This window comes from Catharus ustulatus, chromosome 17, assembly GCF_009819885.2.
Source record: "Catharus ustulatus isolate bCatUst1 chromosome 17, bCatUst1.pri.v2, whole genome shotgun sequence".
NCBI classification, from domain to species: Eukaryota; Metazoa; Chordata; class Aves; order Passeriformes; family Turdidae; genus Catharus; species Catharus ustulatus.
Window position 1 is genome coordinate 11,249,638 of NC_046237.1, and position 68,150 is coordinate 11,317,787.

The 68,150-nt window shown below is 50.5% G+C and overlaps 4 protein-coding genes across 5 annotated transcripts; all 4 read left to right on the top strand.

Annotated features, from left to right (window-relative positions):
* Positions 1–2,683: 2,683 nt before the first annotated feature.
* Positions 2,684–6,411, top strand: SLC32A1 (solute carrier family 32 member 1). The gene is made up of 2 exons (XM_033075121.1): positions 2,684–3,476; positions 4,246–6,411. The coding sequence occupies exons 1-2, from the start codon at positions 3,105–3,107 to the stop codon at positions 5,431–5,433; spliced, it is 1,560 nt and encodes a 519-aa protein (XP_032931012.1). The 5' UTR covers positions 2,684–3,104; the 3' UTR covers positions 5,434–6,411.
* Positions 6,412–13,733: 7,322 nt separating this feature from the next.
* SGK2 (serum/glucocorticoid regulated kinase 2) lies at positions 13,734–28,608 on the top strand. 2 transcript variants are annotated; one of them, XM_033075312.2, is made up of 14 exons: positions 13,734–14,229; positions 19,358–19,427; positions 20,603–20,660; positions 21,129–21,178; positions 21,717–21,774; positions 22,346–22,429; positions 22,735–22,866; positions 23,666–23,778; positions 24,276–24,312; positions 24,805–24,891; positions 26,159–26,254; positions 26,526–26,681; positions 27,042–27,131; positions 27,333–28,608. In XM_033075312.2, the coding sequence occupies exons 1-14, from the start codon at positions 13,953–13,955 to the stop codon at positions 27,486–27,488; spliced, it is 1,464 nt and encodes a 487-aa protein (XP_032931203.1). In that variant the 5' UTR covers positions 13,734–13,952; the 3' UTR covers positions 27,489–28,608. The 2 variants fall into 2 exon arrangements, with proteins under 2 accessions (XP_032931203.1, XP_032931204.1); XM_033075313.2 differs by lacking the exon at positions 13,734–14,229 and adding an exon at positions 16,718–16,815.
* Positions 28,609–29,236: 628 nt separating this feature from the next.
* On the top strand, positions 29,237–37,967 carry IFT52 (intraflagellar transport 52). The gene is made up of 13 exons (XM_033075268.1): positions 29,237–29,461; positions 30,318–30,405; positions 30,651–30,780; positions 31,653–31,728; positions 31,816–31,887; positions 32,229–32,355; positions 32,883–32,969; positions 33,252–33,320; positions 34,024–34,178; positions 35,196–35,283; positions 36,397–36,505; positions 36,968–37,113; positions 37,655–37,967. Exons 1-13 carry the CDS (start codon positions 29,343–29,345, stop codon positions 37,700–37,702), a joined length of 1,314 nt encoding a protein of 437 aa, XP_032931159.1. The 5' UTR covers positions 29,237–29,342; the 3' UTR covers positions 37,703–37,967.
* Positions 37,968–40,010: 2,043 nt separating this feature from the next.
* On the top strand, positions 40,011–56,770 carry MYBL2 (MYB proto-oncogene like 2). The gene is made up of 14 exons (XM_033075250.2): positions 40,011–40,093; positions 44,152–44,245; positions 45,290–45,361; positions 45,721–45,813; positions 47,434–47,654; positions 47,805–47,961; positions 48,694–48,963; positions 50,148–50,534; positions 51,952–52,091; positions 52,387–52,486; positions 53,050–53,163; positions 53,680–53,796; positions 53,942–54,094; positions 56,050–56,770. The coding sequence occupies exons 3-14, from the start codon at positions 45,305–45,307 to the stop codon at positions 56,176–56,178; spliced, it is 1,938 nt and encodes a 645-aa protein (XP_032931141.2). The 5' UTR covers positions 40,011–40,093; positions 44,152–44,245; positions 45,290–45,304; the 3' UTR covers positions 56,179–56,770.
* The last annotated feature ends 11,380 nt before the right edge of the window (positions 56,771–68,150 follow it).

A 68,150-nucleotide genomic window follows, 5' to 3' on the forward strand; every position in this document is an offset into this window, starting at 1 on the left:
GGGGGGCACAGCGGCACCCCCGCTCCTGTATCCCTCGGAGCCCCCTGACCCTCACCTCAGCATCCTCAGCTCCTCACTGACCTGGGGGTCTGACGAGGCTCAGCAGCCCCCGGCGCTCTGCGGGCTCTCAGCTTGAGGGGTCCCCCGGGCAAGGAGGGGGCACAGCCCCATGCACCCCGTGAAAACAGACCCCGAGTCCAGGGCATCCCCGAGCCCAGGGCATCCCCGAGCCCAGGGCATCCCCGGCCGGAGGAACCCCGAGCCCACCGAGGGCACGGAGAGTCCCACGGCCCTCCCGAGGCTGCCCTGCCCCGGGGCATTCTGCCATTCTGCCCCGAGATCCTGCACTTATTTCCAAGCTCCTTTTTTTTCCTTTTATTTCATTTTTTTTTTTCTTTTTCCCTTTCCTTGGACGGAATTTTTGCTTTATTGGTTGTTTGGAGGGATTTTGCATCATTTTGGTTTTTTGGTTTTGTATTGGGTTTTTTGTTTTCGTTTTTGGTTTTGGTTTGTTTTGGGGTTTTTTTGTTTTTTGCTTGTTTGGTTGGTTTTCTGTCAGTTTGGATTTTTGTTCCGTTTTTGTTTGTCCTTTGTGGTTTTTAAAATATTATTTTGGTTAGGGATTTTTTTTTTCCTCTAAGAGATATCTCCCGAGCCCGACATATCCATGACATTCTGGATGCTCAACGAAGAGCCAAAAGCGCATTTCCTCCACCCTTGGCGAGATGATAGAAAGGCTTGGGTTGGAAGAGATTTTAAAGGTCAGCTGGGTGGCTCTCAGTGGAGCCCCTGCACTCGCTGCCATCGAGGGCTGCTGGCCGGGGGTGCAGCGTGATGCCCGCCGGGTTCATTTTGGCTCTCCCAGCCGGCGTTCGGGGATGCAGGGATGCGTCAGGGCTATTTGAGGAAATAATCACGCACCAGACAGAGGTTTGGATGCATTTTTGTTCCTTCTTCCCCGATGCCCCCTGCAGCCTCCAGAAACAGAGCTCCTTCCCGTCTTCTTTCATAACGAACTCGTCTTAGGATGAATAAAAAAATAATGCTAATAAAAAGAAAATAAATATTTGGATTAATCGCTCACTGTGTCCGTCGTAGCACTGGTTTTCCTGGGCAGTGAAGAGGCGAAACGGCGGCTGCGGCAGCGCTGACGGCCCGAGCTTTGCAATTTCGCCCCTTAAAACCCAGCCCGTCAGGACGCTGCTAAACCCGGGGCGAAGCCGTGCCCCGCTCGGCTTTCTCGACCTATCTGTGCACTCACATGTAATAATTCCCACGCAAAGCCAGGGATGCGCCACGCTCAGTCGCCCTCCTCCTCCGCTGCCATCAAAAATCTCATTTTTGGGGGGCCGGATGTGGGAGCATCCCCGCGCCGGGAGCAGCGGCCGAGAGATCCCTTAGGGGTACAGCCCTCACCGGGGATATTTTAGTTTTTTTTCTGTTTTTTCAGCCTCTTTGCACGCAATTTGTTTTTGGATTGTGGCTGGGGAAAAAAAAAAAAGGTATTTGAAGGGGTTATTTAAGAGGCTATTCTCCTAGAAATTGTTTTTTTTTTTTTTCCCCATCTCTGCTCGGTACCGCGACTCACCTGCAACCGCAACCCGGGCGCTTCCTCCCTGCTCCCTCAAGAACGACACTAGGAAATAATTTAGTGGTGGCTTTTCCTCCCATCTGTAGTAAAATAATGTTCTTTTTTTGCCTTCCAAAACAGCAAAGGAAACAGAAATTCCTCCCTCGCCCCACCTTTCAAAGAATATATATATATATATAATATTTTTTGACAACGATTCAAAGGCTCTCCCGCCGCAGAGGGGACGTGCTTTCCCACACACCGCTCCCGAATGCCATCGCTCCCCCTGCCACTCTCCACTTGTCTGTGCCACAGCACAGGACCGGCATTTCCCGTTGCCGTTGTCAGCTATATTGGCCGCTCACCTCGGAAAAATTTAAAATAAATTTAAAATCGTAAGGCATACAACATTCAAACCAACGTAAGCGCTTGGGAACAAACCGAAAATGTCGGTATTTTGTTTAAAGATAGGAAAACCTCAGTTTTAGCTGGTGGGGACCGCGAGCTGTGCCCGGAGCATCCCCCGGGTGTCGGTGCCCCCCGCGGCCGGGCGGTGCCCGTGCGGTGCCCATGCGGTGCCACCCGGCTGCGGGCCCCAAATGAGATCTGCACCCCTTGTCCCGCCGGTTTCGGAGCTCACTGATGCCAGGAATTGTTACAGAGAGCTGAGCCCTCGCTCCCTGTGCGCGGGTGGCCACGCTCAGCTGTGTTCCCTGGGCAGGGGCCGCTGCCCAGGCCGGCCCCCGCTTCCGAAGGGGCCGCGTGTTTTGGGGGAGAGAGAAAAGAAAAATAAGGGGGTACGAGGAGGAAAATCCAGTTAAGAACCTGTCGAAAGCCGCCTGTCAGCCTCTTCAGCTGGCTCTTTTGTTTCTCCGTGGGGAAGGGGCTGGCGGCCGGGGCCCTGCGGGCGGGTGCGGGGCAGGTGCGGGGCAGAGCGGGGCAGAGCGGGGCAGAGCGGGGCAGAGCGGGCAGCGCAAGGGATGCGGAGCCGGCGGGGGGGTGGTCCCGGGCTGCGGCGCTGCTGGCGGGACCCGGCGGGCGTGGGTGGGGCGGGGGGGGGAGTGCGGGGGGCTGGGCTTGGCCGGGGAGGCTGGTACCTCCCCCAGAAATGCAGCAATTCTCTCCCCTCTCCTCTTCTCTCCGCGAGGTGGGCGCACTGCGATGGAGACGCGGCGCGCTCTGCCAGGGGCTCGCTCTGCCCGTCTGGTGACATCCTCCGGCCGCTGACAGCCCCATCCCGCCCGGCTCGCCCCCGATCCCGCCGCGGGGCTCGGCGGAGCGGCGCGGAGCAGCGCGGAGCGGGCGGCGGGGCGTGCGGGCCCGCTCCCCCCGCAGCGGTGTCATGCCCCTGGGCATCCCGGCCGGGAGCCGCCCGCACTGCGCCGGGACGAGGAGGTAGCGGCTCGGAGCAGCTCCCCGCAGCCGCCCCTCGCCGGGCGAACAAGTCCCGTCCAGCGCCCCGCCGCCCGCCCGCCCCGTCGGGTCTCCGCATCCCCGAGGGTCCGCGAGCAGCGGAGCCACCAGAGCCGCCGCCATGGCCACCCTCCTCCGCAGCAAGCTGTCCAACGTGGCCACCACGGTGTCGCACAAATCCCAGGCGAAGATGAGCGGCATGTTCGCCAGGATGGGCTTCCAGGCGGCCACCGACGAGGAGGCGGTGGGCTTCGCCCACTGCGACGACCTGGACATGGAGCATCGGCAAGGGCTGCAGATGGACATCCTCAAGTCCGAGGGCAGCGAGGAGGGCGGCGAGCCGCCCCTGGAGGGGGACATCCACTACCAGCGGGACGGCACAGGGCCCCTGCCGCCCTCCGCCTCCAAGGAGGCCTGCTCCGAGCTCTCCGGGCAGGGCAAGCCCAAGATCACGGCATGGGAGGCGGGATGGAACGTCACCAACGCCATCCAGGTACGGCCGCCACCGCCGCGGGGCACCGGGCAGCGCTCCCCGATCCCTGTTACGTGTTCTTTCCCTCGGGCAGCAGCCGCGGGCTGATTGCAAATCAGCTTCGGGGAAAAGGAGAAAAGGGAATAAAAGTAGGGGGGAAAGAAATAAAAAGAGGTGAAAGATAGAAGAGAATAATAGGGCAGAATAAAGGAAAGAAAAGAAAAAACAGATTTTTAAAAAGGAAACTAAAATCCCCCAACACCAACCCTGCTTTCTGCTTTGCCACCCTCGAACAGGGCACAGCGCCAGGGAGGGGCCCAGGCCCCAGCCCTGTCACGCTGAGCCCATCAGACTGCCCCAGCAGGGGTCACAGGCATGGAGGGACAGGGGGTGGCTGGGCTGGTGATGGCACTGCACTGGACAGGGCCCAGTCTGGCCTCTCCAGGTGTCCCCACTGTGCAGGTCTTGGTGCACTGAGAGGGGCTGGGGACAGGCAGGGGCAAAGCCCGGGCACCAAACCCTCGCTGTGCCGCTGTGGGTGCTCGGGGGTGCGATGACGCGGGTGTGACAGCGCGGGTGTGACTGTGGGGGTGGCACGTCACAGGGACAGGGCTGCGTCACCGCGGCTGCGTGGCGTGACTGTGTGACTGCCTGCATGGGTGTGATGGTGCGTGGGCACACAGGGACGCGCACGTGACCGCCGTGGGGCGGCTGCTGTGTGCCGGGCCACGGGCCTGGGCTCGGCCCCTCGGAGATCCAGCAACACGGTTTCCATTTTGTCTCTTTCTAGGGGATGTTTGTTCTGGGCCTGCCCTATGCCATCCTTCACGGTGGATACCTAGGACTCTTTTTAATAATTTTCGCTGCAGTGGTTTGCTGCTACACTGGGAAAATCCTTATTGCCTGTCTTTATGAAGAGAATGAGGATGGGGAGATAGTCAGGGTGAGAGACTCCTACGTGGACATCGCGAACGCGTGCTGCGCGCCCCGCTTCCCCACCCTGGGGGGCAGAATTGTGAACGTGGCTCAGATCATTGAACTGGTCATGACCTGCATCCTCTATGTGGTGGTCAGTGGGAACCTGATGTACAACAGCTTCCCCAACCTGCCCGTCTCCCAGAAGTCGTGGTCCATCATTGCCACGGCAGTGCTCCTGCCTTGTGCGTTCTTGAAGAACCTCAAGGCGGTCTCCAAGTTCAGCTTGCTCTGCACATTAGCTCACTTTGTCATCAACATCCTGGTGATCGCCTACTGCCTCTCCAGGGCGCGCGACTGGGCCTGGGACAAAGTCAAGTTTTACATTGATGTCAAGAAGTTTCCCATCTCCATTGGCATCATTGTCTTCAGCTACACCTCCCAGATCTTTCTGCCTTCCTTGGAGGGGAACATGCAGAACCCCAAGGAGTTTCATTGCATGATGAACTGGACTCACATAGCAGCTTGCATCCTTAAGGGACTCTTTGCCTTGGTCGCCTACCTGACCTGGGCTGATGAGACCAAGGAGGTCATTACAGACAACTTGCCATCCACCATTAGGGCAGTAGTCAACATTTTCTTGGTGGCCAAAGCCTTGCTCTCATACCCCTTGCCGTTCTTTGCAGCTGTAGAAGTCCTGGAGAGGTCCCTTTTCCAAGATGGAAACAGGGCTTTCTTCCCCAACTGCTATGGGGGTGACGGGCGGCTCAAATCCTGGGGACTCACCCTCAGATGTGCCCTGGTAGTTTTCACCCTGCTCATGGCTATTTATGTCCCTCATTTTGCCCTCTTGATGGGTCTCACTGGGAGCCTCACAGGCGCAGGGCTCTGTTTCCTGCTCCCCAGTCTCTTCCACCTCAAACTCTTGTGGAGGAAGCTCTTGTGGCATCACGTCTTCTTTGATGTTGCCATTTTCGTTATAGGTGGTATCTGCAGCATCTCTGGGTTCATCCACTCTTTAGAAGGCCTCATAGAGGCTTTCAGAACCAATGCTGAAGACTAAGGAGGGGCCAGAGTCGGGTGCAGGAAGAGAATTGCATCGAACATCCGCATAGCCAAATAATTCTGCATCCCTTTAATGGAAAGAGTCATTATTTTCGTTACGTGCATCCAACAAATTCTATGTCATAGAATCTGCAAACTAAGGAAAATAAGAGTTGAAAGTGCTCACCCTGATGTCTTTTAAAATAAGCTCAGATTTAAATCTATTTTTTTGTTATTTAGATTTTTTGGAAGGAAATTATCTGGTGCCCCACCCCTATCTCCTCACTCGTTGCCTGAAGCTTATCCCCTCACAAACGGCCTGTTGGGAAACAGTGGCAGTTTTCAACACTCCTCACAGATATGCAATTCAGTGTTTCAGAAGCTGAAACACAGGTGCCGATCCCGTGGGATTGGGTGGCTGCGCTCACAGACGGAAGCAAACCCGCCGTGGGCGCCGGGAGCAGGGACCTTTGTTTGAACACTTTGAGAGATGGATGTAGATGAGACCCAGATTGTACGAGCAGCCCAACAAGCCCGAGCAGCGTCTGACGACCGGTGGTGCCGCTTACCTGCAATGTTTACACCGTAGTCTCATAGATGTCAGGACTGCTTGATTCTTCCATCCGAATGCACACCGAGGAGCGGTGCTTCCCATTCAACACAAATGTGCTGCCTCTGGTTGAAATCGCAGCCCTGGAGTCCACTTCTCGGTGACTTATGTTTAATTTCGTTTTAACAATTGTTATTTCTAAATTATGAAAAGCTAAAAAAAAAAAATAATATATGGTTGGATTTGATGTCGTTCAGGATTACAGGAACAAAACTACGACACAATTCATTCTGTGCAATCTACCAGATCCGTGGAGCTGTTTCCAATGTACGTGTGGTGTCATTGTGGTAAATAAGATGAAAAATGTATATCAGAAAAAAAAAATCTATCTTTAACATATAATGTGGTACATAAATATATCGAACAATAAAGAGAAAACATAGATGATGAGGCTGGCCTGGTTCATGGGGAGCTTGGAGGAGCAGGGCAGGGACAGAGGGAGGTTCATTCTCCCCGTGTCGGGGCTACAACACATCTTCGGGCTAAGGGGAGGCAGCGCCGGGTTTCCAAAGGAGGCGGCATTCCGCTGTTTGCAAGCAGTAGGACACAGTATTTGGGAAGAGGTCGTCTTACAGCGGGAGGTGGTGGGGCTGCGTTCACCCCCTCCTCGCAGTTCTGCTTTCCCCCGTAGTGCTCAGACTCCAGGGACGGGAGTTTGCAGATGCACCCCGAGGTTTTTGTTGTGGTGAAAGAGGGGGAAAAATCCCCTCACAAACAAACGAAGAAATAAACGAAATAGAGAGAGAAATAAACGAAATAAAGAGAGAAATAAACGAAATAAAGAGAGAAATAAACGAAATAAAGGGCTGGGTGTACCCCTGGCTTGATCCAAACCCACCAAATCCTGCGCACGGGTGTGGAGCGTCGGGCTGATCCCCGCTGCGAGAGAAGCCGCCACCGCGGGGGAGGTCAGCCCCACACCCCAATCCTGTGACCGAAAACACCTCGAGTGAAACCATTTTAAAAGCCACGACAACTAATTGTCCATCCGCTGCCGCTACACAGCGAGAATGAGGATGGGGGGACACAGCGGCAGCGCTCCCGCAGCACAGGCACAGCTGAGGTCCGTGGGGCTCCAGTTATTGCCCTCAAAACACGCGGAGCCCCGGTCGGGCTGGGATGTCCCCCCATGTCCCCCGGCCGGTCCGGTGCTAGCGGGCAGCTCCGCAATGCGGTACCGGGGGCGGGAGGGGAGTGCTGGCACACGCTGGGAAAGGGGTTGCGGGTAGGAGCGGGGGATGTCCCCGCACTTCGGGCCATTTTCTGGGCAGTCTCCTAAAGAAAAGAGCCGGGGAGCTGTGGGGTCCATGCCGTGGGGGGACAGGGTGGTGTGGTGCCGGGGGTGGGCATCGTGTCAGGACGCCTGCCCACGGACTGGGCACATTTCCCTTCATGCCGGCTCCCTTCCCTGGGAATGTCCAACAGCGTCCTACGCCACTCTCAAGCTCATCCCCACCATCTTCAAGCTCACCCCTACCTCCATCCTCACCACTTTCATCCTCATCACCCCTTCTCCCACCCCGATGCAGGTGACCCGTGATCGCCCAGCTGCCTCAGGCACCGAACGCCCGATCCGCCCCGTGCGCTCCCCGCCCGCAGCCGGCCCGCAGCTGCCACGGCGACCGAGCGCCCTCGCCCGACGGCACGGCCGGCCCGGAGCCACCGCATCCATCCATCCATCCATCCATCCATCCATCCATCCATCCATCCATCCATCCATCCATCCATCCATCCATCCATCCATCCATCATCCATCCATCATCCATCCATCCATCCATCATCCATCCACGGCCAGGAGATGGGATGTGCCCGGCCCGGAGCCACCGCATCCCCCCGCCCGCGATGGTGGAAGCCAGCCCAGATGGGGGGCTTCACTTCAGGGATGCTCGCTGCTCTTGCTTCTTCCCTGAGCTCTCTGTTCCAGCTCTGCTTTCTCCCCAGGGCAGTGATAATGGGCCATCGTGGGAGGAGATCCAGCCCGATTCCGTGCCCTGAGCAGGGCTGAGATAACCCCTCGGATCCTGGGAATTTGTGGAGAGCTGAGGTTGCCTGGCAGGTTAATTCACTGCTCTGCACATCTTTGGTTTGCATCGGCTTTGCACACCGTGCTTTCAGGGTGTTTCTGTCTCTGGTTTCCCCATCAGGGAAGCAAAGGGACCCATGCCATGCCATACCATGCCATGCCATGCCATGCCATGCCATGCCATGCCATGCCATGCCATGCTGCAGCAGCAGGGTAGCTGGCTCTCCTCTCCTGCCGGCAGCTGCTTGAGTCTGGGCACAGGATGCGCACAGACTAACACGTGCTTTATAGGGGCCAAAAGTTCTCTGATTCAGTGTACATGATGATGGAAATCCTTTTATGAAGCTTTAATTCTGCAGAGATTTTAAACCTAATTCAGCATTTTTTCCCCCCTTCTTGAGAGCAGAAGCGGCCCCTGCTGCACTTAGGGCTGTAAGAAGATTTGTACCTTTTTTGTGACAGAGAGGAAAAGCTCAGGGATCCTTGCTCCTGTCCCTCAGGATGAAGAACAGGGAAACCTAACATGAGAGTTCCCTCAGCCCCTGAAGGACACCTCAAATCCCTGAGCTCCCCAGGCTCCTGCTCGCAGGGACACAGCTCCGGCTGGAGGAGCTGCGTTCGTGCCTGGCAGCAGCAGGCGGAGCGGCTCCCGGGGATGCCAGGGACCCCAGCGTCTGGCTGGCTGCAGTGCTCAGCTGTGGCGGAGCGATTTCCCAGCGAGCCCCCACGGGCTTTGTCTCGCTGTCAGCTCTGCTCAGGCGCTTCCCTCCGTGCTCCTGCCGGGAGCCGGCGCTCGCTGCAGGCTGACGTGCGACCGCCTTGCGAAACGAGCCGGCTCTGCAAGCCCAGCGATAAGCAGATGCTTTGTCCTCTGAACTTGTCCGTGGCTGTTGGTGCAGCATTGTGCCCTGGGCTCGGAACACGGGCAGCCCCCCAGTCCGTCGCAGCAGACGTTTTGATGCTGTGCTGGTGAAAACCTTCGTGCACCCAGTGCTGTGGGACATGTGTCCTGGCAGCAGGGATGCAGTGGAGTGAGGAAAATAGCCCCAAAATAGCAGCAGGTTTAACTTGAACAAAGCAGAAATCTTCTGAAAACCAGCGCGACGGCAAAGTCTGATCCGTGCTCCAAATGGCTTTGTCTGCGCTTGGAGGCTTCTGCTCATGTGCTGCAACAATCCTCTAAACCTTCTCACTCTGAAAGCCAAACAAAGGCCCTCTGCACTACCAGGGAACAGATTTATTTCTCTCTGTGTCTTTGCAGTTCCTCAGACACAATAGGGACCTCTGTTTGGGCTCATTTCCTGCGACATGAGGGTAATACCAAATCTCACGAATCCACAGTTGTGCACCCAATGGAACCATCGGTGGGAGCTGGAGTGAGGTGAGGGCTGAGCTCACTCCTCCCTGTGTGCAGAGGGCAGGAATGGCTCTGCCTTCTCTTCACACATGGAGCCAGACACCTTGCCTGTGGTGGCAGCTGGGTATCTTGGCCTCATGAAGTTTGGATATTCCATATCATATATTCCAGGCTATTTCAGAAAACGCTTCTTTTGACGGCAGCACCAATGTTCTCCATCAACTGATTTTGTACATCTTTGGAGTTTGTGTTTCAGGTGAGGAGCTGGAGGTTCCACCAGTGGCTCCATCAAGACACTCATCTGTCAGACTCTCGTTTGGCCCCCACAGGGATGTGTGACCATTGGTGCCAGGCTTCTGCAGAGGGGAAGGGAGGTGAATGGAGTAAATTGGGGAGGGCATGGAGGGCAGCAGATTTTGGCTCTAAGAGTGCCCCTCTGGGCTCAGTTCTGATGTGCCCATGGGTCTGGGTCCTCCCTGGATCCTCAGGTGGTTCTTCCTCAGTGTGAGTGGCCCAGGACCCACAGAGCAGGGGACACACAGGAGGCAGAAGGGAGGCTGGAGGACTGTCACACCTGCACAGATCAAGCATGTAAAAGTCCCTGGATTTCTTGCCCCTCAGTGCTACCAGAGGGCAAGGTTCCCTCTCACCCAGCTCCTTCCTGTCTGGCAAGGTCTGTGGGTTGCTGGGGGATTGGCAGCAGGTCACATCCACAGCCAGGAGGTCCAGCAGGAGTTTGGGAGGTGACCCACGCCTCATTACCTCTGCTGGGAGCTGGCATGTGACCCGGCACAGCCTGCAGCAAACAGAGCACTTTGTTCTGACCCTTTGCACTTCCCTGCCAGCGAGCTGCCCTCTAATCCCCCCAAGGAGGGATTTTCCTCTGCCAGCCCAGCTCCCGGTGCCTTGGTCCCCTCGGAGAGCGGTCCAGGGTAATAATTTACTGCCTGCCACAGGCCACTCCTTTGGACTTTTTCTTCGACCTTCAGACTGCATTGCCAAAATAAAAACAACGGGAGGGAGAGCAGTGCAAGCTGCTTCCCCCAGCGAGTGTGGCAGTGCCCGCCAGCCCTGCTGCCGGATCCCGGGAGCCCTGCCTGCAGGTAAGGCCCATTTGCTTTCTCTGGGATTATTGTGACTTTCCCTTCTTTTAACGAGTTCCTGAAGCCCTCTGGGAGCAGTGAGGGTTTTGTGAAGGATTTGTCCCTTGCTGCCAGGAACCTGGCTGGGCTGTGGAAGGGCTGCTCCCAGGACCAGCAGCTGGAAGTGGAAGGGGGTTGAGTTCCAGCAGTGGGGTTGTTTCCCAGTGTGGAGAAGTCCAGAGAGAAGATGAGCAGCCTCCTTGCTGCCCCTCCAAACTAGCTGGGAACATTTCTGGCATGAATTCTGCTTCCCCTAGGAAACTTCCATCCAAAGGAATTCCATCACCCTGCTTGTCCCTGCAGCCCCACACTGGCTCACCTGGTGAGCTCCTGTGGGGAGCACCCATGAGTGCTCCTGACCTGGGTAGTTTCAGGAGCTGGCAGATCAGCAGAGACCAGCTGTGTGTCACCATTTTCCTGGGCCACCTGCACATGGAAAGGAGCCTTGGGCTCCACTGGGATTTGCAGCCAGCACCAGCAGGGTGAATTTTACACCAGTTATTTCAGGTTCTGTTGGCTGTGAGAGTCACTGAGGCTGGGCCTGGTGAAGCTCAAGGGTGTCCAGCAGCTTTCTAACAGAGCATTCCCAAACCCCTCTCTGACAGGACAGATGTCCTGGTCCTGCTCATTTCCAGAGCAGGAGAACAGAGCAGGGCTTGACAGATTTCAGTACAGCTCTGCTGCTCTTGCACAGGAGCTCACAGATCCTGGACAGCCTGGACTGGGCTGCTCACTGGATCCAGTCTCTGTAACACTGCTGGACACAATCTCTGGCTGTGCCAGCACCAGTTGCTTCCCAGGATTTGCAGGTGGATCCCATGCAATGGAGCTGGAGCTGGCAGCTCAGGGATGGAGCAGGCACAGGGAGGCATTCCCAGGGACACTGCACCCACAGCTTCTCCTGAGCCAGCTGTGCCAGCAGCAGAGCCTGGGTTGAGCAGTGCAGCTCTCAGAGCCACTTGTGAGCTGCTAAACCCTGCTCAATCCAGCCAGGAATCTGCCTCTGCCCTCGTCCCCACCAGGCTGAGCACATCTGGGCTTTGAGCTAGGGGTGGTGGCCCTGTGTCACACTGACCTGTGCTACAGGGGAAAAGAGGTATTCACCCCTAAAAACAGGTTTTGGGGGTTGTGGTTTTTGGGTTTGTGGTCGTTTTTTGTTTTTTTTTTTTATAAAGGCCCTCAAGCACAGGCTGTAATGTGTCCTGAAATGCTGCTGGGAAGGAGAAGAGGGGACAGCAAGCAGCACAGTTGAACCTTTCACAAGGATAAGGCTGGCCAGGAAGGGTCACTTAGAGTCAGGCTGCTTCCAATGGTGTGTTATTTATTCACTGAGACTGTGCCTACGCTTGAAAAGCACTTGGGAGCAAAAAAAGTCTCAGCCACTTAATTTAATGGCAATAATAACCTCAGGAATTTATTCCACAGAAGATGAAAAGGCTTTACAAGGGATCAGTAATATTCTGCCACATTCATATTTACAGAAAGAGGCACAAAAAGTGGCAAGAGTTGCTCAAACCCACCTTAGCTGTCCTTTGGAGTAAAAACCTGATCCCCAGTGGTCTCCCCTTGTCTTTTTTTTCCATAACATGGGGAAATATCCCAGAATTTATGTGGGATCCCTTGGCAAAAATCAAAGGCAAAGCCTCAGGCAGAGCCCTGTTTTTTGAAGCTGAAGAAAAATGTAGAAGGAAAAACAAAAAGAAATCTTTTAAAGAGCTGAAATGGTCTCCAATAATCTATTTAGTCTTACATGAAACCTCTTAAAAGGAACAAATAGCCTTTGAGCTTTTAAAGAACATCCTATCCTATCCTATCCTATCCTATCCTATCCTATCCTATCCTATCCTATCCTATCCTATCCTATCCTATCCTATCCTATCCTATCCTATCCTATCCTATCCTATATCCTATCCTATATCCTATCCTATATCCTATCCTATATCCTATCCTATATCCTATCCTATATCCTATCCTATATCCTATCCTATCCATCCATTTTAGCTCTTACCCAGCAGAGATACCTGAGTAGCCAAACATTTTAGGTGACTTTTGACTGCAGACCCACAGACTGTTGCTTTGTGCTTTCTAGAGAAGTATTTGTTTTAGCTTATCTGGACCTTCCCTGCAATTCCAGTTCCTCAGATCCACTTCAGTGATACTTTTATGATTATGGTTATGGATATTGCTAGACAGGGAGATAAAATAGCATATAAAATATTGTGAGAGAGAGGGAGAGTACTTCTGTGTGTAGAGATAATGGGCTGGACCTGTTGTCCCCACTGGATGTGTTCTGTCCTGGTGAAGCTGCAAATGTGGCTTTGCTGGGATGGGCTTTCCTGGAGGGATCCAACTCAGCCATGGAAGGACCATGCAGGCCTTGAGCCCTTACAGGGCTTGGGGAAGAGAAAGGAACTTCCCTCCCTTGGGGAGAAAGAAGATATTTCCAAGTATAGGCAATGTCTGGAGGCTCTGAGCTGTGCCAGTCCAGCTAAATAAAATCCCTCTCTGTGGCCAGAGCTTGTTCCCCCCATGGCCTGGCCAGGCCCAGGCAGGAGGTGTGCACAGAAGGGGTTAAATTGCACGAGAGCTGCTCCTCACCTTTGAACTCAGGTCCAGCCAGAGGTTTTCCTGGCACAGATGTGTTCTCTGGAGGGAGGGAAACAGCAGCCAGGCAAAACCCAGCTGACATCAGCAGCTCTCCAGCTTCACCAGAATTGTTTAATTTCGTTAGGGGTGTGTGAGCTCTGGGCAGGGGAATGGCCAAGATCAGTGCTGGTGTAAGGGGGCATGGTCCCTGCAGGGACACGTGCCTGTGTGAGGTGTGTGCCCACATCCAGAAGTCCCTTCAGAGTGGCACTAATGTGCCATGGGCATGGGCAGTGATGGGTAAGGGACAAGAGCTGCTGCAGGAGTGACTGCTGTGGGCACACAGGACAGGGCAAGGACAAATGGACACCTCTCACACGTGGGGAGGGCAGGAGGCTAACCCTGCTCACCCCCACCTGTCCCACTCCTGTCACTGTGGTGACAACTGCTCGCCCTGGTCACCTCTCCAGGGCAAAGCCCTTTGCAGCTGCCGAGGCATCTGGTGGTGTCTGATGTTGAATTTCCAGTGAGGACCTGCCCTCCACTGGGGATTTACTGCTGGGTCTGTGCTTCCAAGGAATGTTTTCTCCTGTACCAGGGAGCCACCAGTGTCAGGGCACCTTGGGTATGTAGGGTGAGCTGGGTTTCAGCTCCTCACAAGCATCTGAACACCAAATCCTTTCCCAACAGCAGAAATACATGAATGTAGCAGCTTTTGGGTAAATCTGTTCTGTGTTACAGGAGCCAAACCTCTCAGCTCTCTCCCATTCCCTGCTCTGCCAGTCCCAGAGTGCTATGTCACTGGAAATCTCCACAGGCAATGCTGGGTGGGTCCTGCCCAGACGAGGGCCAGGAGCTGTCCCCGTGTCCCAGAGCTGTGCCTGGCTGGCAGGCAGGCAGTGCTGCACCCAAGGACTTGTTTCTGCTCTCACTGCTGTGCCCTTCACCTTTGCAGGCAGAGGAACATCTGCGTGCTCTGCTCCCCGAGGACACCCAAGCCAGCACTGAATTCCTGCCCCAGCTCAAGGAGAGGAGATTCCTTTGCTTGGCTTATGTTCCCATGGAGTCCTCATCCACTGCCCTGGGCAAGACAAAGGGTAATGCTGCTGCTGGCACAGTGTCCCTGAGCCCTGGGGTGGTCAGGGCATGAGAAGGCTCCCCTGTGGGGGTCTCCCATTGGTGCTGGGCTGCAGAGCCTTCCTGGTGGGCTCCAGGCGGGCTCAGCCTGCCCAGCAAGGGCTGCAGGGAGCCTGGTTCTGTGGGACACACGCAGGGGACTCGTGTGTGACGGGAGGCAACAGCTTTGCCTCACACACCTGGCCCTGAGGGACACCCAGTGATCCTCACAGAGGGGGTAGAATGGACAAAACCGACCCAACATCATTTTGTGCATCGCTGTCTGTCATCAGATTAGGTGTTTTACTCAGCTGTTAAAAAGTTCCCTACAGGATCCTCCTCCTTTCTCTTCTTTAGATAGAAAGTGAGTTTTAAATTAAAGATGCCTTTTTCCATGGAAATTAAAATCAAGTACATTTTGTTGATAGCACTGAGATTGTCATTAAAGAAACAAAAGCAGGAGGCACTGACTGGGAAATGTAAGTTAACTGATGAAATTATTCTGAAATTTGACCATTTCACTGCAAGTGAAGGTAAAGCTGGAGACAAGAAAAACAAGGGATATTCTTAAAATATGTCAATGCTGATAGCTTGAGAATATTGGTTGAGAAAAAAATCAGGTTTTGACCTGAAAGAAGGTAATATTTCAAGCGAAATGCTGCTCCCCCTCCCTCATTACACATGGCACCAAGCACATCAAATATTCCTGATGTTCCCCTCCTGGTAGCTGCAGGGACCCATCCCACAGTGGCCAGCCCTTCTGCTTCCCACAGGGAATGCTGCCCACAGCCTGGCTTTTGCCTCCTTGAGCCCACCCCTGAAATTGCTCTAGAAGCTGCTTTCCTACTGCTGCAGCTGCACACAGGGAGATTTTATGGGAAACTACAATGGAAGCAAAAAGCAACTGCTTTATTTTTAATGGAGAGAGAGAAGACATCAGCCCTTCTCCCAGGTCTCCTTTTGCTCAGAGCTCAGTCTCTGGTCTCTCACATCACCAGACTCCCCATGTGTTTATGCTTGCAGTTAATAATGCTGCAAAGCACCAGCCTGGCTTCCCTGGCTGCAGCTCTCCAGGGTCCCTGAGGACACTGTGAAAAGCAGCTTCTTCAGGGTTTGACCTGAACCAAATGCCAGTTTTGACCTTCCCCCAAACCACTGGGCAGTGGACAAATTTCCAGCTGACTTGTAAAAAATTATTCAGAACAGCTGAGCTGCCTGCCAGGTTGCAATTTGCTCCTACCCACCACCTGCACCTCCTCCTCCCCACCCAAAACTATCCCTCCCACCTAAATTCTCACTCCTTGGGTATAGCTAGCAGGTGTTTCTTCATCTTTCACAGCTGGTCAGATTTTCCTGCTCTCTTTAAAGTGCTACAGTGAGACATCAGTGCTGGCATGATCACTCTGGGGAGTAAAGGGTGGTTGTATTTAGGGGTTAAATGAACTGCTGAAGGGAGCAAAGCTCTTCCCCTCTGGGTTTTAGGAAGGAGCTTTGGGGTCCTGGTCTAACAGGGCAGGCAGGGTGTGCTGGTGGAGGGATGGGCAGTGAGGGGACTGAGAGGTCTCTGTGCTCAGGGGTTGTGGACTGCTTCCCGTGCTTCAGGCCTCAGCCCCTGGGAGATGTGCTCCCAGGTATGTTTGGTGAATTGTTTTTTTCCAAAGTGCTTCAAGCTTTAGCCACCTGCTGTTTTCCTTAAGTTCTGCATGTAGTTTTTTTCTAAAATTTTGAGGGTTGGTTGTCTCCAGCTTGCCCTGAGCCAGGGCTGCTTGGTTGGGTTCCTGCTCTGTTTTGCAGTGTCCCTGGAGTGCAGGGAACAGGATCTGTAGGAGAAAATTGGACAAGCCAGGAGCTCTCCAGAGGGTGCCTAAGAAAGCTCCCTGAAATGCAGAAGTGCTTTAAAGTCTTTCCTAACTTCTTCCTGGACTTGCTATGGAGTCTCAGTGGGAATGAAAGTGGAGTTCAGTACTAGCTTGCAGCTATCTCTTAGATCTGTAGCAGGGGAAAACTTGAGCTTTTTTTTCTCTCCCCACGTGTTTGCAGGAATCCTCCTTCCCACCTCCCTCCCTCCTCTTCTCTGAGCTGAAACTGGGGCATCTCCCCCTTGAGCTGTGACAGCCCCTGAGCTGGGTGAAAGCTGTGGGGCTGTCCTCAGTGCCCTCCTCTCACCCCTGCCCCTCCAAACTCTGTGTTTCCTCCAGAACATCCCCTGTGTCCCAGTGGCAGCCGTGCCAGCCCTGTCCCTGCTGGCAGCCAGCCCTTCCCAGAGCAGGAGAGGACGAGGGACTCGCTGGAGGGGTTTGCAATGTAGGTTAGGCAGTGACATCAGGGAGGAGGGTGGGAGCAGCCCTCAGATGACGAGTCTATGAGGTTGTGTCTCCGTGCAAGGTACGCCTTGCATTAGTAATGTGTTTGTAGCAAATAACGCGGGGCTGGCATGGGAATGTGGGTCACCACTGCCAGAACCGCGCCAGGAGCAGGGAGCTGCTCGTGCTCTGCTCACAGGCAAACGTATGTTACTGAGGGATGTGTGGTGGGGGGACATTTAGCTGCAGTCACTGCTCCAACTTGTAAGTAGCAGCTTTCTGTTGTGTGAGTGGGTGCTGCCTGCCTGGGGTGCGATGGTGTTTGAGGAGGGGGCAGTGGGGTGCAGGGGTTTGTGTTCCTATGTGTGATAGTCACATATACTGGGGAGCCCCTAGCCTTGCTGTGCTCTCTGTGGCCCTGGCCGTGCCTGGACCATCCGTGCTGCTCCAGCAGGCACAAGGAGGGGTGCAGCCGGGCATGGATAACCAAGGATTCCACCGTATCGTCGTGACCTATTTCTGGTGCTGCTGTTCAGTGTGTGTGCTCAGGAAATCTTTGTGCTTTAGGGGGAGTAGGGTTTGTTAGTGATAAGGAAAAGCCTGCTTGACTGCTTGTGAGATTTAAACAAGCCACAAACCAACCTGGTTTTGATGGTGGACTTGGGCTGGGGAAGGTGGCTCTGAACCTGAATATAAAGGGATGTGGGAAGGGGATATACACATCCTAAAAACAGGTATGGTACTTCAGTACTAGAGACTTTAACCCCAGAGCAAGTCCCTTTAATGAAAAAGCTGTGCTAGAAAAGGCAGCTGTTGGTCAGCAGGGACTTGTTGAGTGGCTTCACTTCCAGCAAAGAGGCAGTGGAGCAGAACAGGGCTGGTGGAGGGAGGCATGAATGGGCTGCAGGGCTGGAAGGGGCTCCTGCCTGGTTGCTAAAACAGGCTTGACCAAGCCCCTTGGAGCGAGTCAGGAACTTGTCCTGCATGCTGTGCTGCTAGTAAATATCTCCAAGGCACTTGGATGTGTTTCCATGGCTTGCCCATGGCTCTCAAAGATGCCCAAGCTGTGATATCTCCATCTGTGCCTGAGTCGTTATTTCCCCAGCATCTGGGATCAGATCAGTGGCAGCAAGCTGACCCTGAGGCTAAACCCAAGCTTGTGGGGCTTCAGATTTGGAGGAAATGGGCTGTATCACCTGATGGAGCTGCAGGCAGTGAGTGAGGTGTCAGGTTGAGTTGCTCTGGCAAGAGGCTCCTGAGCAGGAGTGTGAACCTTCACTCCTTTACCTACTGCTTGGGGCTTGTCCACACACACCTGTGTGCCCTGTGCCAATCTCCTCCCAGGCCTGGATCCTTCAGTGAGTGTTTTCTGCTCAGAGACAGCAGCAGTGATCCTTGTGCTGTGCCTGTCCAGCAGCCACAGCCCCGAGGCAGGTGTTGGGTGACCTTCAGTGGACCTCAGTGAGGCAGGGAGAGCCAGGCTGTCAGGGAAAGGACTATGCCCAGGGGGAGGAGATGGGGCTTGGTCTGTCTGGGTGCTGCCTGCATGCTGTCCCTGCTGGTGGGTGCCAGCTGGGACAGGATCTTGGACTTGCTGCAGGGTAAAATATAGACAAGGTCAGGGCCTCAGACCAGCCTGATGTTGTAAGTTCTCTGCATGGTTTGTGGGCTGTGCTTTAAATGCCTGCTTTGCCTTTCTTATCCATTCAGAAACCCTAAACCCACAGCTTAGTTTTTTGGCTGCTCATCAGAGCTGCCCCCAAATCCCAGATCTGCTGGGGATTTGGTGGGGCCAGTTCAGGGGTTCTCAGGAGTTTACAGGACCCCTCTACCTGGCAGATCCAAAGATCCATGCAGGAAGGTCTCAGTTGTGGGCTTGTTTGCCTCAAAACTCACTGTCCTACAGAACCTTTTCCCAGGGAGATGATTCTGGCCATTGGTGCTGTCCACTTCTTGGTCTGTAGAAGAGTTATTCCAGGATGACAGCTTGCTAGTGTCTATAAAACATCTTTTTAGATGGTGAGGGAAACATGTTTCTGCAATGTTTTGATTCTTGCTTTCCCTTCAGTGGCATAACTGAGGAGCAAAACTGAGCCTTGAAATAATTTTGCTATCTACTCCTAAGCAAAACAAGGAACTCCTCTGTACAGGCTGCACTCCTTGGGCTTCCCTCTGGCTCAGCCTGTGCAGCAGGGAGCAGGCTCAGAGCTTCCTCTCTGTGAAGGGAGAGGTGATGATGATGATGAGTGGTGGCAACTGCCTGCACAGCTAAGCAGCAGGGATGCTCCATGGTGGGAATCCCAGCTTCTGGCACTGGCTATGTGTCCTTGGGCAAGTCACCCCTGTGATGTGTGTGTGCTGGCTTACCTCCTGAGGGGCCTGAAAGGTTTCATTCACATCCCTAATTACTCACAGAGTCCTCAATGGAAGGGGCAGTGGATGTGCCAAGTGTGTGACGTATCCCAGTACAACCTCGTCCTTGTAAGCACTCTCCTTGTCCCCCTGGGGACACAGGGGTGGCTTGGTGTTGACAGTGGTGCTTTAGCCTGAGTCCCTTGGCCACCAGCGAGGGTGTCTGTTTTGTGGTGCTCATCCCTGTCCTGTGAGCTATTGAGGGCTCCTGGTGAGGCTGGGAGCAAAGATGCCCTGGTTCCTATAATTTCCTGGTTATTTTGGTATGTGAGTGGAAGGGGGAGGAGGGTGGCTGTGGAGAGAAGAGCAAGGTCAGTGAAGAACAAATGTGCCTCTGTGCACTTGTGATCACGCTGCCAGCTAATCGGCTTCGGTGCTCCAACTTTCCTCACAGAGCTCATCAGGCACGGCCGGGAGAGGATAGAACAAACCATCAAGGCCTCCGGCTCCAGGCTCTGCTCCTAGTGAGTACCAAACCCTGCCAGTGGGATGGGAGCCCTTTAACAGCTCAGCCTGATAGCCCTGTGCTGGCTGGGTGGTGGATGGAGCTGGCTGGCACCGGGCAGATGTGGGCAGTCCCTGACACAGCTGCCAGTATCCACTGCTGCCTGGCAGCTCCTGCCGTGCCCAGCCTGGCTGTGCAGGAGGGGCTGCTCTGGGATGGCTGGGGGGCTGTGCCTGCTGGTGTGTGGGGGCAGATGTGGGGTCTTTGGGGCCCCTTTTAGGGAGGAGTAGGGCAGAGGGTGGCTGTGGGGATGAAAGCTTCAGAGCCTTGATGCAGTGTGTGAGAGTGTGGTGGGGCTGAGGGGGAGTCTAAGCTCTCTGGGACAAGGGAGAAGGGAGCAGAGCTGTTTTGTTCATGTTATCTTCTTCATTATGGCTTTTGCAAAGAGCATAGGGGAACCCTAAAAAACAAAGGGAGGAATCCCTGAGGCAAGGCTCACCCATCCCCAGTGATGCTCAGGCAGGATGGATCTGAACCAACAAGTGTTAGTCTGGCTTCTCTAGCCCCCAGCAAAACCTGCACCATGCAGATGAGGTCTTTAATGCCTCTGCTCACTGAGTCTGCCCTGGCTGCCATGGCACCATCCCTGTTCCCTGCAATGCCAACAGCCCCAGCTGCCCTGGTCTGACTTGGCCTGGGGACTGGCCTCTGGCTGCTGCCAGCCCCATGGGCTGTGGTGGCTGGACCTATCTGGACTCTGCTGGCTGCCCTGTGGGGATGCTCACTGGGCTGCAGTATCCCAGTGCAGTGGGGAGGGGGCTGCATCTGCCTTGAGGGAGATCTGGCCATGGCTAGGAGGGCTGGGCTGTAACTTCACCTGACCTGGTGCTGTGCTGCTCCTCGTGTGCCTGTGCAGTTCTGCTATTGCAAGTCAGGGGCTAATACTGGACATGCTTGTTCACCCAGGAACTCTGTTTCCCCAACCTCCTGTCAGCACACGCTGTTCCCTGCCTCCCCCAGAGTGTGGGCACCCCATCCTTTGGGGATGGCAGTGCTGGGGAGCTCAGCTGAGCCCTCCCGTGAGGGAAGGGGTGCATGCTTTGGGGTCTGCACTACTCCCTGGCAAGTTCATGGAGTGAAGCTGTTTCTCTCTCAGATTTTGTATTCAACACTGACTTCCTCTTCTTTCCCCAGTGCTGAGCGAGTTGTTTTTTTAATGGATCGTTCCCGGAGCCCAGACAAAAGCACCCAGGTGAGATCATGGCTCTGAACAAGCAAATCCTCAACTTTAGGACAAAGGGAGCTTGGTACCCTTAGATGAAAAACAAGGAGAGTGTCTGTGTTAACCTGTTGGGTGTCTAACTGCTGCCTTGTCCTGTGATGGTGCTGGGTGGAGAAAAACAGCAGAGAGGCCCTTTTGGACAAGGTGTGATGTTGCCAGAGTCTGGGGAGGGTAAGATTCCTAGGGAACAGGAAGAGAAGGAACAGTCTGTTTGTATGTGTATGTATCCCCTTGTCTTTGGGAAGAGGGAGGCTGCAGCTCTGTGGCTCTGGGTGTGCATAAGGCCAGCTAAAGAGATCTTGTTTGCTGAAGTATCCACTGGGTCTCTTGCTGATGAGTGTTTATCAGTGACTCTGTGTGAGGGATGCTGTGCTGAGGAAGGGAAAACCCAACTTGTAGCATAATTCTTGTGACTAAAATTCTTGTTATCTTCTCTAGCCTTCAACACCAACTGACAACATCAACCTCGGACCTTCTGCTAACCCCAAGTAAGCTCCCTGCAAAGCCAGGTAGGGTGTGGAGCATGAAGAGATTTGGCAGGGATGCAGATGGTCCCTGTGTGCCACACAGTGGTTTCTGCAGGAGTCTGGACAATTGTATTTCTTGGTTTTAACACCACATGTGTCATCAGTGCACCAGCTGCCAAGACTGAGCTGTAGCTGGTACTTGTTATAATCATTCTCTCCTGGCCACATCTGCAGCCCCTTCTCCCTTTTCTTTTGAGAGGCAGTAAGAGATGTTCTCCCTCATCACTGCTGCCTTCCTATTTTTCTATAGCAACAGGGATAAACCGTGTCCCCTGCAGAGGCATCACCTTGTCCTTGCAGCTGCTGTCCTGCTGTCCTCAGCCCGTGGGTGCCCTGACACACACAGGGTCAATCCTGGGAGCGAGGGTCACCCATCAGTGCCCTTTAATCCCTTTCACAAACACTCCTTTTTCCAAGCAGGAACTCTGCTTTGATGGTGGTGCTACTGTTGCGTGTTTTTCTCCCAGAAACATTAACTTGTTTCATTCTTGCCCAACAGTGCCAAGCCAACAGACTTTGACTTCCTAAAGGTTATTGGCAAAGGAAGCTTTGGAAAAGTAAGTGGACTTGTGCAGGTGGGCTGCAGCTTTTTGGAGGCAGTTTGGTAGGAAAATGTGTTGCTGAAGGAGTTTCTGTCTGTGTCCTTTGCTTGCACCCTTCCTGAAGTGTTTGGATTGAGATTAAATAAAACCTGAGATACTGTTATTAACAGTCCATTCTAGCTTCAAGGTCCTTCACCTCTCCAAGGACTGAAGAATGAGGTATTTTATGCTCTGAGTGGTCATGGTAAAGAGCAGTGCTTGATTTGAAATAAGCTTCAAACTTGTTTAGCAAAAGATCTCCAGAGAAACCTTGGAAACAGCCAGGACCCACATTAAATGGGGTTGACCCCAAATGCTCCAAAACTCTTTTCAGTTGGGTGTCTAGGGAATATATGTGGACATATTGAATGCTTTTCTTCTGGCAATGAAAAAGTGCTGGGAATTGAGAGGGCTGGAGTCTGGTGTTTGAAACCCTGTACTTGGCCCTCTGAAGTAGTTTTCAGAGTATCACTCACAAGAGTGTTGAGCTAATGAGGAAACCCTGAGCAAGGTGAGACAAACAGGTGACCAGGACCTTCTGTTGCAGGTTCTCCTGGCCAAACGCAAATGTGATGGGACATTTTATGCAGTGAAAGTCTTGCATAAGAAAACCATCCTCAAGAAAAAGGAGGTATGTCTGCCCTCCTGGGCTGTTCTGGAGATTGTGGTTGATGTATGAGATCTCTGGCTAATGCAAGTGGGGTACTTGGCATTCAGGCAGGCAGTTCTATGTTAAACATGGATTTGCCTGTGCCATGAGAATAAAAGAACAGAGGTTAATTAGGTCAGATAGGAGGGAGTGGTTCTCTTTTTAGGGCTGGAAATGACCCTCTGAGCACCCAGCTTCCACCTGTTTTGAAAACAGCAGTGAGCCCTTAGGGCAGGCTGGGCTGAGTCCTTGCCTGGAACCTTGATGCCTTGTCTGCTTTTTGATAGCAAAACCACATCATGGCAGAACGCAATGTGCTCCTGAAAAATGTCAAGCACCCCTTCCTCGTGGGACTCCACTACTCCTTCCAGACCTCAGAGAAGCTTTACTTTGTGCTTGACTATGTAAATGGAGGAGAGGTGAGTGCACTTACAGGCTTGGTTTGAATCCTTTTTGGTCCTTCACAAACATACTGCTTTATTTAAAACTATTTCTTGTCAGAAGATAATGATGTTGAGGAACAATGTTGTTTTGACTGCTGGCAAGGAGCAGTCAGAAATAGCTGGCAGGATACCTCACCTGTGAATTGATTCAAGATCTTGCTGGCTATGACCTGAGTCAGATGATTCACAAAATAAAAATTCTGAGAAAAGCAGCAGTGGGGCATTTTAAAATCCTATGGAGAATATGGGAAATACTGGTGAGGTTTAGGGAAAACCCCCTTTTGGGTCAGCCCTGGATCCATGCCTAGTGCTTAGGGGTGACTTTTTCTGTCCTGTAGAAGCTTACCTTTCTCAGCTGTCTTTCTGTGCTATCTGAAACTGTTGGAAGATATTGTTAAGGTGGATATCTTACCCAGCTTGAGTTCATGTTGGGGGCCTTTGCATGTTTAGCTCTCTGCATGTGCCACTTCTCATGGTTGTACTACCACTGTAATCAGCCTGTGGGTTGTAGTAAGCCAGAAGCTTAACCAGGTCAGCAGATGATGGGGAGTTTGATAATTAATTGTTAATTTTTGTGAATGATGAGGAGGAGAAATGAATCAATTTCTAGAGAGGTGTTCGGATTGCTTAAATTCACTTGGCTTGGGCTTAGTTCATGCTGTTCATGTGCTACCTGCTGCAAATCACTTCTCACTTATGTAGCTGGCTTTCAGCCTTGCTCCAGATGAGCACTCATTTATTTAGAGACATGATCAACCCTCTCACCTTCCCATAGCTCTTCTTCCACCTGCAAAGGGAGCGCTGTTTCCGTGAGCCCAGGGCTCGATTCTACGCTGCAGAAGTTGCCAGTGCCATTGGGTACCTGCATTCCCTAAACATCATCTACAGGTGAGGCAGGGGCACCAAGCCTGCCCAGGCAGGGGGTGTGGTGTTGGGAGACAAAGGGATTCACTGGGGAAGTGAAATGCAGGATGGGAGCAGCTGAACAATGTCCTACCCCTACCTGCCAAGACTGTGCTGCTGGCACTTTACCCTGCAAGAGGGTCTGCACAGGACCTGATGGGCAATAAACCATTCCTTCCCCTTTCCACTATCACTCTGAGAGTATTAAACTGAAAGCCATAAAATAAACCTGGCTCAATAAGTAAGAAATCGTCTCTCAGTAACAACTTACGCGTAGAAATGCAGGCTAACACCCGACCCTGTGTGAAAACAGTTTATTTATGTTTGCATGTATGTATACTGATGGGAGTCTGCAATTTGGGAAGGTCTTGCTGATCTGGACTGGGAGGGTTTGTTAGCTCCTGTTCTTAGCTGATGCTGTTTCAGATCCATGTTTTGTAAATATCTGGCCAAATCTGCTCAAACAGCACTTTGTCTTGCAGGGATTTAAAGCCTGAGAACATCCTCCTGGATTGCCAGGTACATTCACAGCTTGGGCTTTCTTCCTGCTAGCTTTAAAAACATCAGGACCACAAGCAGAGGGCTGTGACTCTGCAAGCTGGACTATAGCTGACATGATGGCATGGATTTTGTCTGTCTGCCCCACCACACTTGAGTGGATGAGTGGGCTTTGCCCTTTGAAGAACTGCTTGGTTTTGGGGCCTTTGGCTCATTCCCAGAAGCTGGGACCTGACCTGTGGGTAGGGATTAGGGGAGTGAAGAGCAGCAGGAAATCACAGCAGTACTGGATCTCTTCATGGGTATCTAGATGGAGACAAATGAAAAATAAGAAATCTAGACTTTATTTTTTCTACAGGCCTCAGTACCTGTACTGTAGGATGAACATCAGGGAAGGCAGATGTGCAGTGGGGAACTAAAAGCCACATAAGAATTAATGTTTAAGCAAATCTTTGGAGATCCTGTCTCCTCTCCAAAAAGAGTGGGACAAACTAGAATGTCTCTCTTCTTCAGGGACATATAGTACTGACAGACTTTGGACTCTGCAAAGAAGGAATGGAGCAAGAGGAGACAACTTCTACCTTTTGTGGCACTCCTGAGGTACTGCATGTGCTGGGGCTTTGCTGTGACCTGGGGGCTGGAAACCTTCAGGCACTTGGTGCTCTGGGTCTTGGGCTTATGTGACACTTCAAAAAAATTATGGGCTCTCTGAGGTTGTCAACCTGAAGCTGGAGTTCAGATAAGACCTCCCCTATCCAGCAGAGACAGCTCTTGCTGTAACAACACAGCAATTTTAGAGTATTGATGAGCTGTTGGGGCAGGGCTTCCTGCACTTGGAAATGGCCAGACTTGTGAAAATAGCTGTGGAGGTGGAGACAACCTTGTCCCTGGGAGCAGGGTGTTTACCTTCTGAGACCCCAGAGGTGCAGAACAAGGAGCCTGCTGGCACTGGCATGCACAGGACCTTGCTGTGCTCTTGTGTGTCCTTGTGCAAGCAGGAGCTGCAGAATGCCCTGCACAGAGGAGGGGACCAGACTCCCCACAGAATGCAAACACTGCTCAGAGGGGAGGAAATGCCTGTCCTCCAGTGCACTCCAACTGGGTTTTGAAAAAAAACTAACTATTTCCAGTCTGGCTTCTTGGAGGATTTTTTGCCTGCTTCTCATCTCGCTGAGCCTGGAGATTTTGGTAGCACTTCAGCCTAGGTAATACACCTGCCCTGCTGCTGTCAGGCAGCCTGGCAGAGTCTGTGAACATAACACCTTCAAGTGGAAGGGGGCAGGAATTTCCCCCCTTTTACAGTGAGGTGTCACTTATGCAACAGCACGACATTAACCAAGCAGGAATGTTTGAGCTTTGTTTTCTAGTTTTGATGTGTGTTGGTGTTTTCCTGCTCTGGATAGAGCCTGATAGTACACTGAGGTAATTCTGTGGGAAACTGTTCTGCAGACTGCTCAAATTCTTGTCTGTTGCTCCTTGATGGTGGCTCTTAGTAGTTTTGCTGCTTTGGACAGACTTACCAGGGCTAAAAACTGCAGCTTTTTCAAAAATACAGGAGATTTTTAGAGGTGTGATGTGCCACAGCAGGACAGGATTGCTGGCTGAATTGCCAGGTGGCAAATGCTTATAGAAGTCCTCTCCAGGAAGAGAACCTCCTGTAGCCTGCAAGGATACTGAGGGCTTTGGTAGGTGTCTCTCAACCCCACTGCTCCAAAGCAACTGGAGAGTTTATTAGATAATAGTAGGAAAAGCATCTGTGTTATCCTTAATGCATTTGCTCAACTTGAGCTGCAGCCAGCTTTGGGACTAAGAAGGGCAAAGCCCTTTCTTTATAATTTGACTCCAATATTTCCTTCTGACTTCCCAGTATCTGGCTCCTGAGGTGCTAAAGAAGCAGCCCTATGACAGGACAGTAGACTGGTGGTGCCTAGGAGCTGTCCTCTATGAAATGCTCTTTGGGCTGGTAAGTCTGGAAATGAACTGGTTTACTTTACATAGTGGAAATTTTATTTGCAAAAGCTGTTGTGTGAGGTTGGACTGGTGTCCACAAGCTACTTGGTAGACAACTAAATCCTGAATTAATGTTCTGGTTCAATCCTACCACTGCCCTTTTCAGCAGAGGTGTGGCAGATCTCCCTCATCTGCTCACTGCAGGACTCATTTTGCCTTGCAGTGTGTGGCTCCTTCGGGTAGCTCATGTTTTACCTGGCTGCTTCTCCTCTCTTTCAAATCAGCCTCCTTTTTACAGCCGGGATGTGTCTCAGATGTATGACAACATTCTGCACAAGCCACTGCAGATCCAAGGAACCAAGACTGTGGCAGCTTGTGACATCATCCAGGGACTTCTCCACAAGGACCAGAAGAGGAGGCTGGGTGCCAAAACAGACTTTGTAGGTAGCCTTCACTATGAGCAGGAGGGATGAGGGAGGGGAAAATGTCTATTCTGAGCATTTCTCTGATAACAGCAGTGCCTTGGAAAAACCTTCCCATACAGCCAGTCTCTTCAGCCTCCTACAAGGGACACATGGGGTTGACTTGAATTTCCAAAGGGAGAGGGGTGGTGGCCAGCCAAGGACACCAGTGTGTAACTGGTCACTTCCCTTCAGGGGATTCCTGGACCAGGACCCTGAGGTATTAAGGATTTGTGGATATGAGTATATGGTAACTTCAAGTCTTTCTTCAACCACTTAAAGCTGTGAGACCAGTAGGGTTGGCAGAACACTGACTTTTCCTTCCTGCTTTCTGTACAGCTTGAGATAAAGAACCATGTATTCTTCAGCCCAATAAACTGGGATGATTTATATCACAAGAGGATTACTCCCCCATTCAACCCCAATGTGGTAAGTGGGTAACTGTCTGTTTTACAGAAGGGATCCTCTCCAGATGTTTCATGCTCATACTGAGGGTTCTGAGGTGTGGGTTGGGACCTGCAGATGCAGTGGTGACCAGTCTTTTAGAAGAGCAGCTGTGTTGGACTGTCTGAACAGAAGGGTCTGGTTTGGGTCTGCTCACTTAATGATTGTCTCTGCTCCTTGGCTTAGGCTGGCCCAGCTGATCTGCGACACTTTGATCCTGAGTTTACCCAAGAAGCCATCTCTGCCTCCATCACCCGCACGCCTGACCTAGCAGCCAGCAGCTCCAGTGCCTCAGATGCATTTTTAGGATTTTCATATGCACCAACTGAAGAGGACATTTAAGTTTTATAAAGGCTTTGTTTAGCCATATTTTAAATGAATGGGTTTTATGTTTATTTTCTTCTTTTCGTTTTCCCTTTTGAGAGGACTGGTACTGTCCTTTGCGCATGGTTTAAGGAAATTGGCACTAACACACTAACTGGCTGGGATGGAACAGAGCTCTTAATTTTTGCTGTTTGGTGGATTTTTTCCCTAAATGAATATTTCCCTGCCAGGGAAAGTAGGACACTGACTATGATTTTTCCCTGAGTGTCTTGTGCTACTTGGAGAATTGTATTCACTCTGGTTGTATTTATGGTTGAGGTATGTGCCATCATTCACATCAACAGCCATGTCCCAGTAACTGGGCACTTTTTTTAAATTTTGTTTTGAGGAGGTATGCTCAGCTATGTTCAATGCCTTTCCCCAAGCCCCCAACAGAAAAGGAAACCTGTCACTCAAGCTGCTCATCCTGGGCTGAGGGAAAAACTGTTTCCCAGTTATTGCTCCAAAGGCACCTGCAGCTCTGTAAATCCTGAACTGCACTGTGGCTTTTCATGCCAGAAAATCCTTGAAGTGAGTGGATCAGCTTTCTAGTCCAGGACTGGGATATCACTTAAGCAACAACAAGGCTGTGCTGGAGGAGCTCATGTGTAACAGGAAAAATCCCAGACCTCAGGGGGGCTGGGGAAAGAGGCCAAGTTGTTTGGAAAAATAAAAATAACTTTATAGCTGAAGTCGGGGTGGGGGTGCTTTCACAGCATGTGCTTGACTTTCACCAGGCACACCAACACTACTGTGCTGAGCACAGGGCAGTGAACAGCACGTGCTGGCCAAGGTCCAGGCTCCAGCACTCACCTGACAATGCCCATCACTGATCTGGAACAGTTATTTATTCTGCCTTAATTTAAATATTGGTGTATTCATTGAATGTCACTTCCCACATTTTTTTTTTAAGCTGTTCTGTTCTGTTGCTGGGGGGAGGAGAGGGGGCTCAGAGCAACACGGGGATAAGCAAGGGGCTTTCTAAAAGTTGTGTGATGCTCATGCTATGGGGAACCTTGTGCTGGTACAACTCGGTGTATGGATTCGTTTTTTTTTGTTTTTTTTTTTTTTTAAATCGGGCTCAATCTTGTATATGCTGAAGTCATTGAAACATGACATGGTTTATATTAAAGTTGCAAACACTGCTGTACTTCTCCGCTTCTCCTGGATCAGGGTGTTGGCTTTTGCTGGGCCTGAGAGTACAGGGCTGCATGCAGAAAATCACTAACATTGCTGAGTTTAATTTAAAGATGAGTTCCCTCATTTAAGCTGATCACAGACTCATGGAAGGGTTGAGCATCTTCAATGCTACGGGCAGGGATCTCTGCTACTCTCCCACACTCCCCTAAGTCCTGTCCAGACCAGCCTCGGCCACTTCCAGGGATGGAACAGCCACAGCTTCTCTAGCCCCCTGTGCCAGGGCCTCCCCACCCTCACAGGGAAGGACCTGCAGATTTAGACACAAGCAAACTCAAAGGCCCAGAATGTCACGATGCGCTCCGGGACTGGGCCGGGCCCAGACAGGCGCGGACTGGGGCGAGGGCCCGCGCTGAGGGAGGGCGGGAGCGCGCAGCCAATCCCCGCCCCGTCACACCCCCCGCCCTCCGCAGTGGTACCGCCCCGCCCCTGTCCTTGGCTGGGAGTGGAGCGAACCACTGCGGCGACCTCCGCACTCGGGGGGGGGGAGAGAAATGCCATTTGCGCATGCGTCCTGTCGGAGCGTTGCTAGGGCGCGCGTGGTGACGGCGGGGCCGCGTTGGGGAGGCGCGGGCGGCCGGAGCGCTGGGCTGACCCGCCGCTCCCCAGAGCCCTCCGGCAGCCCCGGGGGAGCCTATGGAGAGCGGCCCGCGCAATGCCATAGTGTTCAACGCCTCCAAGGGCGAGAGCTTCACGCCGGCTGGCGGCTACAAGGCCCTGCGGAAGAGGCTGCGCGGCAGCTGGAAGGTGCTAAGGTGAGGGGCGGCTCTGGGGCGCGGACAGGCCCCGGCGGGGCGCTGGGGACCCGAGGGGCCTGTGGGGATGTGTCCCCTGGGCTGAGGTCGCTCTCTCGCGTTGATTGCGCCCTGTTGAATCTTCTGCTGCTGTGCGTGGTTGTTGGGAGCTACAGCTCGCCTGTGGAGGAGTGGAGTGTGAGGGGTAAGGATGAAGCTCCTCGTACAGATTTGTGGGTCTGTCTCGATTTGGAGTTTAGCACAAAAAGAAAACAGGGCTTTTGTAGATGGTGCTGTTTATCTGACCGCTGCAAAATGGCACGGCATGGAAGTGTCTGGGAGAGGAGATGAGGAAAGGTTGTTCCCCAGAGGGTGCTGGCACTGCCCAGGCTCCCCAGGGAACGGGCACGGCCCCGAGGCTGCCAGAGCTCCAGGAGCTCCAGGACAGCGCTGCCAGGGATGCTCAGGGTGGGGTTCTGGGGGTGTCTGTGCAGGGACAGGGGCTGGGCTGCCTCATCCTGGGGGTCCCTCCCAGCTCATCTCATTCTGTGAAATGTGGCCAGACTAAAATGAAGAGAAAGAAAAATAATAAGAAGATCCTCAGGTGCAAAGTTTAATAGCAGCTGTGACGGCTTGCAGCAGTTCCGGATCTGCCACAGTGCCTTGTCAGAGGAGTGTTGCTATTTAGCTGGTTGACATTTGTAAGGGTTATTTTTGCTCAAGTTGTCAGCTTTAAACCCAGATAAAAGGATGCAAAGTGACTGAAGTGATTTGCTTTGTGTTCATTGCCAGTCCTTTATAAAAAAAACAAAAGGAAAAAGTTGTGCTTCAGGACTATAGCCAAGAATAATGTGTGTCTTTATTAATCCATTTGTAGCTTAAAAGATGAGATCACATCTGAGAGACTGTTTGGGGTGAAATTGTGGATTACAGCAGGACCAAGAGAGAAATTCAGTGCTGATGAGGTAAGAAGTCAATAATTGTTTTCAAGCTAATTATGTTTTAAATTTTGCCTAAGTAGAAAAGAACAAGACAGGAGACTTTGCTGTAATGTGGCTTTAAATGAATTCATATAGATTGGAATTTGAACGTTTTTCTTATAGGATCAAATTTAATGCAAGCAGTCAAAATCATCTCGTCTCAGTATAACTTTGTGTGTAGCTTCTCATGTTTGTTTTGGTTTTTTTCCTTTATCTTTGTTGATTTCTAGTTTTCCGTTCTGAAGAAATTCCTGGAGGATGGTGGGGCCATCCTGGTGATGCTGAGAGAAGGTGGAGAGTCCCGCAATGGCACAAACATTAACTTTTTGTTAGAAGAATATGGGATCATTTTCAATAATGGTAATGGGGCTCCCTGCTACCTTTAGTCATCAATTTGCAGCAAAATTGAAAGGGCAGGTTCAGCCTTTGTGGATACTAGCAGATCTTTCTCACAAAATATCTTTTGCTCTAAAAGATGTTTTCTCTTTAAATCTGCATGCACATGGCAAGGTAATATTGGAGCACAGCAGAGGCTTTCCATGGATAGAGTACATGGACAACTTAGCCATTTCCATTCCTTTGCTGTAGTTGTTAGTTTAATTTACTGAAAAAGTAGAATTCTGGGGAAATTTCTTGATTAAAAAACCCTTAGTTTAAAACATTTACCACACATTTTAAAGGATTGAATCTCTTGATGCTCACCCTGAAGAATAAGTTGCACATTTCTTTAGCAGACCAATAAAATGTCATTCATTAGTTTTGTGCTGCCAATGTGGAAAAAAGCCCCAACATCCCAAGGCAAGTGTGTGTCAGTGTACATAAAATATTTGGGGTTTTTGGTGGCTTTTCTAAACTGTGCCTTTTTTGCACCAATAGTATTCAATTAATCAAATGTTTGGAAGATATATAAAAAAATAGAGTTGTAAAAGTTGATACAGCCTATTTTAGCTGAATCATCTTTTTGTCTCTTTTGCTTTGCAGAAGATTGTGATGTGCATAACTTCTTATATTTTTATTTGAAATTGCAAACCTATTCCTATTCTAAATCTATTTTGTCCAAAAGGAAACAATAGAGATGGCTGATTTCAATTCTTTTTGGTAGCTAAATGCCAGCTTTGTGGGGTTAGAAGCAAACACCCAAGGAATCCTAGAGCTAAACTACTTTTTCTTTGCTAAATCTAACACAACAATCAGCTAAGATGTAGATTTCTGGATTTTTTTCTTTCCTCAAGATGCTGTAGTACGAAATGTGTATTACAAGTACCACCACCCCAAAGAAGCACTGATCTCAGATGGAGTTTTGAACAGGTAAATATTTGGGCTGTGTGACTCTTCACAGTAAACTCTTATAATCTGGAATGTTTTCAGTAAGGTTTGCTTTTCAATATCTCGTAGGGGAATCAGTGAAGCTGCAAAGAAAACAGTGCTTGAGGCAGCAGATGAAGATGGAAGGGGCCATGACTCACAGTAAGTGTTTTCTCTGAGGAAACTGATGTGAAAATATGTAGAACACCTCAAAATTGGCAGGTTTGTGATTAGCAGCACTGTGCTTAGAGTGAGGTTTTCTAATTAATTTCTTATGTTCTTATGCTTCTTAGGTTATATCTGGAAAGGACAATCTGTTTAGTAGAGCTTGGTAACCTCTGAAGGAGCAGGAGGGATAGGTTTGGAAAGGAATTACTGTTCCCATGACCAGATCTTTTTTGTGTCTAGTCTATGGGTTTCAGTTTGAGTTCTGTGAATTCTGTCAATCTGCCCCACCTGCCTGGTGCATGCAGGTGCTTATGGAGTTTCTGTATTTCCTGCAGAGCTCTCACCTTTGTTTATCCTTTTGGAGCCACACTGAATGTGATGAAGCCAGCAGTGGCAATTCTGTCCACAGGATCTGTCTGCTTCCCACTCAACAGGCCTATCCTGGCTTTCTATCAGCATGAGGTATGAGCTGCCTGGGGCACTCCCTGCATTCCCCCTGCCCCACACAAAAACTGGGAGTGGAACTTCAGGGGTACTTACAAACCCACCTCTGTTTTTGATGCAAGTGCAAACTCCAGATGAGCCCACTGACTCCTGACTTTTTTTATGGTAAACTTCTTTGCGTGGGTTTCAGAGGAGAATTGGTGCAGTGGTCAGTTCTTTAAAGTTTCTGAGGTTTTTCCACTCCTTTAGTAACAATTTATTAAATAAGATTATCCTTAGCTTTGTAAGTACAGCACATTGAATTAAAGAAGAGGCCTCTCACCTTGGAATCAGTAGATTTTTCATATCCAGCCCTGTTGATTTATAAAATAAATTCAGAAATTTAGTAGTAAAAGAGTTACAGGCATAGGATTGATATTGTTAATGAATGTGAACAAGTTAACACAGTTTTTTACTATGTAGACAAGTAATGCAATGCAATAACAATTGCCTCTAAAACTGTGATTTGGAAGGAATTTTTGCTATATTGTATTTTTTCTTGGTAGAGTAAAGGGGGAAAGATGGCAGCACTGGGGTCTTCCCACATGTTCAATGACCAGTATTTAGATAAAGAAGAAAATGGTAAGATCATGGTAAGTTGGAGTTTTTTGGGAGTTGTTTTTTTTTTCTTTAAAAACACCTTGTTGGATCTTCACAATGTTTGCAAAGGCTCAGCTTCATTTTAGAGCAAGACAGCTATGAAATGGATTCAGTATGGGGATTCTAAGCCAATACTAACAGATAGTCTTTGATTTATTAGCTTATTTTTAATCTTTTTCATGGTATGTAATTTAATACAGTTAATATGAATATTTAAGCATAGTAGGAGATTACTTGTATCCTCCTGAAAGTAACTGAGTTTTGCTTTTCCCCAGGATGTGCTTTTCCAGTGGCTCACAACATCAGATATCCACTTAAACCAGATGGATATGGAGGACCCTGAGGTAAGAGAGATCCATCACAAGGAGGTAAAGAGCAGTGGGAGCTGGCAGCACTGCTCTTGGCACACCATGTGTTCAGCACACAGCAGTTAACAGCAAGATGTGTGCTGCTGTTGTTGCAGAACCTTTAGTCATGGTCTAGGGTTGAGTAGGCAGATGGCTCAGGTGTAAAAATTAATGGTAACACTCAGCTCTAGATTGCTATTCATGATCAGATATAATTTGTGAAAGTCTCTTTCTGATTTGCCTATGTTTATGAGATGGACTGCTGCAGTGTAATGAGTTTGCACTTCACTCTGAGCCCTCAGGCAAGAGCAATGTGCAGGAAGGAAAGGCAGATTTTCTGTATGTAAGTAGGGATTAACCTGTATGGCAGTTTTAGTTGTACACAAATGCTGGTTTTATTTGGAAATATCTTTATGTGATAAAATTGTATACTCTGTGTACATAAAAGAACAACAATTTTGCTCAGTTGGTTATTAAACTGGCTGTTTTAATTGTAAAGAATTAGCAGACATCCAAATAAAGCATCCGTGTGTTGGGTAGCTTTGAGTTGGCACAGTTACTGATCTAATGAGCTGCACTGCAAAGGGCCATACCTGGCAGGGAGTGAAATCATTATTTCTTAGTGAGATTTTAGGTAGAAAAAGGCCATGGGAATGGGTTGGCTGCTCCAGTTGACAGGGCTGTGTGTCTGTGTGTCCAGATTTCAGACTACACCGTGCTCCCAGACACAGCCGCGCTCTCCGAGCAGCTGCGAGTGTGCCTGCAGGAAGGAGAAGAGAACCCAAGAGACTTCACAAAGCTCTTTGATACATCTCTTTATCAGCTGGACACAACTGCCCTCCCTTCAGTTATCAAGTCAGCAGCTGTAATTTTCTTACTCCTTATTTATTTATTCCATTTGGTGTTCTGCATGTTCTGTTTGTGTCTAGCTCTGCAAGAGCACAAAGGACTGAGCTATAGGCAGCATTTTGAATATGGATATAGCAGGAGATAGATTTGTACAGTGTGGCAGTGATGTTTTCTCTTACTTCTTAGCTGTAGTTTCTGGCATTTTCTCCTTTTTTTTTCTGACTCCATGAGATTCATTGATCTGATATTTTGAGAGCTATCTGCAGTGAAGTTGGGCACATTCTGGAGTGATAACTGAGAGCTGCTCATTTTTCCACTTTGGAATTACTTGGCATTTACTGAAAGTTGCATTTCAATCAGCTTTGCATTTCCCAATAATTGTGTTTTGAGGTTTATCAGCTGCTCGGTTTTACCAGTTTGTGTCACTAACAGCTTTGTCCATCATAACTCCCCTGTTACCCAGATCATGTCTCAACACACTGAGTAGTGGCAGCTTAACACAGATTCCATGAAACTCCCCTCTGCTGGGGACACTCTTTCTTCTTACTCTGTATTTCTTGTATTTTCACTGGTCATGAATTCACAGGAGGATCTCCCTTCTGACCCCAAAACTAATACTTTTTTTTAAAATAACTTCTGATTTTTTACTTCCTTGCAAACCTTTGTGAAATCCCAGTTCTGCTTGTTCTGTGCTGGATCACTTTTTCTTCATCCATGTTCATCCTGCTAAAAGTCAATTGTAGAATTGAGCTGTGATTTTTTAAAATCATCTTATATATCCTTGTCTTCCTTATATATCATCTTCCTCTGTCACAACTTTCATTTGCTCACTGTAGAAGTTATTTATTACTGATCTGTAGTTCTCTGAGGTCCTTATAAAATGGACATACTTTTTTTTTTCTGTGCTGTTTCAGTGCAAAACTTTGATGCTGGTGTGTTACAAAAATCCATCCCTATAGCTTGCCAGTGGAAATAGGTGTGGTATCATTTTTCCCTCATAGTCTGAATTTTTCTGTGCTGCAGAGCTTATGAAGAACTGAATGTGAAACATGAACCCCTCCAACTCATTCAGCCTGAATTTGAGACTCCACTCCCTGTCCTCCAGCCAGCTGTGAGTAATTTTCTTGCTTGTACAGTACAGGGAGGACCCTTCTCCATAAAGGTTGGGCTTGATAATTTTGGATGTCTGTTCCAACCTTAATGAGTCTCTATGTCATTTGTTTTGTGCAAAACCTCTGTGTATCATTCCTGTAGTTCTGTAAAATAAGTGGTGAGAAATGCTGTAGTAATAAGTAATCATTTAGGAGCTGACTACATCTTTTAGGAAAGAGCACTTATTTACACTTTTAATTTATTAAAAGAGCTTCAAAATGTAGTGTGTGGTACCAAAAGAGCATCCTTGTGTGATAAGCCTTGTAGCTGCTCCCTGTCCTGTGAGGTGCTGGCCCAGCCTTCCCTGTGAAAACAGAATGTGGTATTTCAGAAAGTGTGTAAGTACTGAACTGCCTGCTGCCGGGGAGGAGCCAGGCTGTCCTGCTCTGCCTCCATCTCCCACATCCTCAGGGGAAGCAGAAAGTGGAGCATTGGTCTTTTACAGCAGGAGCTGATCAAATTTTTACCAGCAATGTTTGGGCTGACAGCAACAAGGGCTATGGGGATGTCCAACTCATTTCAGAAGGCAGGAATCTCTGAGTATTTGCATTTTGTCAGCATTGTTCCATCCTTCTTTACCCTGGCCACTGAGGATCTTTTAGAGCTGCAGGAGTGTAACTGAAAGTGGTGTCTCATTCACTACTTTTTAAAAACCCAAGTCAAATTTGAAACATAAATGCTGCCTGCATGAAACAGAAAATACTCTGACCAGAATTTGTGTCAGTATCTTTTCAGAGTGAGCTGTTAGGGCAAATTTAGTTCCTCAGTTCTCAGCCATCACCTGTGTCTCATGGAGCAAAACTGAAATTGAAGTTAAGAATGTCTGGTTGTGATGCTGGATGATAATTCTGGCATACATGTGGCTAAACTCTTTTCAAATATTCAATTATGTTTATAACATAAAAATGGAATTTTCAAATTATGCCCCTTTGTTTGGCGGCATTGGAATTGCTTTTGACTTTTGAAAGAGTTTCTTCAAGTCCAATATAAGTTCAAAAACTGTTGTCGTAGAGGTGTGTAAAGAGTAAGAAAAATATGTGGCAATCAACCCCTGCTCCTTTTTTTCTGCAAGGTTTTTCCACCTGCTTTCAAAGAATTACCTCCTCCTGCTCTGGAACTGTTTGACTTGGATGAAACTTTTTCTTCTGAGAAAGCACGTCTTGCAGAGATCACAAACAAATGTAAGTGGAGCAGATTGTTTGCACATTTAAAATAAAAGTCCACATTTTTGAGAGAAAAATTGTTATATTTACTGCTCTTATCCTGATCTAAGAAACTGAAAGGCTTTGGAAATTAATAGCATGACTTTATGTACCATGATATTATATTTTGTCTGTTATGTGACATTTTATCATTTTATCATGCTGTTTCCTATATTGTGCATAAATTGCTTTGTGCACTCTTGCTGATGGATTTCACATCCTTTTTATGCTTTGAAGTTAAAATGTTCAGATAATTCTAAACACCTAAAGAAGATGAGCAGGTACTGGCTGCAGGAATGCATCATGGCTAGTTCACTGAGCTTGGTTATGGGACTGAACCTCCCAGGGTGCCAACAGCAAATGGAGATTCAGAGCAGGTTTTTGGCCAGCTGTTCCAGATGTGTGTGATACTCACTGCCTTCCTCCCTGGTGCTCCTTTAGGCACTGACGATGACCTGGAGTTTTACGTGCGGAAATGTGGCGATATCCTGGGAGTGACGAGTGAGCTCCCAAAGGACAAGCAAGATGCCAAATATATCCTGGAGCACATTTTCTTCCAAGTGGTTGAGTTTAAGAAGCTGAATCAGGTATTTTTAATAACAATTGCAAGTGAGTAGTTGGTAGTAGCCGCAGTGAGGGTGGTGTGCCATTGTAGCAGCTACACTTGTCACAGGCAAGAGGTGAAGTAAGACATGAGCTGTGCAATAAATGAGATTGGTGAAGTGTGATCCAGAGTACTTCTGACAGTTAATCTCCATAAAACATGTAGTGCTCCATTTATTAAGTCTCATTTATTTTAATTGGGAGATTAGTACATGCAAGTGTAGTTTGTAATTGCAGCTAAATCCAGTGCATTGCTGGTGCCTGAGTGAGAGCAGGGAGTCCTCAGGAGTGGTCACAGCTCTGGCCAGTGCTGCAGTGCAGAGGTGACAGCAGCATTGTTCCTCAGGAGCTGCACTGAATACAGCTGTGCTGAAAGAATTCTTCATAGCAGATGTAATGCTTCAAAGTGTATTTAGAGCATATTGGCAGAGCAGCAGTTTGTGCTAGCAAGAATTGCCAAAAATCTTACAGTTCTATGCTGTTGTTAAAACTCTTTTTTCTCTTTTTTTTTTTCCCTCACTTAAGGAACACGATACTGACCCGAGTGAAGCTGCATTCCAGAATGGTACCTGAGATCTGGCTTTCCCCAGTTTGAGATAGACCTTTTAGGGAAAGTATATTTTTACATTTTGAAAGCCTCTCTTTTCAGTGTATTGATTGGGACTGTCTCAGTAGTTCACTGGATGCTTGGATCATTTATGTGTGGTAGTTCAGATAATTAATGCCTTCTGGGGAACTGCTTGTATTTCACAAGCACCTTCCAAAGAATTTCTTATTTTTCTACTTCTTTATTGAAACTGTAATTTTTTAATATATTAAAAAAATAATATACCAAGAACATGTGTTTTGGGTCCTTCTTTCTGGCTTTCTGGCTCCAGCATTTATTTAGTAGTTGTCTTACTGTTGGTTCTCCTGGTGTATATGAAATCCTTAATTGCACTGTGACAAGGGTTGTTATTTTAGTTTGTGAACTGAGGACAAAAAAATAGAGCCATAATTATAACAGGAGCTGCTGAAAATACATTTATCACCCTGAGGCAGCCTCCTTTTGTCTCTCTGCCAAAGGAACTAAGGAGAGGTGAGTTTGCTACTGTAGAAAGAAAATGTTTCTTCCAAGGGAGGGGAGGATTTGAAATAAGCAATAATGACAGTTTCAGATTGCTTCCTCATCGGACTGGAACTGCAGAATTTTTAAAAGAGAGGACAGCACAAGGATGAAAACCTTAAGATTTAATGGATCATTATTAAGAAACTGTGTTACTGCACAGAAACTCAGGAATATTTCTACTTCCAATTATTTGATATCAACCCCACTTCCTGAGGTAGAGTTCAGTAATGCACAGGAGTGGAAATTCAGGTTCAATTCATTGAGTGGGAAATGTTGAAACTCAATGCACAGCAAAAATAAGGTCAGTGGTGAGAAGAAAAGATTTGTCATCATCAATACCAAACCTCTTTGCAAGGACATTTTTTTATATTAATGTGGTGAATTTGCATTACAAAGCCTTTTCTGGCTGTCAGTCTGACACTCAAATTGTCAAATTCTTGTCCCACTCAGGCCTTCCGTGACTTTTGTTCATCTTTTTATCTCCTCAAGATATCTTTTTTTTTTTTTTAATTTTACATTTCTTCATGCTTCACATAGCATCTTGGCACAGGTTTTTCTAGAAGTGCCCCAAAGCCCCTGCCAACTCCTGCCCAGGTGAGATGTGCTAATATAACATTAGCAGAAGTGGCTGTATCTCTTCTTTCACTGCAACCATTCCCTTTTCACAGCAGCATGCTGGAAATTTTTCATTTCTTCCTCTGTTTTCCTTTAAGGCTGTGGTTGTGTCTGTCACCCAGAGCACTTTGTACATTCCAACTCCAGATTTACACAACAAGCTTAGTCTCTTCTGTGCAGTGTCAATACTGATCAGTCATCCAGCAGAGAGTGCAGCTGAACCAACCCCCTGAGTGCTCCTCCTGCTAATTATAGCTCTGGTTTGAACTCATCTGGGGTATTTATACTTCAAACTGTGAATAACTTTCTGTTTCCCAGCCCTGTTTGGAGTTGTTTTGTCACCTGTTCCTGGTGTAACATGGTTTAGAAAAAAGCCCTGTGAGCAGCCAGGGGATACAAGCAGCTCGATGTTTTCTGGGTGTCTTTGATGCCTCTCTGACAACCAAAGAACAAATTTTTTCCACAGAATGGATTTTTTCTACTAGTGTAGAATACATATAACTCACATCTCTCTTTCAAAGCCCTCTGGAAGTATTTAAACTTACTTTGTAACTAGAAACACTTTAGTCATGGGAGTGTGATACATGTAAAATTTATGGCTGGCTAAGCAGTGTAAGTAGGAAAGTGCTTTCAAGAGGTGAGGCAAGGCCAGGTTAGGTATAGAGCTAGAGAGGGAGTTTATACATTAATGAAATTATTGCTGTGATTCACAAAAGTTGGTTACAAGCGACTCTTGCTGCTTTCCCTTTTTTCCTCTGTCCTCTCCTGGACCATGATTAATTCTGTGTTAATCTGCCCCTAAAAGAAGAGGGGGGCAGTACATTGGTTTTTCAGGAACCCATAAATGTCCTGAGAAGTGATTTTAACAAGTCCTTCTCCCTTTCTTTGCTGTAAGCAGAGATAGGAGAGGAAAACCAGAATTGTGCGAGTGGGGTGAGATCTAACAGTGTGAATCTCTAATGGGCGGGTGGGGTGGTTTCCTTCCCTCGGGGCAGCGGTTGAAGGTGACACAGGAACTCTTCCCCGCGCGGTGGCAGGTACTGGAGTCCCTGTGAGCCCCTGTGCGAGCCAGGCCGGGAATGCCCGCTCCCCGGCTGTGCTTTCCCGGCACACCAGGAGAGGGATCCGCAGCCCCGGGCGCGCTCCCGGCGGGCAGTGCCGGCCCCGCAGCCATGGCCCCGGGGCTGCAGCCGCTTTCCACCGCCCCTGCTCCGCCGGGACCCGCCCGGCTCCTCGGCCAGGTAACGGGGGCGGGCACGGGGCACGGCCACCGCAGAGGGGATGAGCCCTGGGACCTTGGACCAGCGAGAGTCAGAGACCACCACAGAGAGACATTTATATCTTTATTGTGCTAATACAAAAGACGGGGATCGGGGAGGGGGAGGAGCCAGCACGACTGCAGCTCTCGGGGGTGCCATCACCAGCCCAAACATCCCCCACCGGCAGTGCCGACTCGGTCAGCTCAGGTGGGCAGATTTAGCTTGTCACAGCTGCTGCTTGGATCCCTGCTCCTCGCAGTGGGGGCAGGCACCCCTGGCACCAGCTGGATTCAGGGCAGCAGCATCACGGAGCCTGGTGCAGGAACACAGGGACAGCGTCAGGGTCACTCGGCTGGCTCTCCTGAGGGGCAGACCTGGGCAGCAGCACAGGGTGCTTCTTGAAGGCACCAGGCCAGGCCAGAGGAACCACCACAGGAGCCTCCAGGGATGATGTGTCTGGTTTGGAGCATCCCAGTAGCCGTAACTCCTCAGTGCTCACATCAAGGGATGTGCTGGTGTCCATAAAGGATTTGATTGCTGAGATGTCCCACCCAGGTGCTGGCACTTTGCCGAGGACTGAGATGTCTCCCAGCAGCTCAGAGCTCTTGAAGAGCAGGCTCTCCAGCGGTTTGGAGTGCTTGTCTTTCTTGCAAGGTGTCGAAGTGTTCTGTGACACCACATTCACCAGGCAGCCGTCTCTGCTGGGGTGCTCACAGGGCAAACCAGACAGCTCCAAGGTGGCCTGGCCGTGGTGAGCCTTGCAGAAGCAGGCAAGGCTGAGGTCAGAGGTGCCCTGGGTCGGGCTGTGCAGCTCAGCCTTCACACAGCTGCTCAGAGACTCTGCCTGCTTGACAACACACAGACAGCTGCCACTTGCTGTGCTGTCCAAGTCCATGGGAAGCTCCCAGGTGTCGGGTTTGGAAGCATTACTAGAGTCCATGTAATAACTCAGAACAGGAGAATGGCTGTGGCTGGAGGAGCTGGCCAAGAACCCATTTTCTAGGATTTCCTTTCTGGTCAGAACGCTGTGCCTCTGGGTGGACAGCATGGTGCAGAATCCAACAGCTGTCTGGCTTACAGAGAGACCAGGATGACCCTGCCAGGAAAAAAACCTGTTACTGTTCACCAACAGATTACAGAGTTACAGTATCAGGACCACTCTTGGTAAAATCCTGTATCAGTCATGCAAGGAGCTGAGCAGGATCCAGGACACACAAGAGGGCATCCAGCCTGTCAGCATCTTTTAGAGTAAAACATCTCCACCACAGCCTGTTAGCTGCTCAGGGGTCATTGTGCAATCTCCCTGAAGTTATAATTGTTTGACCCCAGCCCGTATATTGCTACTTTTAGCTTTGTACAGTGGATAAGGCACTTTATCCTTGCTCCTGAAGGCAGAGGGCCACTAAGCCCAGCTAGAATCGAGTCCCCAAAACCAGGCTCTAGCTAGGATGGGAGAGGTTGGGGGGAGCTCTTACCTTGCTTTTAGTCCCATATGTGATAATCCTCACCACCAGCTCAGGCAGGAGCCAACTTCAGCTCCTTCCTGAGGGACTAGGGCAGGCCAGAAAAGGAGATGCCTGTACTCCAAACCTATCTCTACTCTGAATGCACATTAAAAAGCAATAAATAGCTCCTGAGTTTACTATAAAGGGATTATATGATCAGTCTAGAAGGAAAGCCTTCTTTGAGAGACCAAAACCCTCTTCTCTTAGCATATAAAAAATAAAAGAACAAATAAGAAAACAGAGTAAATAGTACTATTTACCTTCAGCTCCTGCAAAGACCCTTTGATCTTCTTGACCCTTTTCTACCAGTGTTACTTACAGCAGTTTTATAGTTCTGGTAATCAATTAACAGGCTGATTTCCTAATTAAGCTAGTTTGGAAGAGGGAGGGGCTTCTGCCTCTTTTTAGGCACAGGGCAGTGAGGGTAGCTGGGGGTGTGATTGATGGAGGTGCTCTAAGGTCTGGGTTGTGTTTGTCCTGTCAGTGGGTCCTTAGTAAGGTGGCACTTTCCTTTAAGCCTTGCATTGTTTGTGGGCTGTTGATCAGGAATATTCACATAAACAGACCTTGTGTTGATAATATAGATTATGTTACAACACTTGGGGAGTGCTCTCAGCACAGAGTTGGGTTGTTGTGGCTGTCCTGGGCAGGGCCAGGAGCTGGACTCTGATGATCTTTGGAGGTCGCTTCCATCCTGGAATGTTCTGTGATTCTGTAACATGTGTGCTGTTCCTGCCCTGTGCCCCGGGCTAATGTACCTGGAGGGGTGTTGGGCTCAGGTCAGTGCAGGGTTGGATGTGGGGTGTCTCGAGGGTGGAAATGAGGTGTCCTGGGTTGGGGGGAGGGTGGGGGGATGAATGGAGGGCATCCTGGCTTGGTGTGGGGTTTCCTAGTGGTCTCAGGTGGATGTGGGGGTCCTGGGAGTCCCAGGTCCATGGAGGTGGAGGCAGAGGATAGAAGTGAGTAGTCCCGGGTTAGTGCAGGGGTAGGTGAGGGAGGGTGCTGGTGGTTTGGGGCTGGTACAGGGTTGGATGTGGTGGGTCTCGGAGCAGAGGGGCGCAGGTATGGGGATGGATGTGGGGTGTCTTGGAAAAGGGTGCGGGGTTGGATGTGGGGAGTTGTGGCAGTCCCGGTTCGGTGAAGGGCTGGATGAAGGGATCCCGCAGAATGTGCCGGGGTCTGTGTAGGGCTGGATGCGGGGTGTCCTGATCTGTGTAGGGCTGGATGCGGGGTGTTCTGGTCTGTGTAGGGTCAGATGCGGGCTGTCCCGCTGTGTCCCGGGCCGGGGGTGGGCTGTCCCAGGTAGATGCGGGCTGTCCCGGGTGCGGGCTGTCTAGCTCTGTCCCGGGCCGAGGGTGGGCTGTCCTGGGTGGATGCGGGCTGTCCCGCTCTGTCCCGAGCCGGGTGCGGGCTGTCTCGCTCTGTAGCGGGCTGTCTCGCTCTGTCGCGGGTGTACGCTGTCCCGGGTGGATGCGGGCTGTCCCGGGTAGGTGCGGGTTGTTCCACTCTGTCCCGGCTGGATGTGGGCTGTCCCGGCTGGATGCGGGCTGTCCCGCTCTGTCCCGGGCCAGGTGCGGGCTGTCCCGCGCTGTCCTGTCCCGGGTGGATGCGGGCTGTCCCGCTCTGTCCTGTCCCGGGTGGATGCGGGCTGTCCCGCTCTGTCCTGTCCCGGGTGGATGCGGGCTGTCCCGGGTGGATGCGGAGTATCCCAGGCTGTCCCGGGCTGTCCCGGTTTGTCCCGCTCTGTCCCGGGCTATCCCGCTCTGTCCCGGGGGCGGGGCTGCCGGGCTCCCTCCCGCGCGCGCCTCTTTGTGCGGGCGGGAGTGGCGCTGCGCATGCGCGGCCCGGCCCCGCGCGGGGGGGCGCCGTTGGCGCGAGATAGGAAAGTGCCGCCAGCGCCGCCGCTCCGGCCCCGCGCGCGCCCGGCCCCGGCCCTCAGCCCGACCCGGCCCGGCCCGGCCCGCCATGGCTCGCCGCGCCCGCGGGTGAGTGCCGGCCCCGCCGTGCCACAGCTGCCCGTGCCCGCTCCAGCCGCGGGAGGCTCCTCCCGGCAGCCCCGTTGCCGCTCTCCGGGCGGACAGCGCGGTGCGGGATGCAGGGCGGCGGCCCCGCGGTACCCGGGCTGGGCATCCCCCGGCTCGGCCCGGCCCGCTCGGCAGCGCGGGCTGAGCGGGAGCCCGGCACCGCGCCCCGCACCGCGCCCCGCGCCCCTTTCCCCAGCGATCCCGGAGCCTCTGAGCTGTGCCGGGAAATGGTGCCGGTGCCCAGATGCAAAGTCCACCCCGAGGGACAGAAGGGGAACAAGCGCTCTGTCCCCTGCTCTGGGCAGAATAAAGCTTGCCAGCAGGCTCTGGAGCCTAAAGCTGAGGATCTCCTTTTGGTCTGGGGTGTGTGGGTGGGTGTCGATGAGGTTGGGTCTCGGTGCTGGAAGGGAGAGATCTGGAGTTTTGCTCTTATGGTGGAGGCTGCTCCCTCTCCTTCATTTCCTTCATTTTTATCAGGTAGAAATTATAATCTTCCTTTATTCACCCCCAGAGAGGAGCAGGATGAACTGCATTACCAGGATACCGATTTGGATGTGCCAGAGCAGCGGGATGGCAGGTGCAAAGTCAAGTGGACACCAGAAGAGGTGAGTGAGAGCCTGAAGTTTGCTCAGAGAGGTGCTTTGGGGTGTGCCTCTGACATGGTACCCTGGGTTTGGGTGACTCCACTCCAGTCCTCACCTGCTGGCTGTGATCTCACCTCCTGTCCTGCCACTGGAGTGGGCCATGTGTCTTCTGCAGTGAACTCAGGCCTGAATGAGGCTCAGAGGTTCAGGGGAGTTTGAAGTGTAGCCTGAAGAGCAAGAGCGTGAACATTTTTAACTTAAGCCTATGAGTACTGAGTAAAACAGCACTGCATGCAGCACTCCTGTGAGCACAGAGGGGTCCAGATGATGGCTGAGGCCTCCAGTGAGCTGGAATGTGCAGTGGAAATGTACTCCTTTTTCTGGAGCTAAAGCAGGGAGTATTGACACTTGGGATCATGGCTTAGTCATCCTGGCTAAGAGCCTGCAATTAGTTGGGATATTCTCTTCCTCTCAGTTTGACTATCAGTTTTGTGCTGTGTGGAAACTACAGCTGGGGTCAGAACCGAGTAAGGTGGCCTTTGTGGAGGGATCAAAGCCTGGGGCTCATGTTGGGTAGGGAATAATTTCATTATTGAACTACCCAGAGCTCACAGACGAGGATGTCTCTAACAGGCTTTCTGTGAGCTGTGGGAGTTGGCACACCCAGGCTATAGCAAGGATCACAAAAGAGATGCTAGAGCCCTGTAACACTGAAAGACAGGCAGGTGGTGATACACTTCAATCAGCTTTCCTGGCCAGACAAAACAAGTGGCTGAGCTGAGAGATGGACTGTCTAGTCAGGAGTGTTATGTTTAGACTGTAGAGGAACAGAGCTGATCTCTTGTTTTGTACTTAATGTATGAGCTTGTCCTAGTACAGAGCTCAGAACCAGTCTGTTCCAGTTGGGCTGCTAAACACTGGTGTGAGCTGCCTTCCTCCCCTGAACACACAATGCCAACAAAACCTTGACAGCTCAAAATATCTAACTTGTTCTTTTCATGTCATCAGCCCTGTGGTGTGTGTTGCCTCAGGGTATCTGAATGTGGATGTTTTTGTCCTTTGCAGGATGAGCAGCTGAAGATGTTAGTGAGCCATTATGGGCAGAATGACTGGAAGTTCCTGGCCAGTCACTTTCCTGTAAGTGACCTTGTACCCAGCTGGGAATCCCGGTGTTTGCATGTTGCTGTTCCTCCTTGAGCTGGTTCCTTGTATCTGTGTAGTGGGACTCTGTTCTGACTTCATAGCTCCAAGCTGTGAAATGGGGCTGCTTCAAGGCAGGGAGACCTTGCATAGAGATCTTTCCAGGGTGAGTCTGTTGGAGTTGGGGTGAGAAATTGAGGTTCCTGTTCCTATGTCCAGTGCCCTGGGCCCAGGACCTCCAAATGTATTCTCTATGTGCTTCTGCCTGTGTGTATGGGGACTGCTGTCACTTCTGGAGCTTTTTGGGCCTCTGGAGCCTTTAGTCTAACACATGCTGTTCCCATTCCTGTTCCCAGAACCGCAGTGACCAGCAGTGCCAGTACCGGTGGCTGAGAGTGTTGAATCCAGACCTGGTTAAGGGTCCATGGACCAAAGAGGAGGATCAAAAGGTAAGTCAGGGCTGAGAGGATCACAGTCTTGGACTGTCTCTGTTCAAGAGAGGGTGGAGATGTCAGAGCATCCTCAGGGGTTGTAAACTGTGTGTAATTGTTCCCCATGGTGGATATCTGTTACAGCAGCTCTGTCTGCCCTGCCCTGAGCAGCCTGGGCAGCCATGGTCAGGATGTGCTGTGATCTAGGCCTCTCCAGGTAAACATCTTCTCCCTTTCACACAGTGCTGCTACAGTAGGCTGCCAAGGGAGAGAGCTGAAAAGGGAATTAATTCATCTGCCTGCTGGCAGGTCTCCACCTGGCCTGGCCAGGTTGGATTGAAGAGAAAATAAAAATGGCATTTCCTGTGCCACAGTAGGCAGGCTGGAGTGGATGTCTGAGGTTGGCTGGGTGAATCATGACTTCTGTGAGCCTATTTCTCTGCTGATTCCAGAGTCAGCTGAGAAGAGCCGGCTCAGATAGACTCATCATCTTGATGTACTTAAGAAAAGTTGGGGTGAAATCTAAATTTTACCAGGGTTTTCTGGTACAGAACATCCTAGTTTGGCAGACTTCTGTAACGTTCCTGCTCCCAGATTCTTTTCTTTTGGTCCCATTACATTCTGTCAAGCACTTGAGGAAGCTTCTCCTGATGTCATTCCCTGTTCTTACAGCAGAGCAGTTGTTGCCTGCTTTCCCCTTCCCTTTGCATTTTCCTGACTGCCAGCCTACCCATCCTGACCAGGCTAGGCTCCAGCTCTCTCATTGCTTTGGCCCAGCTCCTTGGTTTCAATTTGGTTCATTTTGTGCTTGAAAGGCAAGAGTCTGCAGCAGGGACATTTGTTATGTGAGCATCACTTCTACCTGCACCTTTCAGCTCAGCACAGCTGGCCAGGGTAGAAATGTTCTTTGAGAACTCTTCAAGAACATTTGAGGATTTTGGTGGACTGAAGTTGCAGCCCACCAAACATTTCAGGAAGTAAATTGTTTCATCCTGACTGTGCTCTGGACATTGTAGGAGCCCAGAATGGTTTCAGTACATGGAAGCTTTTGTGCTGGGGCTCTGGCAAAAGTGACAAAGCCCTGGGTGGAGGGTAAGAGGCAAGTGGGTGGGTCTGAAGTGAGTTTGGATCTTTCCCTGTGTGTCCTGGTGCTGTCAGGGCTTGGAGCTGCAGCCCTGTCTGTCCTGGGTGTACCACACTGTTAAAGGGAGCAGCAGAGCAGTGTAGAGCTGATGAGGACAGTTGTCACACAGCCAGGTCCTTGGAAGTGGGGAGGGCAGAGGAGCTTTGAAGCAGGTGGGACCTGGCCCTTGCTCTGAAATAGGAATGTGTTTCTACATCTGGGCACCTGCCAGCCTCCACCCCATCTTCTGTGAGGGGCCATCTGCATTCACAGGTGCCCTGTGGCAAAATGTCTGCATGGAAGCAGCCTCTTACAGAAATTTGAATCACTGCTCTCATGAGGGTTGGAACACCTGATAGCCCTGCTGGGTCCCTCCAGCTTTTCATCTGAAGGGGTCTGCCTTTGTCTGCCCTTACCTAGTCCCAGGAGAGACAAACAACAAAGCCTGAAGATGACTGTACTGACCTTCCCCTCCTTTATTCCGTTTCCTTATTTCCCTCCCACTCTCTCCAAAGGTAATTGAGCTGGTTAAAAAATATGGCACCAAACAGTGGACCCTGATAGCCAAGCACCTGAAAGGGCGGTTAGGGAAGCAGTGCCGGGAGCGCTGGCATAACCACCTGAACCCTGAGGTGAAGAAGTCCTCGTGGACAGAGGAGGAGGATCGCATCATATTTGAGGCCCACAAGGTCCTGGGGAATCGTTGGGCAGAGATTGCCAAGCTGCTGCCTGGGAGGTAGGACCCCTCTGCTCGCTGCTGCCTTCCCTGCTGGGTGGCCCATGGGGATCTGTGTGTTAGGCTCTTGGGATGGGGCTGGGGAGTGTGTTGGAGCTGCCAGCTGTGCTATAGCTGCTGATGGTTTGTTCCCTTCTGCTTCCTCTGCAGAACCGACAATGCTGTGAAGAATCACTGGAACTCCACCATCAAACGCAAAGTGGACACGGGAGGTTTCCTCAATGAAACCAAGGAGTCCAAGCCTCTCTACTTCCTTGTAGAGGTGGATAACAAGGAGAGGCAAAGTCAGACGACAGCTGAGAGCCAGGTACTGCACTTGCAGCAGGCAGCTGGGTCAGTCCCCTGCCTTGCTAATGCATTCTGGAGCTCTTCATCTACCCTTCTGCTGCCTCTCGCTGCCTTTTCCACAGCCTGGTGTCTGCATACACAGCCTGTGCTTCCCCAGCCTCACAGATGTCTCCCTCCAGGAGCTAGAGGTGTTATGGGAGCCTGTGTCATCCAGGCAGAGGACAGCAGTCTGCTGGAGCTGTTACCTTGCCAATCCCAGCATCAAGTCTGTCCTGGACACCCAATATTCTTTTGGCTTCATTGTGCTGTTGCTGGTGGGAGAAGGAGAGTGCTCCAGACAGTGTGTCTGTGGGTGCAGGGTGAAGAGATACTGTGTTCCTTTCCTCTAAAAAGGAAGGAGGGAAGTACAACAGTGATTGTTTTCATGGAGAAAGCATGTAGTTTTTGAAGGCAGGCTCCTGGTAAATAAGAAACATAGAACTGGTACTACATGCTCAGCCTAAGTACACTTGGGACACTGTTAAGTGAAATCTTGAATTAAGTAGTCCTGTGCTCATTATGTTGCATGGACTCCTTCTTAGGTAGTGTATGGGACAGAACAGTGAGGGAGAATGGGGATGTGAAACAAACCCAGTGGCAGGGAGGAGAGTGGGCAAAGCTGAAGGCTTCCAGGTGCTCTCTGTCCCCAGGACCTGACACTGTTCCCTTGCTTTCTGCTGATATCTGGACTTGCTTTGTTGCATGTGCCAAGAACGTCCTGCCAAACTGGCCAGTGGATGTCTCTGAAATAAAGGAAGAAGATGTCAGTGATGAGGAAGTGACAGGTGTGCAGGAGCTGCCCTTGGAGCTGCCAGCTGCAGGAGTGGCAGAGCAGAATGTGGAGGGGACCCCAGATGATGCAGTGCCTGAAGATGGCACTTTATTGGGCGAGTCACCATACAAATGGGTTGTTGAAACTGCCACCTCTTTGTACCCAGCTTGTGCCCCAGCCTTCAGTGAAGCTCTGGACATGATTGAATCTGTAAGTAACAGACCCTTGTTTCTCCAGTTACTGTTGGGAGACTGATCCTCACCCTTTTTGAGGGTCCCCTTGATCACTACACTGAGGAGGATTGGGTCTGTCATTGCCTTTCATTCCCCCTGTCTGTCTTCCAGGGCTGGATTAGACCTTTCCAGCTCTGCTGTGCTCCACAGTATCGCTGTGGGCTTGTGGATTTTCCTAGCTAGGTGTCCTTGTGCATGGGCTCTGCCTGTGGGGGAGGCTGTAAGTGCTGGCAAACTTGATTTCAAGCCCTTCTTTATCAGCCAGTGTCCCTGGCTCTCCTTTTTGTAATGGTTCAGGCCCACACTCATTGACTGTCCTCTCTGTTCTGGGATAGGACAGGACAGACTGGGACTAAGCCAAGCCTGTTGTACTATGCAGGACAGACCCCTCCATGCTGGCATAACTGCCACCATTTGCTGTCAGTGGAGGTAGCTTCACTGAAATAAGTTGTTTTCAGCCAGTCAAGCAGTGCTGAGGTCCCCTGGGTGACAGAGGCACACCAGGCTGGGAGGCTGTCTAAAATCAACAGGGCATTTTGCTGCCCTCAGAGGGAAGTTGCCTCTGCAGCCCCCAACGTGCCTGAGGCATTTAAGGTCTGTGAAGGAGTCACTTTGCTCCTGTATAGGAAGATGGTGTGCCTTGAGGCTTGAGCAGCACATCTGTGGGCCCTTGGGGGCCTGTTTGTGTGCTGCTGGGTGTTGGTGGGGTGGAGCTGTGAAGCAGCTCGTTTCTGAACTGGTCTGGTTAGTTTTAATCTGCTTTCAGCTGTGCAGATTACACCAGAGCCCCATGCCCAGCTTTACAGGTGTGCCCAAGACTGTGGGTTGCTCTTGGGTGATAGCTGCCTTGTTCAGTTCCTGTCCCCAGCACTCTGCCCAGCTGGTTTTGTTGTCCTCTGTGTGAGGGGGATGCAGCTGCTTGTGCACCTGTGCTGTGAACCAAACAGGGAAACCAGCCTTGCATAAATAGAAAAACCTGCCCAGAGCACAAGCAGCAGCTTCCAGCTGGGTCAGATCCCTGCTCTGGCCCCTGCTGTGCCTGTGGCAGAGGAGAGCAGGGCTTGGTGCAGTCTCACCCCCACTTATTTCACCTCTCAGCTCACCAGTCTGACTGCTCAGCTGCCATCCTGGGCTGCTGCTGATGCTCTCCCTTGTGTGCAGGACCCAGATGGGTGGTGTGACCTGACCCAGTTTGACCTGCCCGAGGAGCCCTCGGCCGGCAGCAGCAGCGGCAGCACCAGCCCGGCCAGAGCAGCGCCCAGCCAGGCAGCCCTGGCCCTGCCCAGTGTCACTGAGTACCGCCTGGACGGCCACACCATCTCTGACCTCAGCAGGAGCAGCAAGGGAGAGCTCATCCCCATCTCCCCACATGCTGAGGGCAGCTTTGGCACCCCACCCTCGGTGCTGAAGAGGCAGAAGAAGAGGAAGAGTTCCCTCTCGCCTGTCACAGAGACTGTCACCAGCACCAGCATGTCCTTCCTGGACTCCTGCAACAGCATGACACCCAAGGGCACCCCTGTAAAGACACTGCCCTTCTCTCCATCTCAGGTATCTTCTTGTCTTAATGCCAGGTATTCCCATCAGCTCTGCCAGCTTTGTGCTCCTCCTGCCTTGAATGAGGCCGTGTCAGTGTGCAGAGTGTTCCTGTGCTAAAAGAAGGCTCTGAGCTGGTTTCTGGCCCTGCTTCTCTTCAGTGCTGCCCTTCCTGTGGGAGCAGAAGCCTATGTTTCCATCTGGGAGTGACTACAGTTTTAAGAAAGCCCAGCTACCCTGTGTGAGAGGCAGGGCAAGTGCCCAGCATGAGGAAGGCACCCCATGTGCATACCAGGGTGTGATGGAGAGCACACTGCTGCTGTCCCCAGGGCATTGCTGCCCCAGCTGTGGGCAGCAGAGTGGCACCAGTGAAAACTTGCTTTCCCTGTCTGTTTGCAGTTCAGTCACACAGGCAGGCTGGACAGAAAACACCTTGTGCAGATCTGTCTTGCTGTGGCTGTGAAAATGCTCCTGGTCTTGTCTTTGTTGCAAAAGGGACTCAGGATCTTTCAGCCTTTGCTGTGACTCCCACAGTGTCCACACACATGGTCTCCAACACATGTCACCTTGGAGCAGTGTGACAGTGAGACCCACGAGTGTCTCATGTGGAAGTTGTGCCTATAAATCAGAATAAAGGCTGCTGCATTCTCCAGCACAGTTCACACTGCAGCTCTGTTGTCCAGACCCTCCTCAACTGTGCCTTCCAGACCTTTATTTCTGCTATTTCTACAGCAGAAAACATGGGAGAGGTACCACAGGTCCAAGTGGACCTTGAATGAAAGGCCAGCATGAAGAAGAAATCAGAGTGGGACCTATAATGTGCAGCTCCACAGATTGTAAAAGGCAGGAATGTCTGGAGTGAGTCTGAGAAGGCAAAGTGCATGCCCTGCATCAGGCTGGGCTTCAGCCATCACTGAATATCACTGTTTTTCTCTTCCAAGAGGCTCTTGCGTGCAAACACTGTTCCTTATGGGAGCAGAGCTGTCACTTACTGGCTGTTGGGAAGTGAAACCCTACAAGAGCTAACACTGTGTTATTTTCTCATAGTTTAAGCTGAAGACAGCTCAGTACAAGACCTGTGAACTTGTACACATTGTGTTACATGGACTTCCCTCCTGTTTGCCAGCCTGAGGTTGGAATAGTGAGTGAGCTGGGATTACCAGTGCAAGGAGAGACTTCTCTTCCACTGTATAGTTGGTAGCTGTGATAGTTCTACCAGCTCATCCCTTATGGGAAGTTAATAGTCTTTATAGGAGTGAGGCACCTACTGGCAACTTCCATGTGTGTGTCCCTGTACAGAACTGTGACCCACCCTGGTTTGGAGGGGTTTTTATTTCAGGCTTTCCCTCATATTTAGGAAAAATGGCTTGTGATGCAATGCTGTGCTGCTTGACACTGAGTGTCTTCAATTTTTCTTTCCTGTGCTGTGCAGTTCTTGAACTTTTGGACCAAACAGGATACACTAGAACTGGAGAACCCTTCCCTGACCTCCACACCTGTGTGCAGCCAGAAGGTGATTGTCACCACCCCGCTGCACAGGGACAAGACCCCTCTGCTCCAGAAGAACTTAGCGTAAGTCCTTCCCTCCTCCCTGAGCAGTGTCCTTTTCCACACAGGAAATTCAATTCAGTCATAACTCTCAGTACTTGTCGTAGTATTATTGAGAGAGGGGCAAGGTAGGCTGAGTATTTCCTTAAATCAGTGCTTTCCCCCTCAAAACAGCTCTTCTCTGAGCTGCAGGGAGGAAGTGTCCACGCTGACTGGGGGCACAGCCAAGTGACCTCTGCTGTGCTCAGCTGCTGGGTGCTTGTGGCCTTGTGTGGGTTACAGCCTGTGTGATCCCTTGTTTTTCCCACTCTGCTTCCAGGTTTGTCACACCAGATCAGACATATGTGGTGGACAACACACCTCACACTCCCACGCCTTTCAAAAATGCCCTGGAGAAATATGGACCACTTAGACCTCTGGTAATTATTGTGCTGATGGATGTAAATGAGACACAGGGTGGGAGGAGGTTGGGGCAGGGCTGTGAGAAAACTCTTATCTGTGCCAGAACAAAGGGCAGTTTGGTAGTGCCAGGCTGAGAGGGGAGGGGTGAGGGGGTCATAGTGATAATTTCATTGTAAGGAGCTGCAGGACTTTTAGCTCCATTGTAAACCGGCTAAAAATGCTCAAAGCTGCCCTTGAATCAGGCTGCAGTGCTTGGTTACTGATGACCTTGAGGAGCAGGGAAATTATCTGCCTTAGCCTCCCTGAGGAGCTGGATCTCCCAGGCATTGTGTACGCGTTGGTCTCCTGATAGCACACTGGGATTCAGCTGATAGGTCCCTCACACCTGGAGATCCTGTAAATCCATCAGGCCAGCAGAAAACTTATCATATCCTTCCCAGCTGGGGAGCAAATAGGTTTTTGTGTTCATCCTCCCACTGTGGGCTCTCCTGACCCCATTGTCCCTTGAGGGAAATGCTTGTGAGCCTGCCCAGCATAGAGATTTTGAATGCCTTGTGCTCTCCCTGCCTTTTCACCCCAGCCCCAGACTCCTCACCTGGAAGAAGACTTGAAGGAGGTGCTCCGAAGTGAAGCTGGCATTGAACTCATCATAGAGGATGATGTGAAGCCTGAGAAACAGAAGAGGAAACAAGGGGTGAGCTGGTTGTGCATCCAGTACCAACTGCTGAGCTGTCCTGTGCTCTTAAGGAGTGTTTTGTCTGATTTTATTCATCCTGCTATTGGTGCCAAAATGTTTTTAGCCCTGTGGCTACTCTCTTTTAATCAGCAAGAGGTGCCTGAGGTTAAAGCCTGCATAAAATACTGCAGGAGTGTCCTGGTTTATGCTGAGCTCAGGGCTTGTTGGCACACTTGGTGCACCTGGGGCAATTTGGGCTCCTAGAAGGCTGTGGGCTGGCATGAAAAGTCTCAGTTTCCTGACGGCCTTCCCTTCCTACTAAAAGCTCTTCCTCTAAACTGGTGGCTCCAGGTGCTAGGAGGGGGCACTGGAAGCTGCTGTGCCCTGTGGAGGGGAAGGCTGAGGTGCTGGTGCCATGCAGAGCTGGGGTGACATGGCCTTGGTGTGCTCCTGGGCCCTCAGGATGGCACTTTCCTGGCTGGATTCATGCTGACACTGGATTCATGCTGACACTGCTGTTCCTGCATTCCCCAGCTGCGCAGGAGTCCCATCAAGAAGGTCAGGAAGTCTCTGGCCCTGGATATTGTGGATGAAGATATGACACAAAACCTGCCTGCCCTCCCCAAGACTGTGTGTTTCAAAAGAGCCCAGGTGAGGGGTTGTGTGCTCAGAGCAGGGGCAGAGTTGGCTCTGCTCTGAAAAAACTGCAAAGCAGCAGTAGCATTCTGGAGCTGTTTTTGAACAGTCCATGTAAATGTGGATGAAGGGCTGGATTTTCTTCTTTCTTTACACATAGGTGCAGCCTATGAATTTCCTGTCAAGGTCCCTGAACCTCTCCTCCTCAAGCAGGAAGAATGACAGTGGTTTGCTCAACAGAGCTTTTGTGCAAGTGCAGCCAGAGAAAATGTCCTACAGGAAAATGCCAAGCCATTTCAGGCCACCAGCACCGGTAAGCCCTGCAGCAGGCACTGCTCTGCCAGGCAGGAGTTTATCTGGCAGTGCAGCCCTTGCCCCTTGAGGAGTGAGGGATGGAGCTCTGAACTGCTGCACAGGCATCTCTGCACTGTCAGGGCTGTCTTTGCACCAAGGCTGGGAGGTGCTGAGCCAGAGGTGTCATTTTATGTTCCTCAAAGCCACATGCAGCCTGCTCAGCAGGTTTGGCCCTGGATTTCCTCATGGGAATTCCCACCCATCAAAGAATTTGGATGACTGCTCTGAGGTCAAGTAAACCTTCATTTTTCCAGTGGGCACTCCTTGAGTGTACAGCAGCAAGCTTATATTTTTTGTGTTTCAGGGCATAGCAATTCTGAGGTGCAGTATAAAGGTTAAACAGAAGATGTTTCCCACCCCTGTGTTGTTAGGGTGTTTTTGGGTTGTGGGGAAGGCTGTGTGCCTTAGGCAGCATTGGCTGGCTTGATCCTGCTTCATCCTGACCCTGTACAGGTACAGAGCTCCAGCTGGCAGTGTGGCACCTCGTGCTGAGGTTGGTGCTGCTAGAGCAGCCCTGTTCCTCAGCTCTGCAGTTGGAACTGGCTTGTGCTGGAGTCACAGCAGCCAACAACTGCTCTCTGGGGAGATCTCTCTAGAGTCTTCACCACTTGCAGGCAGGATGCATTCATGGAGGGCTATCCCTTATTTGCTGGGCAGTGTATCTTAGACATGGGGATTTGGACCATACTTTTGTAGGTGTTTGCTTGGGTTGAGTCACCTGAGGTCTCTGGTAGCTTCAGTGGGGATGGAAACACGTGCTGTCCTTGTTGGGGGTTAAACTGCAGCTGGGGACTCCTGTGATGGTATTTCCCATCCCAGGAAGGGGCAGTGTTGTCCTCAGCAAACTGCAGTGAGGGGGATCTGTCCCTGCATTAGAGCTGTCTTGTGAAACCTCTTTCTTCTGACAAATAAATACCCCTCAGCCAGAGTAATTCCTTCCCCTTCCCAAAATAAACTCTTCTTAAACACTTCCATTTCTCTTCCTGTCCTTGCCAGGGTTGTACTGCCCTGAGAGCTGATAGCTCTGTATAAATAAACTTTGGGAGTGACTTGGGGGTGACAGGGAGGCACTGGTGTGGTGGCAGAGTACAGGTTTGCAGTGAAATCCCATTGCCCACAGCCAGCAGGGCTATCTGTGCTGCTGCTGGGCTCTGGGGATTTATTGTGTGCTCTGGTGCTGCTGGCAGGCAGTTCTTTATTAAGGAAGCTCACCCAGCTCTGGGCTGAGCCTCAGTGTGCCCTAAGCCACTCTGGTTGTGTGGGACATTGCTGCTGTGGCCAGCACTGGAGCCCTGGTTCCCTGCAGTGCATGAGAACAGGTATTTCCAGTTCAGGGCACTGCCTGTCTCCTGGCTGCATTTACCAGATGATTCTCAGGGGCTTTCCTGGAATGCAGAAACACCTTGTGGGTGCCCTTTCTGCATGCAGAGGCTGAAGCACACCTGGGTTTTGGCTCCTTTGTGCTGTGGGACCCTATTGAAACTGAAGGCACCAGACTCTGCTGTTAAGGATGGCATTTCATGAAAATAAACCAGCTCCTGTAGGAATTGAACTGGTTGGCAGTAAACTCCAAAGCTGTGCTTGAATTCCTTCTATCGTTCTGGAATCTCTTCAGGGCACTTAGTTTTAATGGGTTTGTGCTTTGGGGTTTTTGTCTTGAGGCAAGGAAGGGAAAGCCCTGAAAGAGTATGTGGATTGTCTTGAAATGGAGCACTCACCTGGGGAACTGCTGAACCTAAACCCCAGAAATTGCCACCTCAGCTGGGAGGAGTAACTGGTGGTGGGCAAGTTCCTCCTGGTTGTGAGATGGGGTCTGAAGTTTTATTTTCCTTGTTGGTTTTGTTTATTTCTGCAGTCTTTTAGAACAGGATGCCCTTGACTGTGTTGTACACTTACTTTCTCTTCCTTCTGCAGATGACCAGGGCTTGGAAAGCAGTGGCCTGTGGTGGAACCAGAGACCAACTCTTCATGCAGGAGAAAGCTCGACAGTTTTTGGGCACAATGAAACAGAGTCACACATCAAGGACCTTAATCTTATCATGAAGGATTGTTCTGCTTTCTAATTTTATTTTTTAAACTTTTTTTAATGAGTGGAAGGGGAACCACAGGAAAAAATATCTTCTGCCAGACCTTAGTATATGGGAGTGGATTTTTTCCCCCCCCCTTCAGTTCCCAGGTAGATCTACATTGTAATAAATTGGGCTAACTGCTGGCTAGTGTGTGGAATGCAAGCTTTGGGATCATTATGGAATGGCAAACAAGGGAGGCTTGAAGAGCTTGACAGCAAGACCTCTCTGCAAGAGCTGAGTTCTGGAAAAGTGGAAGCAGAGCTGTGTTCCACCTTGGAGCAGCACGTGCTGGAGACTGGCCTCAAAGCATCCCTGGATTCCTGCTGCTGCTCTGGTACCTCAGGAATGGCTTTGTCAAAGTTCCTGCATGCCTTGAGTTTCCCTCCTGCCTTTCCCCTGGGGATGGGCTGTCTCCCTGGGCTGGAGGAGGAGGAGGTGTGGTGCTATGGGGTGACCTGTGCCTGGAGCCCCTTGCTCCCTGTGGGGCTGCTTTGTCCTGCCATGGCTCCAGTGGGAGCCTCTCCCCACAACTGTGCTCCCTCTTCCAATAAATGATGGTGCTCACATCCCCTGGGCTCTGCCTCTGCCTCACAGCTCTTGGGGAAGGCAGCAAAGTGCTGGTTCTTGTGTGGGCTCTTGGCTTTCCTGGCAAATTGTTGAATTCCTGTTGGCTCCTCAGCATGGAGCAGAAAGGATGTTCCCCATACACACTGAGTAGTTGAGAAGTTTTGGCTGCTTTATGGGCAGGTGCCAGGATGTGTTTGAGTGGGGGGTTGGATCCCTGCAGAGGTGCAGATGGGGGCTGGAGGAAGAGCAGCAAGGGTGTGATGTAGCAGAGCCCTTGTTGCCCTTCCTTTGGAGGCTAAAGTTGCACCCATGTAGCTGTTCCAGTGTGGGAACAGTAGCACCACCCTGGTTTGAGGTAGCCAAGGATGAAATGTGATCTTAGCAACATATTAACTTTGCAATTGGAAAGGTGTTGGAAAAACTGAAGCACGACTCAGCAGAAGAGAAAGAGCTTTTTGGGTGAGCTGTGCTGTGCTTTCCTTGGCCAGAGCCATCCTGGCAGAGCTGCCTCTGGCTGGGGGTGTGCACACAGCAGAAATGTGTTCACCCCAGGGTGGAAAACCAGAGCTGGCCTGGGCCAATCTCATTCCAGGTTGTGGCTTATGCTGGAAATAGAGTAAAAAAATCCTTACTGACAAACTTGTTAATAAAACCTTGGATCCTGGGAAATGAGGAAGGTTTAGAAACCAAGCTCATTTTTCATTTTTACAAGCTTGGGGCCAGAGCAAATCCATGAAGTAATTTTTATTTCTGTTTCTCGGTGTTGCAGTGTTTGCTTTGGGAAGACGGCTGGGACCACTTGTCTGAAAGCCTGGCTTCAGCTGCTGCCCTTCTGCTGCTATTTTAAGAGAAATTGTCATAAACCCATCCCTCTCTGCTTGGGCTTTGGTGGGCTTGGCTGTTCCTGCTCTGGGTGTCTGTACAAACCCAAGCCTGGAATTGCAATTCCTTCCTGGAGCTGACACAAGCTGGGGGCTCTGAGCAGGCAGGGTCTGCTGCAGGATAAATCAGGGTGTGAGCCTGGTACCTCTGTTTGAGAGCTGCCCCCAAATTAAAGCAGGATGAGACAGAATATTAACTGCTTCTCTGAGGCTGTAAATCCAGGCAGTGCAGGCTGTCCTGCATTGCAGAACATTTATGGAGAAAGATCAAGGGGCAGAAAAATACCAAGATCTAGCATAGCTGATGAATAAAAAAGAATTAGCTTTTAATTGGAAAAGAGAACTTCTAGTGTGGATGTTGCCAGCCTGGCTTGATTGTCCTGGGGCCCAGGAACAGACATTGCTCTACAGGTGAGGTAAAAAAGGTTGCACTTGCTTTGTTTTTTGTGTGAGTTTGGATGCTCTGCTTTCTTTGCAGTAAAAATCTCAGAGGTGAAACTTCCTGCTGGCTGTGGAGTTACTGGGCTGGAGCTGGAGACCCCTCTCAGTGTGAGGCTCCATGGCTGATGTCCCTTTGAGGCCTCTGCAGTAACAGAGTGGCACAACCTTCATTCACAAAGGGAAATCTGGATGTTGAATTTAGCTCTAAGTGAAAGACCAGGATGGAAGTGTTCCAGGAGCATTGGCTGTGTGTGGAAGGAATCCCCTCCCATGACCCAGCTTGTTGAACAAGCCCCACGTTGCTGCTTGATTTTAAAGTTTGTCTTTTGGTAGTTTGCATTTCACAACAGACCAGATGACTCCCTGGTTGAGTCCAGCCAGGGTAAAAGGATTGATTTTTACCAGGAGTGGGAAGGGAATGTCAGAGCTGGAGCTCCTGGGTCGTGGCAGTGTCCTGACTGCTAACAGGATGTTGTTTCCAGGTGGGGCAAGCCTTCAAGAAGCTGGGAAGAGTGGATTAAGGAGATTTAACAAGGACATCCCTGTTTTTTTATTGGCCACCTTACTTTGGATGGAGCACTGAGCTCACACAGTTCCATGGTCAGCAGTGTGGGAGCTGCTGGGTGTCCCTCCAAGGGCTCTCAGCCTGATGCTTGGAGGGATTTCACAGCCTTTTTATCTCGTTTTCACTGCTAATTCTGCTAAAGCCTGTGCAAACAGCGGGTTTCTCACAGGGGTCTCTAGTTCCACATGCCTGGAGAGAGACAGCTGACAGTGGAGGAATGCAAGTGGTGAACAGAGAAATTCCTCATTTTGGGCATTTCTTGCATCTGAAGGAAACAGAAGAAAAAGACAAATGCTGAGGCTCAGCTAGGGAACAAGGCATAAGACCAGCTCTGGCACAACAAGAGCTTTGTGGGCACAGGATCCATGGTTTGTGTTCCAGGGCTGTGGAATGCCCCAGGTGTTGGCCAGGAGCTGCTGCTGAGCTGGCTGCAATTCCTGCTGCACCCCAGCCTTGTGCTGACCTCTGCTAGCTCCTTAGTAACAGGTGTGATGGCACAGAGCAGAGGAAATTCTCCATGACAGGACCATCAGCAGCTCAATATTAGTTGGTTACACCTCAGTGATGTTCCAAGGGCAGGAAAGAACCCTGTGATTAGTGAAGGGGGGTGCTGAGGGTGGGGTGGGAAGCCCAGGGTTTCTGCTTGGCCAAAAATTGTTTTGATCCTGGGGATTACTGGCAGCAGCAAAGTGTTTCCTCTCCTGCCTTTGCTTGTGGTTTTTATTGAGTAGCTGCTCAGCAATAACCTTGTAAAATTTCCCATGTGATTTTTTTGACACTAACCTGTGGGTTTAGAGGTTTGGGAAATTAAAAGGATGATTTCAGCTGGGCAGGATTAGCTGAGCAGCTCCTGGGTTTTGCAAGAGATGGAGACCACTTGTGCTAAGAGCTGGCTGCAGCTGGACAGAAAAATAACTCTGCTTTGGAAACTTAAAATCCTACCTGCCCCTGTTTCTGGAGTGAGAAAACTGCAGTTCTTCATCTCTGCCTGAACAGAATAATCAAATATAAAAATATGGTACTAGGACAGGGGAAAACATTTTACTGTGGAAACCAAAGGGTCCAGGGTGAGGAAATAAATGTTTCCTATGGGAAGATGTTAGGAATCAGAAATTTCAGGGAGTTAAAACCCTTGCTGTGCAAAGACTCAGCAAAACACCCAGGGGCCAAGCACAGCTCCCCTCCCCTGGCCATGGGCCTGTACAGGTGTGGCTGGCAGTGACCAGAATCATCACCTGGGCTGTGTGTGACCTAACAGCTTGTGAAAGGCAAATCTAATACTTTATAGCAGGTTTGTGCTTGTAAATGCTTTCTGTTTGGTTTTGTTTTCCCAAGATACTGCATCGATGTTGCAGGAAAATAAATAGATGTTGCATTCCTAATCCACCTTAGAGCTTTTCAAAACTTGCTCAGTTTTGGAAAGTTCACTCAAAGCTTTGACTTTGAGCAAGGCCAGGGAATGGAAGGCCTTGTACAACAATGATGTCTTTAAAGATGGGATTTGGTTTTTTTTGTTTTTTTTTTTTATTTTTGGTGCCACTGTGCTGTGCCCAGTTCTGAGTTCAGCCAGGGGCACTGGGCTGCTCAAAGTGCTTAATTCAGTCCACTGGGGAAGGGAGAGCCCAGTTCCTGGCTGTGAAAATAAGGTGAGTTATCTGTAATTGTACAGGAGGTAACAGGTGCCAAAATTGCTGTCAGATTTGCAGAAAAGGACCAGATAAGAGGAAAAAAAATATAATAACTTTAGATTCAATTCTGCTGATGTACTGTCTGTTCCTAGGGTCAGTGTAAATTGAGGTTTGAATTAAGCCAAAACAGCCCAGTTAATGTCTAAATCTGCCATATCTCAGGCCCTGCAGAAGCAGACAAACACAAAATCAATATTTGCTCTAACTGTTGCTAAGTTTTCTTTACAGATTCATCTCTGCCTAACAACCCCTGCAGCTGCAGCTCTCTGGAGCCCTCCTTCCATAGCTCCTGTCCTGCCTGGTGGCTCCTTCCCAACCCATGATCCTGAGGGGCTGTGTGAGGAGGACACTGCCTGACCCCTCCTGCAAAACCCACCCTGCTCTGCCTTCAGGAGAGCATCCTTCCTTCAGCATCCTTCCATTGCAGGGAGGCAAATCTTTCCCCCCTCTCTGCATATCAGACTTTTTTTTAATTTTTCCCCAAGTCCCACACCGTGGAAATGCAGCTGGATTAACACCCAGCTGTACACTGTGTTGAGGCAAGAGATGGTTTGGTCCCTTATTCAGAGTTATTTCTGGTTTGAGGGATTATTCTCCACTCCTGCCACTGAGGGGGAGTGTTGCCACACCGTGGAGCAGCTGGTGAGCCCGAAGCAGAGCATCCTTCTTCTCACTGCTGGGGAAAGGCAGGAGCGAAGCAGGGATGGCTGCAGCATCCCCCAGGGGAGGGCACACACCCTCCTGAGCTCTGTCAGGGAGTCACAGACTCCTCCTGGGCAGTGAGTGCAAACACCATCCTTTGGAGGCTCAGACTCCTGGGCAGTGAGTGCAAACACCATCCTTTGGAGTCTCAGACTCCCCTGGGCAGTGAGTGCAAACACCATCCCTTGGAGTCTCAGACTCCTCCTGGGCAGTGAGTGCAAACACCATCCCTTGGAGGCTCAGACTCCTCCTGGGCAGTGAGTGCAAACACCATCCTTTGGAGTTTCAGACTCCCCTGGGCAGTGAGTGCAAACACCATCCTTTGGAGGCTCAGACTCCTCCTGGGCAGTGAGTGCAAACACCATCCTTTGGAGCCACCTGGCTTTGATTTGGGCTGAGCACTGGTTATCCATGAGGCCCCAGGAGGGTGGGGAGGGCACGATGAGGGTGCAGGTGGGTGGGAGGACCCTTGGCAGAGGTGGAATGAGCTTTCCTGCTGCAGGAAGGAATGGATCAAGAAGAAGAGAAATGCCCCAGAACTGCCTGTAGAAAGGGTCCCTCCCTGCCTGGAGGAGAGTTAAAAATGGGGCTTAGAGGCTCACTGGGGTGGCAGCTCAGGATCTCTGCTTCTGGCAGCTTTCATGTGCTCTGATGCTTGTGTCATCACTGATGTGCTCAAGCTGACCTCAAGGTCATTCCCCTGCCCTGTGAGACACAAAATGTGTGTGCAGTTCAGACTTTCTCCTTAGAATCCCAGTCCCCCTGCCTATGAACTGCAGATAACCCCCCCTTCATGTTTTTTGCCTCTCTCTGCACAGTGTTTTGGGATCTGCTGTTGCCAAACACACTTGTTTATGGCTTGCTGGAGTTAGAATTGTGAGTTTTCTTTTAAAATATGTTCTCTTTTCAGTTTCTTACTTCAAATGTCATCCTTTTTCTCTTCTTCTTTCAGGGCCACCCAGGGATTTTATTCACAGAATTGGAATGAGCTGCAGAAGGGATAAAGATCATTCATGGGAACCTTGAAAGAATTGTCTGAGCTCTATGAAACGAAGATTAAAAATAAAACAGGGAGGTGAAGCACAGGCTCCAGCACGAGCTTCTTATAAATACTTGTCCATGAAATCAAGAGCTCTTCCCATGGTGCTGGATGACCTGCACAGGGAGGAGCTCTGCATCCAGCTCAGGAGTGGGTAAATAGGAGCACAGCCCAAAGGCAGGGAAACACAGCAGGCTGGAAAACCTGCCAGCTCCTGGGGAAAAACCTTTGTGCTGCTTCCTCCCTGGGTAAAGGGACAGGAGAGCTCTGCTGGGTGTGGTTTCAGAGCTGTGGCACTGGCAGGAAACTCCAGCTCCTGGGGAAAGAAAGGAGAGGAGAAGGAGCTGTAATCCCTCACTCCCTCCAGGCACAGCTTGTGATGTTTTGATGCTGTGTGAAAGGCAAGGCTCTCTGTTGCCTCCCAGCTGTGCCTGTGCCCCTCCTGGCCAAAGAGCTGGGGCTGATCTCTGCCACCCCCAGCCTCTGTCCAGGCTGCTGTTTATGGCTCTGCTATCCTCCATCACACCACACTGGCATTATGGATTATTATTATTATATTATTATTTCCCGGGTTATACCCGGCCAGACCCCACACTTGTGCACCCAAAGCTGTGCAATTGCAGGGGAAAAGCCTGATGTGGTGCTGTGCTGGCTCTCAGTGCCCAGGCAGAGGCTGACCCGAGTCAGGATGGTTTGTTGAGCTGTGACTGCCTGTGCTGCTCCTGGGTGCCTCTGTCAGCTGTCCCCAGGCAGCCTGCCCTGGTTTTGGGTCAGGCAGGGGATTCACACGTGGGATTTATGTTAGAAAAGCCACTCTGAGGCACGAGGTGCTTGTGTAGTTTGTGTTACCTCCTCTGGGTCAGTGACCTTGAGAGGTGTCTTTGAAGATAAAATGAAGGGAGGCGAGCATTTCCCAGGTTTATAAAAGGCTGTGCTGTGTCTGTCGTGAGTGTTTTGAGCATTCTCTGGCTGGCTGGAGACCTGCTGAGTTTCCTCTGTTATCAGGACAAGCCACATTGAAATGCAAAACCTTCCCCATCTCCCTCTTTTTTATTTTTTTATTTTTTAAGGTTGCAGTTGGGGGTTTTACTGGTGCCCAGCTGGCTCTGGCCTGGCTGCTCTCCTTTCCTGCCTCTGTGACCACAGCACTGGACCAGGGATGATTCCAGGATATCAGATGGGCCTTGGGAGATGGAGAAGGAGCCAGGTCAGGGTGGGAAGCTGGTGAGAGCACAGTGGGATGATGGAGTAGGGACAAAGGGATTCAGCTCTGCACTGGACAGGAAGGCAAAGCTGCTGTTCCTAAGGATAAGTCGTCCTCCTAGGAAAAAAAGAAAAAGAAAAAATAAAGCCATTTAAGGTATTGCTGATAAGGAATCAGTTAAATTCCTCCTTTCTGGGTCCCCATCTCTGCAAGAGATCACTCAGCTATTCAGCTAAGGCTTAGCACATGGGGCTTTTGAAAACATCTTGCTGCAAGTACTTGGAAAATGCTATCATTTAAATCTATAATAGCTCTGTTAGGAAACATGCCCCAGGCATTCACATCAGCTGTGGTGGTGCAGTGTGTGTGTCTGGTACAGCTTCCCACTGCCCAAGCCATAAATAATGTGAATCCAACACACCAGGGCTTGTAAGCACCTCAGGGCATGGGCCAAAAACTGGACCAGTGGTCCAGGTGGGCTTGGGGCTGTGTGACAGAGCCTGGTGTCCTCCCATCTGCTGCCAGTGCCCCACTGGGCTGTCTCTGTCGGGTGGTGGGAGAGGCCAAGTGAAGTGGGAAGGCACCACTGTGCCCTTTGCTCAGGAAAAAGTAAATTCCTGGAAGGAACCTGGGAGCAAACTGCTGGGTGCCATCAGCCCTGTGACACCCAGCCACATCCATGGCAGCAAGCCCTGGTTATGCTGAGCTTTTGGTGACAGCACTGAGGTTAAAGAGGGAGCTCTGCTAGACCCTCTGTGCTGCCTCTGTCTGCTCTTCTCAGAAAATATGGATCTGGGAGATCTGGAAATCTCTGCTGCAGTTACTGAAATACTTTAACATCGTGTATTGCTTGCTGCTGCCCACACGCTCCTCTGAATAATCACAAGTTTCTTCTGTAATTGTGTTCATTGCACGTTTGCTATGGTGACACACTGTCCTGCACTGTGGAGTTCCAAGCTGGAATTCTGCACTGGGGGCACAGCTGATTGCTGGGGCACTGGTGGGGGGTATGGGAGGGAAATCCTTCCCTAGCCCTTCTGCCAGGCTCCCCTGCCCAAGATGGCATCACAGCAGGTAGCACAGAAATTAATAACATGATCATCTTTCTTGTGTGCTTTGGTAAGCAAGCTAATTAATAATGATGGGTCAACAGTTTTTAGGATTTTAGGATTAGCACCAGGTTTAGAGAAGGATCATGTGCCTGTCTGAGCTGCAGTGTGCAGATGTAGGCAGCTGTGTGGCAGTAAATGATGTATGACCCACATATTAAAGTAGTTTTTTTGTCTTTTAAAAAAAAAAGTTTATGGACTTAATCCTCTACCTCCACCACCTGCCCTAGTTTATTCAAACCCTCTTATTTAGGATAAAAATAAGACTTTAGTGTTATCAGGTAGCTGATGGCTTTGGGGTGAGCTGGCCCTGCCCCCAAAGCCCCATGGTATTTTATGAATTGCCTGCCTTCTGTGCTGCAGGGCTGAATGACAGCTGAGGAGCTGGGGACATGCCCTGTCTCAGGCTGACAGAGGGTCTTTCCTGCTTCTCCCACCTCAGTTTTCCTCCACCCCCAAGGAAGCAGCCCCAGGGCCATGAGTGATGCATGATGAGGGGTGCATTCAGCAGCTCCTGTGAGAAGTGGCAGGCAGGGAGAGTGGGCTCCCCCCTGCCCTCCTGGAGCCCCCCTCTGCCTGCTGGGAGCCCTGCCAGCCCTGCACACAGTGCACTGGATAACAACTGGGTAATCAGCCCATAAGCTGCTAATTAAAATCTAAGTGTACTGCAGTGAGAAGGGGCTTGTGTGATGGACCTTGAAACGCTGTGTTTGCACAGCTGATGAGACACTCAGTGCCCTGCAGCCACTCTGTGTGCACTGATGGGAGCCTCAGGGCCCCCCACTTCTGCAGGCTCCCCGAGCCTGGCTGTCCTGCTTTTCCTTGAGCTCATCCCCGTGATTGCAGTGAGGCTAGGGACAAGGTCTTGCTCTAGTTTATACTGAAATGGTGTCTAAAGGTGTGTATTGTATGTTTGGGGTGTGACCTGGTGGGGACAGGGGGTGGCCAGGGAGCTGCAGCAGCCTCTGGTGCCCCTTGGGGACACCTCCCTGCTGTGAGCTGAGATCTGCTCAGCCCCACCTGCACGGGGAGGTGTTGGTGTTAACCACTGCTTGCCAAAGAGCTTTGGGATCATCAGCAGAAATGCAGCCTCAGGTGATTTGTGTGTGATGGGCCAGACCCTGCCAGACCCTGCTCTCCCTCCTGCCTGTCCATGGGCCTGAGCAGGGCCAACATTTACTCAGGTGGCCAAGTGGAACACGGTCAGTACCTGCTACACACTGCACACAAATTAAGGCTGAGCTACAACAGTTAATTCCTCTGAAAATGGACATGGAAAGTCAGAGAGGACAGGAATGAGGTGGCTTTATTTTACAGAGGGTACTCCTAGGGAAGCTTCTCACCACCTTTTCTGGGCAGGGGCTACCCTGCAGACCATGGCTGTTGTTTTGACTCCAGGTTTTAAAAAGTCCTTTTCCTCCTAATTTTTCCATCTCCAGACAGTTGAACTTGCTATGAGTGTCCCTTTCCCTCAAGCTTTGATTCTGAAGCAAAGTCTGAGTTGTAGAAGTTGTTGGTGCTGGAATGGATGTGGTGTCAGGAGCCTGGGGTGAGTTTTGGGTCAGGGTTTGGAGCTGAGCTGTCCCCAGTGCTGGTGCAGGGTTGTTTGGTGTGATGCTTAGCGCAGCTCTCATAACAGCCCTAGAGGGCAGAGAATTAAAGTGATATGGGGGGAAATGAGTGTGGGGGATGCTGGACCCCCCTCTTGCGCTCTAATGGAGCAACACATCTGTTCCTCTGTAACTGGACAGAAATTAAGGTAGGGAAACCTCTGGGGAGGCAAACTTGCTGTCCTGGGAAACATCTCCACACCCAGGCACTGAGATGCACAAGGTTCCTGGGCTTGAAGGGGACAGGCAGCAATTGCTTTTCTTATCCTTGTTTTGTGAGACAAGCAGCACTGGTGTGTGGAAAGGGGTGCTCCAGCTTTGTTTTTATTTGTTGAAGAAGGGATCTTCCAGCAGCTGCATACTTAATGGCTTTCTAGGGCCATTCATTAACCTGACAAGTCGACCAGCAAACCCAGAGCAATGATTCCACCTGCTTGCCATGACGTCTCTTTTTACCCCAATAAACCTTCCCTCTCCTTCCAGCTCAGCTGATCAATCTGCCCTGAGCTGCAGGGAAGGGTATCTCCAGAACAATGAATCCATGTCAAAAGATTTGTGAGCAGCCAGCCAAACAATTCCAGACAGAGAGGCATGAGAAAGAACATCATTCCCGAAAGCACTGCATTATTGATTAAGCATTTGTGATCCATAAAACATAGTAAAACCATGAGGCTGGCTGCAGCATGAATTCTACCAAAAAAAAGGTTGTCTTTTACTGTCTCTGGTCCTCAAGGACGAGGGTAAAGTAAGTTTAGTACCAAGTAGGAATTCATTTGTATAATAATGGTTTTTGATGACTTGCAAAGGTTATTTTATGATTAGCCATCTAATTATAAAATGGCCAACAATTTCATCTTATCCAAATCTGCATCAGCTAAATTATGAAATGCCCTTGTTTTATGCAAATTCTGGAAATATTGCTTCCTTAACCTCCCAACCCTGCTGTCTGTCACTGCTTGTGTGGAGCATAAATCTCAGGGCAGCACCAGAGCTGGACTCAGTGGCAGATAAACGAGGGTGGATAGAGTCCATGGGAACAGTGGCAGTGGTGAGTGAGGGTGGGGGTGCAGCAGGGGCAGATGTGGGCAGATGTGGATCTGTAACCCAGGGCATGGCCCCAGCTGGGCTGCCCTGCCTGGGGAGCTGCTCGAGCTGGCACAGGGAGGTAAGAGAATGTTCCTAGGAAAGGGTTCATCAATCACTTGATGCCCTGGAGATGGGAGATGTCCTTGCTCTCAGGATCTGCACACTCCATCCTTCCTGGCCCTTCAAACCATAGAATGGTTTGGGTTGGAAGGGGCCTTAAAGATCCTTTTGTTCCAGCCCCACTGCCCTGGGCAGGGACACTTCTCTCAGCCCAGGGTGGTCAGGGCCCCACCCAGCCTGACCTTGAACGTTTGCAGGGATGGGGCAGCCACAGCTTCTTTGCTGACAGCAACCCCTGGCTTCCCTCTGCTTTAATTTCTCCTGGTCACTTGGGGTCAAGGATATTTTTCTCTTGGGTCTGAGGAGCATTACTGGCAGGTCCTACAGTAATGGGCCATGAAGTATTAATTCCTCCTGGTCTTGTTCTCTCACAGCACTGCAAGGAGTGAGGCAGGGGAAACTGAGGCACAGGTTTGCTGTCCCTCAAGGTGGGCACATCTGAGACTTGGATGCAGGTGGGCAGGGGATGGTTCAGAGCTGCTCTAGAAACACTGTGGGTGTGTTTTGTGGCTTCTTTGCCTGGAAGAGATGCTGGCTCCTCATGCCTGAAATTTGTGAAGAAGGGATGATAGGAAAACCTTTTATATATATTTTTTCAATTTCATAAATGATGAAGCAAAGGAATTTGTTGTTTCAGACAATTACAGTTCTCAAAACCAGAAGATTTTGGCTGTTCCTGGAGAGGACTCTTCTTCCAAAGAGTGCAACTTTTAGCACAGCACCAGAGAGGGCAATACTGAAATAAACTGAAGTCTGAGGCTGGGGATTGTTGCAGTGAAGGGCAGAAACTCCTCACGTGTTTGGGGTGGTTTTTGCCACTATTCACCTTCCTGTTAAAATGAGCCTTTAATGCTGGGCTTGTGCCTGTGTCCCTGGGACAAGGCAGGCCTGGGTGAGCTCCTAAGGAGGAGATGCTGAGAGCACAGGGACTGCA

Coding starts and splice junctions, on each gene's coding strand:
- SLC32A1 (XM_033075121.1), top strand. CDS start 3,105: ATGGCCACCCTCCTCCGCAGCAAGCTGTCCAACGTGGCCACCACGGTG. Junction 3,477..4,245: donor ACGTCACCAACGCCATCCAG/GTACGGCCGCCA, acceptor GTCTCTTTCTAG/GGGATGTTTGTTCTGGGCCT.
- SGK2 (XM_033075312.2), top strand. CDS start 13,953: ATGCTGGGTGGGTCCTGCCCAGACGAGGGCCAGGAGCTGTCCCCGTGT. Junction 24,892..26,158: donor CCTTTTGTGGCACTCCTGAG/GTACTGCATGTG, acceptor CTGACTTCCCAG/TATCTGGCTCCTGAGGTGCT. Junction 26,255..26,525: donor ATGAAATGCTCTTTGGGCTG/GTAAGTCTGGAA, acceptor CTTTCAAATCAG/CCTCCTTTTTACAGCCGGGA.
- IFT52 (XM_033075268.1), top strand. CDS start 29,343: ATGGAGAGCGGCCCGCGCAATGCCATAGTGTTCAACGCCTCCAAGGGC. Junction 32,356..32,882: donor TGGCTTTCTATCAGCATGAG/GTATGAGCTGCC, acceptor TTTTCTTGGTAG/AGTAAAGGGGGAAAGATGGC. Junction 34,179..35,195: donor GCCCTCCCTTCAGTTATCAA/GTCAGCAGCTGT, acceptor TCTGTGCTGCAG/AGCTTATGAAGAACTGAATG.
- MYBL2 (XM_033075250.2), top strand. CDS start 45,305: ATGTTAGTGAGCCATTATGGGCAGAATGACTGGAAGTTCCTGGCCAGT. Junction 48,964..50,147: donor CTCTGGACATGATTGAATCT/GTAAGTAACAGA, acceptor CCTTGTGTGCAG/GACCCAGATGGGTGGTGTGA. Junction 53,797..53,941: donor TGTGTTTCAAAAGAGCCCAG/GTGAGGGGTTGT, acceptor CTTTACACATAG/GTGCAGCCTATGAATTTCCT.